Raw genomic sequence first — 57,700 nt, forward strand, 5'->3', positions numbered from 1 at the left:
CAACTCCAATATACTGTGACTATTTATACAACCCCAATTCCAAAAAAGTTGGGACAAAGTCTCATCTCATCTCATTATCTCTAGCCGCTTTATCCTTCTACAGGGTCACAGGCGAGCTGGAGCCTATCCCAGCTGACTACGGGCGAAAGGCGGGGTACACCCTGGACAAGTCGCCAGGTCATCACAGGGCTGACACATAGACACAGACAACCATTCACACTCACATTCACACCTACGCTCAATTTAGAGTCACCAGTTAACCTAACCTGCATGTCTTTGGACTGTGGGGGAAACCGGAGCACCCGGAGGAAACCCACGCGGACACGGGGAGAACATGCAAACTCCGCACAGAAAGGCCCTCGCCGGCCACGGGGCTCGAACCCAGGACCTTCTTGCTGTGAGGCAACAGCGCTAACCACTACACCACCGTGCCGCCCTTGGGACAAAGTACAAATTGTAAATAAAAATGGAATGCAATGATGTGGAAGTTTCAAAATTGCATATTGTATTCAGAATAGAACATAGATGACATATCAAATGTTTAAACTGAGAAAATGTATCATTTAAAGAGAAAAATTAGGTGATTTTAAATTTCATGACAACGACACATCTCAAAAAAGTTGGGACAAGGCCATGTTTACCACTGTGAGACATCCCCTTTTCTCTTTACAACAGTCTGTAAACGTCTGGGGACTGAGGAGACAAGTTGCTCAAGTTTAGGGATAGGAATGTTAACCCATTCTTGTCTAATGTAGGATTCTAGTTGCTCAACTGTCTTAGGTCTTTTTTGTCGTATCTTCCGTTTTATGATGCGCCAAATGTTTTCTATGGGTGAAAGATCTGGACTGCAGGCTGGCCAGTTCAGTACCCGGAGTTTTAGCTGGCAATGGTGGATGGCACGGTGAATTGTGTTCACAGATAATGTTCTCTGGAAATATTCCTGAGCCCATTTTGTGATTTCCAATACAGAAGCATGCCTGTATGTGATGCAGTGCCGTCTAAGGGCCCGAAGATCACGGGCACCCAGTATGGTTTTCCGGCCTTGACCCTTACGCACAGAGATTCTTCCAGATTCTCTGAATCTTTTGATGATATTATGCACTGTAGATGATGATATGTTCAAACTCTTTGCAATTTTACACTGTCGAACTCCTTTCTGATATTGCTCCACTATTTGTCGGCGCAGAATTAGGGGGATTGGTGATCCTCTTCCCATCTTTACTTCTGAGAGCCGCTGCCACTCCAAGATGCTCTTTTTATACCCAGTCATGTTAATGACCTATTGCCAATTGACCTAATGAGTTGCAATTTGGTCCTCCAGCTGTTCCTTTTTTGTACCTTTAACTTTTCCAGCCTCTTATTGCCCCTGTCCCAACTTTTTTGAGATGTGTTGCTGTCATGAAATTTCAAATGAGCCAATATTTGGCATGAAATTTCAAAATGTCTCACTTTCGACATTTGATATGTTGTCTATGTTCTATTGTGAATACAATATCAGTTTTTGAGATTTGTAAATTATTGCATTTCGTTTTTATTTACAATTTGTACTTTGTCACAACTTTTTTGGAATCGGGGTTGTAAATATATTTATGTCCCTGACTGTATACACACTGCCAAGAGATTTGGGACCAAGTCATTGGAGTTCATCTGTTCATCATCTTAATATCATGCATACAGGAGGTAAAGTAAGAGTGGAGATGACTTGTGGGACTGGAACTGATATAATAAAGCCCTTAAATGTGTGATTATTTATTAGAGCCATGGAGCTTTTTCTACCTGAACACATGAGATTCAAGATGATATTATTTATAGACTTGCCTTTTCCCCCTTTTTTTTCTTTGTTGTTATTAAGATTTGGATTAAAGCTATTCAATGAAAGTGAGCATTTTAAAAAACTCTATGAATGGTTAGTTGTGATTTCAACATCTGTAAAAAAATATCTTTGCAAACCACCGGATTCAAGAATAAAACAGAAGGGCAATACATAAAATTTATGTCTGTACACAAAATTGCAGTTGATTGAAAACTGCCACATCAGCCATGTCAGTTTTATTGTTCCTGCACCAAAATTTCTTCTTACCTTCCAGTGTGCATTTGCTGAGAAAAACCCATGCAATTCAGACAAGGAAGCAAGGATTTCATCGTTTGTAAAACCACATAGGAAATATTCCTCAGTGTGTCCACAATCAATTTGAGAGCCTACCTGTGGATTTATGTTTATTTATTAAAAATTGAAAATGAAAAGAGGGCGGCACGGTGGTGTAGTGGTTAGCGCTGTCGCCTCACAGCAAGAAGGTCCTGGGTTCGAGCCCCGGGGCCGGCGAGGGCCTTTCTGTGCGGAGTTTGCATGTTCTCCCCGTGTCCGCGTGGGTTTCCTCCGGGTGCTCCGGTTTCCCCCACAGTCCAAAGACATGCAGGTTAGGTTAACTGGTGACTCTAAATTGACCGTAGGTGTGAATGTGAGTGTGAATGGTTGTCTGTGTCTATGTGTCAGCCCTGTGATGACCTGGCGACTTGTCCAGGGTGTACCCCGCCTTTCGCCCGTAGTCAGCTGGGATAGGCTCCAGCTTGCCTGCGACCCTGTAGAAGGATAAAGCGGCTAGAGATAATGTGATGTGATGTGATGTGAAAATGAAAAGTTGATTAATTAAAATGTGAAAAAGGTTAATTGTCCATGTCCTGAATAGATCCATTCAAACACCGTCTCTTCCTCAAATGTGATAGCACTTCTACGAGAGCACTGTCAAAGTATGAGAAACTAGCTCATAATTATGACTTAGTATCTCAATTATGATTAGTATCTCATAATTATGACTTACTATTTCATAAATATGTGAAAGTATCTCATAATTACAACTTACTATTTTCAAACATGCAAAAGTATCTCAGAAATATGCAGAAGTTTCTCATAATTATGACTTAGTATCTCAATTATGATTAGTGTCTCAAAATTACAACTTACTATCCCATAATTATGCAAAAGTATCTCATAATTATGACTTACTATCTCATAAATATGAGAAAGTGTCTCATAATTATGACTTAGTATCTCATTTATGATTAGTATCTCATAATTACTACTTACTATCTCATATGTGAAAGTATCTCATAATTATGACTTACTATTTCATAAATATGCAAAATTATCTCATAAATATGTGAAATTTTCTCATAATTATGACTTAGCATCTCCATTATGATTAATATCTTATAATTATGACTTGCCATTTCATAAATATGTGAAAGTACCTCATAATTATGAGGAAGTTTCTCATAATTATGACTTGGTATCTCAATTATGATTAGTATCTCATAATTATGACTTACTATCTCATAAATATGAGAAAGTGTCTCATAATTATGACTATCTCAATTGCGATTAGTATCTCAATTACTACTAACTATCATAAATATGTGAAAGTATCTCATAATTATGACTTACTATCTCATAAATATGCAAAATTATCTCATAATTATGACTTTATCTCCATTATAATTAATATCTCATAATTATGACTTGCTATCTCATAAATATGTGAAAGTATCTCATAATTACAACTTACTATTTTGAAATATGCTCATAAATATGTGGAAATTTTTCATAATTATGACTTAATGTCTCAAATATGATTATTTTCTCATAATTACAACTTACTATCTCGTAAATATGCGGATATTTCTCATAATTATGATTATCATTCAAATTGTTTTTACGCCGTTTTGATTGGCTGAGCGAACTGCAAATAACTGCCGGTCTGCGCATGCGCACTTACTTTGCACTTTTGTCGATATGGCTCAACTTCTTTGTTATAGTTTGATTCGTTGGTTGAACTTTATAATCAGTTTTTTTTTAAATAATAATAATTTAAATTGTAAAAAAAATTTATTGAACTCGGTTTTCACAAAATATCGTGATTTGTTACCGTCTCTGTCTTCGGCATCGGGAAATAATTAATTGCTCGTCACGAACAAATCACGATATTTTGTTCAACCTCGCTGCTTATTAGTATCTCAGAAGTGTGACTTAAATTCTCATAAAAACGACTTACTGTCTCATGGCCATCATTTTGAGAAAATGTTCTCATTATTATGAAACAGTAAGTCATTATTATGAGCTATATTCTCACTGTTATGACAAGCAGTGTAACTTCTTTTTTTTTTCTTTCCCGAGTGGCGGAAACGGGTTTTCAGATGTATGTGTGAAGGACAAAGTTTATTTATTCCAGCATGATGTTTATTTTTATTTCAAAAATTAGTTTAAATCCACGCCATCTGGCGGAGGAAAAAAAAACAACAACAACAAGAAGGAGCGACTCCGTTACCCAGCAACACTTCCGGGTCTGGTCACGTGATGCCTCGTCATGTGATCTACCGGTAGTCATTCTGAATGTGTACCTTTCACCTTCGTGTCCGGACTTTATTCTGCTCGTGTGTTAGTCCGGCTGACGCGACTTCAAAGCTCTCCGAGCGATCCTGAGCTCGCAGCAGCCCTCGTGTTGCGTCACGCTTAGGATGGGCGGGTCCAGGCTAGGATTTACTGAGAGCAGGAACAGACTGACTCCGGGGTGTGGTCACCAGGGTGGCTTTGATCAAAACGGCCATTCATGAAGAAGTTTCTTTATGGATTTGGTCAGTATTAATTATCTGACATCATCATCATCTGGCACATGGTGTGAGTCAGAAGGACACTGTGAACTTCTCCCTGTGCAGGTAAAACCAGTGGTCAGGAATGGAAACTCCAGCATTGCCACATGAGGTGAGTGTCATCTGACAGTGACAAGATTAAAGCAGCCCTAAGTGATTTTTTTTTTTTTTAAAGAACACTCCAGCTAAAGTAAATGATGATAAAATACATGATCTGAAGAAACGTAACTGACAAAATCTGCCCTGAGAGACACAGCCATGAGCCACGAGCATAACCACAGGACAGACTTTGGACTTCCTTAGCTGTAATATTTCTACATTTGAATTTGTGTATGTAGATAAACTGGGGCGGTGTGTGTGTGTGTGTGTAATTCGGATTTGTTCCTCTTTTACAGGTAATTTCTCACATTCTGAGCTTTCTTCATTCGTCAGACCGAAAAGAAGCCTCGCTGGTCTGCAGGAGCTGGTACAAAGCAAGCCAAGATCATCAGTTTCAGGTTATTTGCTGAATCCAAGCTGATAATATTAAAAATTTTTCATGTATTTGGAGGGAAAAAAAAGGACAGGATCAAACTACAGCCAAGATTTAACAAATAATTAAAACTAGTGTCTGATAATGGAATACTATAATAATAATAATAATAATAATAATAGGGGAGGGTGGGGAGACTTGGGACATGTTTTCATCTTTTGTAGATTGTGTGAAATTCTTTACAGGTTGCGTCACATTCATACACTATATTGCCAAAAGTATTTGCTCATCCATTCAAATTATCAGAATCAGGTGTTCCAATCACTTCCATGGCCACAGGTGTATAAAATCAAGCAGCTAGGCATGCAGACTGTTTTTACAGTTTGGAGCTGGCCCCTTCCTCTTCCAACATGGCTGTGCACCAGTGCACAAAGCAAGGTCCATAAAGACATGGATGACGGAGTCTGGTGTGGATGAACTTGACTGGCCTGCACAGAGTCCTGACCTCAACCCGATAGAACACCTTTGGGATGAATTAGAGCGGAGACTGAGAGCCAGGCCTTCTCGTCCAACATCAGTGTGTGACCTCACAAATGCGCTTCTGGAAGAATGGTCAAAAATTCCCATAAACACACTCCTAAACCTTGTAGACAGCCTTCGCAGAAGAGTTGAAGCTGTTCTAGCTGCAAAGGGTGGACCGACGTCATATTGAACCCTGTGGATTAGGAATGGGATGTCACTTAAGCTCATATGTGAGTCAAGGCAGGTGAGCGAATACTTTTGGCAATATAGTGTGTTTCATTAGAATTTACTACACCCTCTTGCCACAACATTAGTTTCTCAGCTTGGCACAGATCCTGAAACAGTTTTGGTCTTTCAGATCATGTAGTTTCCTGGTTCACAAATTATTTAAGTCAGGGCTTTTCAAAGTGTGGGGCGCGCCCCCCCTGGGGGGCACCAGAGTTCTTCGGGGGGGCGCAACGTGAGAGACAAAATGGATCGATTTTTAGTACCTAAAGCTACAGTGAGTGAGGAGACAAAGTCTGGGCCAAGCAAAAAAAAAACAGAGCCTCCAGGATGTTGCGATTTGCAACTTGAGCGCAAATTCAACCAATCCCCGTGAATTCAGGGTGGTGTTGCAATTATTTCCAATCACCGCAACTTTCTCGCAAATTTGACCAATTGTTGGCGTCGTCTTGAGGTGACGTCGACAAACTACCTTCCGCCTTACTTCCGTGTGTTCAAGAGAAGCAGCATGCGCGTCGTGTTGCCAGATTGGACGATTTCAAGTGCAGGTTTTGAACATATTTTGGACTGGAAAACGTCAGCAGTATCTGGCAACACTGAAAGTGTGTTATGTTTACAGTGAAGGACTGTGTGCACTTTATTTTTTACTTAATACAAGAAGTTAATGGATGCCAACATTTTTGCCAAAATGGTATTTTATTTTCCATTGTTTAGGCAGCTTCAGCATCATACTGTGAGATTCTGTTCAAATTGTTTTTTTCTTCTATGAAGCCTGAGCTGTTTATTTTATTAGTTTATAATTATTGTTTAATTTAGTCTTCAGGAGAGACTGCCTGCACACGGTACTAGTATTAAGTTTTTTTTTTTTTTTTCCTTACATGAAAGCTGAGGCATTTATATTATATTTTAAGGTAACTTCATGTTGTGCTGTGAGGTTCTACGCACTTTAACTTTTGAACCAACAGGTGCATTTGGATAAGTAAAGCCTATTTTTCTGCATTTTTGTAGTCCTGGTAATCTTTTATATTGGTAAAGTTGTTTATAGGACCATTTCTCTTTGTTTTTTTTTAATCAATAGTTTTTCAGTAATAACTTAATATTTAACATATCACTCAATTTTAATCACAAAAAGAGAAAATCGCAACAATTTCTCGCAACTTTCACTTCCTCCCGCAATGTAATCGCAACAAAAACCTAAAAAACACCGCAACTTTCATCGCAATTTTTTTGGAAAACCCCCCGCAACATCAGACATTTTAGCCCGCAACAATCACAAAAAAGGCCTGCGGAATCCTGGGGGGACTGAAAAAAGAAGGAAGTATGACCACGATTATTTAAAGTTTGGATTTTCATGGACTGGATCTGAAGATGCTCCACTGCCACAGTGTGTTGTCTGCCAAGAGATGCTAGCTAACGATGCTATGGGATGTTTAAAATGTGTAAAACAAGATGTTTTAAAAAGCACAGATGTTTAAAATGTGAAAAAGAAAAAATGTGTACAACAACCATTTTTTAAAAGTACGAATGGAACATTAAGTATAGCAACAACAAAAATTGTAAGGGGGGCGCTGTTGTTTATTTGCTCTCCGAGGGGGGGCTGACTCTCCCACACTTTGAAAACCCCTGATTTAAGTAATAGGACCCAATGTATCAAATATGATGACTTGTGTTCAGAATTTGTGAGTGTCCACAAGGGGGTGCCACAGGGTTCTATATTGGGTCCCCTCCTATTCATTATGTATATAAATGACGTGGGTCAAAATGTGTCTGATGCAAATATGCATTTCTATGCTGATGACACAATCATTTACTGCTGGTCATCCCCTACTAATGCTGTTGAATCCCTGCAGAAGGCCTTTGATGTGATCCAGCATGCATTTCTGCAGCTAAAATTAGTACTTAACGCGGACAAGACTAAACAAATGTTTTCAAAGCCAAGGAAGGGACTGTTAAACATCCGCACAGTATTCACTCTTGAGGGAAATGAAGTAGAGGTGGTCCACTCGTATAAATATCTTGGTATCCTGCTTGATGACACCCTGACATTCAAAGCCCACATTGAAAATCTTGTTAAGAAACTTAAACTGAAGCTGGGTTTTTTATTTAGAAATAAATTTTGTTTTTCTTTTGATGTTAAGAAGCGCCTTGTCGCTGCAACCTGTTTATCTATTTTAGACTATGGAGACTTGTTGTACATGAACGCTTCAGCTCAGTGCCTGAGTAAGATTGACTCTGTGTATCATGCTGCCCTGAGGTTCATCACTAATTGTAGGGCTTTGACCCATCACTGCGAACTATATTCCTGAGTCGGATGGCCGTCACTGTCTACCAGGAGGTTGACTCACTGCTATACCTTTATATACAAGGCAATACTTGGACTACTGCCACCCTACATCAGTAACCTAATCACATTGAGGAACCTTGACTCTTATGGCCTGCGCTCCAATGATCATTTGCTGCCAGAGCAGGGAAAAAGAGCTTTTGTTTTCTCTGCCCCCACCACCTGGAACAAGCTGCAAAAGGGCCTAAAAATAAAAGAACTTATTCCATTGAGCGATTTTAACTCTAGACTGAGAGCACTTGAGACGGTGAGACGGTGTCCCTGATTTGTAACTGTTTTAAATGATTTTTTTTTCTTTTAATCAGACTCCTGTAATTTTAATTTTGTAACCTGTGCTGCCTCTTGGCCAGGACGCCCTTGTAAAAGAGATATTATTAATCTCAATGGGTCTTCTCTCCTGGTTAAATAAAAATAAAAATCCTGGCTTTCAGACGTCACTTTATCTGTCATTGTTTTACAGGGAGACATGGGACAAAAATAACAGACCGAGCTTAATCCTACAACCCTGATTCCAAAAAAGTTGGGACAAAGTACAAATTGTAAATAAAAACGGAATGCAATGATGTGGAAGTTTCAAAATTCCATATTTTATTCAGAATAGAACATAGATGACATAGCAAATGCTTAAACTGAGAAAATGTATCATTTAAAGAGAAAAATTAGGTGATTTTTAAATTTCATGACAACAACACATCTCAAAGTTGGGACAAGGCCATGTGTACCACTGTGAGACATCCCCTTTTCTCTTTACAACAGTCTGTAAACGTCTGGGGACTGAGGAGACAAGTTGCTCAAGTTTAGGGATAGGAATGTTAACCCATTCTTGTCTAATGTAGGATTCTAGTTGTTCAACTGTCTTAGGTCTTTTTTGTCGTATCTTCCGTTTTATGATGCGCCAAATGTTTTCTATGGGTGAAAGATCTGGACTGCAGGCTGGCCAGTTCAGTACCCGGACCCTTCTTCTACGCAGCCATGATGCTGTAATTGATGCAGTATGTGGTTTGGCATTGTCATGTTGGAAAATGCAAGGTCTTCCCTGAAAGAGACGTCGTCTGGATGGGAGCATATGTTGCTCTAGAACCTGGATATACCTTTCAGCATTGATGGTGTCTTTCCAGATGTGTAAGCTGCCCATGCCACACGCACTAATGCAACCCCATACCATCAGAGATGCAGGCTTCTGAACTGAGCGCTGATAACAACTCTGGTCATCCTTCTCTTTAGTCCGAATGACACGGCATCCCTGATTTCCATAAAGAACTTCACATGTTGATTCGTCTGACCACAGAAGAGTTTTCCACTTTGCCACAGTCCATTTTAAATGAGCCTTGGCCCAGAGAAGACGTCTGCGCTTCTGGATCATGTTTAGATACGGCTTCTTCTCTGAACTATAGAGTTTTAGCTGGCAACGGCGGATGGCACAGTGAATTGTGTTCACAGATAATGTTCTCTGGAAATATTCCTGAGCCCATTTTGTGATTTCCAATACAGAAGCATGCCTGTATGTGATGCAGTGCCGTCTAAGGGCCCGAAGATCACGGGCACCCAGTATGGTTTTCCAGCCTTGACCCTTACGCACAGAGATTCTTCCAGATTCTCTGAATCTTTTGATGATATTATGCACTGTAGATGATGATATGTTCAAACTCTTTGCAATTTTACACTGTCGAACTCCTTTCTGATATTGCTCCACTATTTGTCGGCGCAGAATTAGGGGGATTGGTGATCCTCTTCCCATCTTTACTTCCGAGAGCCGCTGCCACTCCAAGATGCTCTTTTTATACCCAGTCATGTTAATGACCTATTGCCAATTGACCTAATGAGTTGCAATTTGGTCCTCCAGCTGTTCCTTTTTTGTACCTTTAACTTTTCCAGCCTCTTATTGCCCCTGTCCCAACTTTTTTGAGATGTGTTGCTGTCATGAAATTTCAAATGAGCCAATATTTGGCATGAAATTTCAAAATGTCTCACTTTCGACATTTGATATGTTGTCTATGTTCTATTGTGAATACAATATCAGTTTTTGATATCGGGGTTGTAAACTGTATGAACGCAATGCTGGTACAGCGATAGAAAAATGCCAGTTTACCCAAAACCTGACTCAACAAAACTGATCCATTCTCAAGAAGGAATGAAATAAGATTGATCCTCATGCAGGGACACGCCCACATTTTTAACAAACATTTGTAAACCACAAGAAAAACACCTGTAGCATGATGACCTGTCCCAACTCTCCATCTGGACATTGTGGAAAAAAATTTTTTAATGTTTTTTTTTTTTTTCCCCCAGAATTAAAGTTTAATAAATAAAACTATATCTGGTAACTCGAGGCTACGGACTTTTAATTCCTAACAAATCCCCAATTCACCAGCATACATTACACCATAGAATGGAGGTGGAGCCAAAGGAGAAAATACTTTGAAGTTTCGGTTGATAAAATATTGAACGACACACACCTCACTGCAGCGTCCAGCTCCAGAGGAAGTCGGCGACGCTCAGGGCCATGTCGAACTTCTGATAGAATCTAAAACCTGATTGGTTGAAATTAGTTTATGGGAATACAAACTGTCCCAAATCTTACTGCTCTCCCCTGCTATATATATTTTAGCTTTTATTATTTTAATCTTTTAATAACTGAAACAAAAAGCTATTACAAGGGTGTATTAACTAATTGATTCTAGCAAGTGTTTGTATGTAAAGACGAGTTAGCTACACAGATGCACTTTGTGACTCAATAGATCGTTAACTGTAAGGTTTTAAAGCTAGACTGTCTTTCAGATTTTTCAAGTGTAGGTCATAAAAAGAATTTTCACAACACCCAATTATTTTTGTTTAGTGGACTGATAGCTACTGAATTTGAATCACAGACTTCCAATTTTGTTAGTTTTTTTTTTTTTAAATAGAACAATTAATGAATTTATCTTCACATGGCCCTAAATTCTCCGCTATTTTTTCCTGCTTCACCATGACCCAATACAAGATACTATGTCATGCATCATGTGGTGGGCTTTCCCCATTCGTGCAAGGCATTGTGGGATACAAATATGAAACAGGAGAGAAAAAAGGAGGACGTGAGTGTACGAATGAAACGTGAAAGACTGATTACAGTAACAGAAAGAAAGCAAGAAGAAAAGACGTTATGTTATATATGAAGGAAAGGAAACACAGGACCAAACTAATAAATATCGGCGCTCAGCGAGCACCTCGGTGTGATCAGCTGTTCGTTTAGCGACAGAATGATGGAACTATCAGTGCACGCTCAAAGGGAAACCTGTAGATGGCAGTAATGTGACACTCAGTGCGTTTACATGCACATCCAAATCGACCTACTGTCGGTAATCGAGCTAAGGGTCCCAGCAGGGGTGCCAGAGAAATCCAATCCTACATGCACACAAGGAAATCGAGCTATTGTGTGAGGTACATTGTGCACCCGAGCCACAGGTGGCGCTACACGCCCCATTGTGTTGGTACACTTCCGGTTGTCGTCATGAAGAGCTATTCAAGAGTATAAACAAAGTTATCAGTTCCGTGTTCACAAGAAGAACGACGACAAGGACAGCAACATAGATAGATAGATAGATTTTTATAAAACGGCTGTTGTGTTTCCCGCTTGTGGTCTCGTCACTCGTCACTTCCGGAAGGGGCAGTGCTGAAGTAAGTAGCTCGACTACGTAGCTCGATAGGGTTTACATGCACTAAGTAGCTCGGCTACAATTGCATAATCTAGGTCGCGTAGCTCGATTACGAGAAATCCAGTTTGGTTTGATTTCAGCTGAGCTAAGGTGTTTCCATGGCATTTAGAACTTCGATTTCAGTCGAGCTACGGCAGAAATTCGATTTTCTCTATGTGCATGTAAACGCACTGACTGTGGATGCCAGCTGCTGTAAAACCCAAAAGAAAAAGGTAAACCTGCGCATGCGCACACAGACTTCCTCTGTCTGCTTGACTGCGTGAAGTCAGTGATTTTCATGTCCATTATTTGCTTTCTCATCTCATTATCTTTAGCCGCTTTATCCTGTTCTACAGGGTCGCAGGCGACCTGGAGCCTATCCCAGCTGACTACGGGCGAAAGGCGGGGTACACCCTGGACAAGTCGCCAGGTCATCACAGGGCCATTATTTGCTTTAATCCCCTAAAGTTAAATCACTTCCCAGCCACAGAACAGAACGGCCTGATATTTTGTGAGATATTACAGAAATAAGCATATATCACAATGACCACATTTCAGACGGAACTAAATTTCACCGATTTTGAGATTTGAAAGGATGTCTAGCTTTAACACTTTGTCTGCAAACCTCATGTTATAATAGTAAATATCTGTAATGCTAATCCATGTCCCAATTTTACATTTTATAAACTTGTGTCTATCACTATCGGCAGCTGTATGCTTAAGTTATTCCATGAAATCGAGTCGTACATGAGCTGATAGCCGACGAGGCGCGTAGCACCGAGTTGTGTATAAACCATGTACGATGAGATTGAGTGGAATAACTGTTTTATTCTATCCATATTCACTGGATTTTGAGAAACGGAGCATTTTTGTCTTTTGCAAATTCGATAAATAAAAACTTTTATACAAAACGTCCGACAAAATAATTTCTGCTTAGAATGTAAACAAACCAACGAAATGACAGGAGTAATTTATGAAAAATGTGGTGCTAATTCCTGAAAAAAAAAAAAAAAAAAGATGCGGTTTTCCTATCAAATACTTTTACTCCTTTTTTTTTTTTTTTTTTTTTTTGGGGGGGGGGGTTGTTTTCGAGTAGTTTTTATTTCGTCCTTGGTTGGTTCAGCATCACGCTCTGCCATTTTGTTTTTCTCTACTCACAGTATATGAGCTGATATCCTAGTAGTAGAGTAGCCAATGAATCAGAGTGTGATTGCTCATATCCAGTGAATGTGGATAGAATAAATGACAGATATCCCATATTCCTCATTTTCCCACACCCGTTTTTTTTTCCTCTCTACTTTCAGAAAAATGTCACATTCAGGTTCCCGGTGTGTCCATCTTCGTTACGGTTTATCCGTGGTCTCGCTTGCCGGCCTCGGTGCAGTCTGATCATCAGCCACGTGGATGACTCCAGCCTGTCACGTCAAGTGCTGGAGGAGGTCCGAGTTCACCTCGGGGCTCAGCTCGAGGGTCTGGTGCTGCTCCGGAGCAGTATGATGGAGTTGTCCCTCCTGAAACTGCTGCCGTGCCTGACTGGCCTGCGCAAGCTCAACCTCAACGGCCTTGACAGTCTCTTCATGTCAGGAGCCTTCCTGAGTCGTGAGGAGCATCGACAGCAGGTCAGAGCTTCAATCCTCCATCATTAATCATCAGCAGTGAATGGAAACCATTTAACACGGCTAAAAGTGTCCAGTGGTGATGTGAGAGCTGCTTTTATTGAAGCATTGTTTATCATCGTGAGCGCCATTAGACCTGATTAACCCTTTAAACTCTGCGGGTTATTGAGTTATTCAGATGTGCGTTGTGATGTTTGATATGAAGGTACAAGACTGTGGAAGAATGTATCTGTTGTAGTTCATTAAATATATATGTATTGCTTTCAATTATATCAAAGCAAATTCTTTAAGACGATACTTAAAGTAATGTAATAAGGTTGCTTAAGTACCTTCCATTTTGGTGTAATTATTATGTATTTATTTTTAAAATCAAATATTTGAATATTGTGACAGCTTTGTTTGCTACCATGTGCCATATAGGTTCGTTTTGCACTGAAGAACCTGGAAGAGTTGGACCTATCTGACCTGCGCTACCTCTCTGACCTCACCTTTAACCGGCTCACAGGCTGCACTCTGAGACTCCGGCGTCTCGCGCTGGCTGGCTGTCACATCGCTTTCGAGTTTGACCCGTACCTGGGCTGCGCGGTGGGCTCGGGTTCGTCAGCCATACTGTCGCTGAGGAACCTGCTCCAGCTCCTCCAGGATCAGAGCTCCACACTGTGCAGCCTGGACCTCAGCCGCACCTCTATCACCCCTGAGTCTCTGCGCTTGCTGGCCCGCGTCCCCGGCCTCCGCCTGGAGGAGTTGAGCCTGTCCGGCTGTAAGGGGCTCACCGATTCCTCCATCAAGCAGCTCTGCAAGCACCAAAGAGGCCTCCAGAAGCTGGACTTGAGCGGCTGCACGGAATTGACAAGCCGCAGCGTGCTGGCCGTGGCTGCCGAGCTCAAATGGCTCCAGAGTCTCTCGCTGTCCCGCGTCTGGAGGATGACGGAGAAAGGGCTGGCGGATTTAATGGCGCTGCCCGCTCTGAGTTCACTGGACCTGGCTGAATGTGTTAACGTGAGTGGAGCAGAGCTGGAGAAGGGCCTGTCGTCCCCACAGCCCAGAGCTCAGCTGGAGAAACTCAGCCTCAGGAACTGCACCTACCTCCAGGTGAGCACTGGGGACAGGATTTAATCAGATCCCAAACAAAGTCTACAGTCTGGTGACGTGGACGTGTGTTGGGCGGTCTATGAATAACAATTATGGCAATGACATCGCAAAGAAACCCAAAAAGAGAACCTGATAGCTGAGGACATGAAAAGCAGAATGAAAGTGAACATGTAGTAAAAATTTCTTCTATTAGCATTTAGTGAAAAGGAAATAATCCTAATAAAACTGAAGAAGCATGTTCAGAACAATCATTTCTCCTTTTATGCCTCATAAAAATGAGTCGGAATTAAGAGTTTTTCAAAAGTCATGATTCGTGTTCTCTTCATGAAGTTGGTCTAAGTTCTGTAAACCCCACATGTAGCTGTTACAGGTGACTTTGGAAAACGGGTGATTCTAGATTTACCGAGGTGAATTAGGTCGACATTCTTAAAGGGATTTATTTATTTTTTTATTATTATATTTTAAATTATTATTTTTAGGGGGTTCATAAAAGAATGAGAACACTTCAACCGTTCCTCACCCCACCACTTCAGGATCTTCTATCCTTTTATTCCTCTCTACCCAGAATTACACTGATATACCTGTCTTTCTGTCTGATTTAATTTACTATTAGAGCTGGGACTTGAGCTCAGCCAAAACTTGGCCAGACACCAACAGGATAAAGGATTTTGCGAGGGATTAGCGTCAGGCTGCCAGGTCGCTCCGTTGTGTGTAGCTGTCAATGTTGATTTTAAAAGTAACTCGGTAAATTACACAGGGAAATGAATACTTAAGTCTGAGTGAAAAATACTGTAGCGAGCGTGCAGCGTGGAAGAAGAGTCTGGAGACAGAAATCTTAGTTTCTCGGTCGTTAGCCTGTGCTACTTGCTCTCGATAGATAGCACTGGCTTGACTGCTTTATAACACTACTGATGAACGCTACACCGGCTGGAAGGTGACTTCACTGCTGCGCTGACGGTTCCGACTCGCGGTTCAGCTCGCGCTGGGGTTCGAGAAGACCGAGGGTGAGAATTTTTGGTCCCTCCCACTATAAATCAAAGTCTGATTGGTTAATTAATCTGTCACTTCCTACATAAACATGCACCGCCATGGCCTTCTGTCCCGGCAATGAAGTCCTAACTAATGAGTGAGCAGTTCTAAACTCTTCTCAGCCAAGAGACAACAAACAAACAAATAAATCTCATTGGATAACTCGATTTTAATATTTTCAGGACAGTAACCCTTTCATTTCTGAAGCACATTTGATAGAAAATGAAGCCAAATTAGAAGAGAATAATTATAATGAAATTATAAAAGAATGGCAGATTAAATATAACATTTGAAATGCTGATGCGTTTGGGCTTCTCTGAACGGCTAGAAGGCCCTGCCGGTTCCCTCTGCCTAACACAGCTTAAAGGTGTGAGACTCGTTAAACACTTAAAAATACTATCAGGGTGTGTTTCATCACAAGGTTAATGGACTAGTTAAAAACATTTTAATTCAGAGATGGCACAATACCACTTTCTTTTACTGAAATAGTGAGTATCAGCCAATACTAGCGCTGTCACCTCACAGCAAGAAGGTTCTGGGTTTGAGCCCCGTGGCCGGCGAGGGCCTTTCTGTGCGGAGTTTGCATGTTCTCCCCGTGTCCGCGTGGGTTTCCTCCGGGTGCTCCGGTTTCCCCCACAGTCCAAAGACATGCAGGTTAGGTTAACTGGTGACTCTAAATTGACTGTAGGTGTGAATGTGAGTGTGAATGGTTGTCTGTGTCTATTACCCCTTTTCCACCAAATCAGTTCCAGGGCTGGTTCGGGGCCAGTGCTGGTGCTGGTTCACAACTCGTTCAACTTGCGAGCCAGCTGAGAACCAGTTTGCTTTTCCATAGCTCGCGGTGCTAAGGGAAGCCACGTCATTACGTCGCTGTATACGTCAGTTACGTCGCTACGTTTGCATAAACCTTGGCGCGAATATCGAAGCAAAAACAACACGGAAGAAGCAGCAGCAACATCAACAATAATAATAATGGATGACTTCGCGTTTGTACAGCTGCTGCTTCTCGTCGCTTAAAAATGGCGATCTTTCGCAGTCTTGTTGTCGGTCTTAACAACTCTTCCCCCCCCCCGCTGACATAAGCGGTTCTTTCCTCTGGCCCAGCAGAGAGTTGGTGCTAGCCTGGAACCGGTTTTTCTGGCCCCAGAGCCAGTTCTTTGTCAGTGGAAACAGAAAACCCGGTTCCAAACTAAGCACTGGCCCCGAACCAGCCCTGGAACTGCTTTAGTGGAAAAGGGGCATTTGTCAGCCCTGTGATGACCTGTTGACTTGCCCAGGGTGTACCCCACCTCTCATCCATAGTTAGGTGGGATAGGCTCCAACTTGCCTGCGACCCTGAACAGGATAAAGCGGCTACAGATGGATGGATATTTCTTTTTAAACATTTCCAGTTTCAGAAATCGCAGTCTTTGCCATTAGGTTCAGGAGCTGATATCTGATATGTTTTATCCAACGTCCGTGTCTTTTCACTGGTTTCGGCCAAATGCTGCGCCGTCTCTCATATTGGTCATGATGTTGAAGAACTTTCTCCTTATTTTGGGACACGATTGGACATAATTTGAAGTTGTTGTCTTGTTCTTGCTTATTTAATCATTTTATTTTGTCTGTGAAAAGCAGAAACGGGTTTCTGGAAAAGTAATACCTGCTCTTCAGTTGTATTTGTTTACGCATTTGATTATCATTACTGGCTTCAGGAAATTACACCAGAGATGCAAAATGAAACCAGTTGCATTGACTCTGCCCTGTATTGTTTGTTTGTTTTTCCCCCCTCCAAATTACATATTCATTAAAAACACAAAATGAATAAGACATGTTATCAGACCCCCTGAAGACACTACATCTGATTTAGGCCAAGTTTACATTAGACCGTATCTGTCTCGTTTTCTTCGCGGATGCACTGTCCGTTTACATTAAAACGCCGGGAATCCGCCAGGGTCCACGTATTCAATCCAGATCGTGTCTGGTCCGGTGCTGTGTAAACATTCAGAATACGCAGATACGCTGTGCTGAGCTCTAGCTGGCGTCGTCATTGGACAACGTCACTGTGACATCCACCTTCCTGATTCGCTGGCGTTGGTCATGTGACGCGACTGCTGAAAAACGGCGCGGACTTCCGCCTTGTATCACCTTTCATTAAAGAGTATAAAAGTATGAAAATACTGCAAATACTGCCCATTGTGTAGTTATGATTGTCTTTAGGCTTGCCATCCTTCCACTTGCAAGTGGTAAGTGACGTGCATGCCCGACATGCACTGGGATCACACACACAGCGGCTCAGTCCCGAATCACTGCTCGTGCGCTTCACTCGCGCGCTCTGTGAGCTGCGCAGGGCCGGAGTGCGCACCCTCCAGAGGGCACTCGCTGTTCAGGGCGGAGTGATTTGGAGCGCAGGATGCCTGCGGAGCCGAGCGTATCCGTGTATTGGCGTTGCTATGTGCACGCGAATCGTGTATTGGCGTTGCTGTGTGCACGCTAATCGTTTTAAAAACGTTAATCTGATGATCCGCTGATACGGTCTAATGTAAACCCCACCTCAATGAAATCCATCGACAAACTGTGTTTTCCCAAATTGTTTACTGACAGAATTTAGTGACTTTTTATCACTACAACAGGGAAATGTGTTGAAATCGAAAGGTTGAAAAGCGCTGTAGGATGCTGATCCTTGTCCTGGAGGTCTGTATCTCAAAAGTAGCCAAAAAGTATACTTGCACAAAAGAAGCTGCCTTAAACACTTTTATTGCACATAAACAATCAGGTATGAGAATTTTCCACGGATCTGCGGAATTCCGAGTTTTTCCCGCTGAAAATGTCATTTTTGTGAAACGTGTAAATCCGTTGAGAAAATTTCGGGGGGGGGGGTCGGCGCGAGGCGAGGCTTGTGGTGGCACAGGCAGGACCGACCGACCACCCGCCCGCCAGGATCTTTCGGCAACGCTCATCGCAAAATTAGTTGCGGCTGTGATAACGGAAATCGTCATTGCTTTCTTCAATATTTATGCTAACGACAACTCACGACGATTTCCGGCAACGTTTTGGCGCTAGTTTCATCTCACTTCTACAATTCACAGAGAAACAAGCTACACGTACATGGTTTTGATCACGTCTTAAGTTCTAGTTATTTTGGTTAGTTTTCAAAGTTACTTCGCCAATATGGCGAAAGTTTTGGACTGCAAAAATGAGGATCGTGCCAGGGAAATCGATAAATCGAACGGGATAAAGAACTGTTTCCAATGGGCATGGCTCGATAGTAGCGTTACCGTGCAGATAGGGGGACAAACTGTGACGATGTGCCTGGCGGAACATATCCGAAAAGTGGATGTGCCGGGAAAGGTTCTGTGCTCAGATATGATCAATTATGGAAACAGAGGAGCTAGAAACATCCAGGAGCACATCAAAAGGTACGTTTTACTTAAATTGTGAAAGATGGAGTCAGGAGGAATCTAATATATCGTTACGGTTACCTCCATTATCACTCTCTCTCTCTCTCTCTCTCTCTATATATATATATATATATATATATATATATATATATATATATATATATATATATATATATATATATATATATATAAAAAACAAAAAATGTGTGTGTCACGGAGTGAGCCGTGACGCTCGCGCACACACACCTCACGCAAGCGCACAGGCAGCAATCTGCCCGCAACATTCAAACATCTTGGCTGACCTGTCGCTGTGAGTTGCACTTCATTCCCATTACTGTTTTCTGTATGGGTATTACTGGTTTTCAAGCATTTCATACTCCACCGTTTGCCGTAGTTTCTAACGAGAACAGCATTTGTTGCGAGTGCAGGGAAAGGCCTACCGGCATTCTAGTAACATTTGTTTGGCTCCACTCGTATGTAAAACGCATCACACATTTCTAAGCATTTTCATCTCCCATCTGTTAAGCATTGTCTCTGGTCTAGGAAACACGCGTACAAACAAACCGGTTATTTCTAACGTCAAGTTTATTTAGTTCTAGCATTTTTATAACACAAAATAGTTTTTAGTAACTCATCACGCGAACTCCACATACTTCCTGTTTGTTGCGGGAAACCGAGGGACTGTACCATTGGCTTGTTATGGAGGGGTTTCGCGGGTGTTTGGTGGAACGGACTATTTTAACGGGGGTGTTTTACTGATGTTGGGGAAACATGTATTTTACTATGCACTGAAGGGTTTTTGGTTAATGAAAATTATTTTGGATGTTTGTATATTTTGTGTTTGTTTCTTTAAATTGTTGTTTTGTATTTAGGAAGTCATTATTTAGTTGATTGATTAATTTTGTAATTTGGGCTCAGCTGTGGGCGGGGCTGCGGGTATGTAAGCTCTGCAGTAGCTCCAGAGCCTCAGTTGTGGTTGGAACGTCTTGTTTGAAGGTGCTGTGGTTTGGCTGACTAATAGTTTTGTTCAGGGTCTTTTTGATTTAGTCTGGCAAACTTGAAGCCTCTTTATTTTTGTGGTTTCTTTTTGGCAATTTGAACCTTTGGTTGGTGCACTGTAAATATTTGCACTATTTTATGAAAAGTTTTGAAAATAGAAAAAATAAAAAAATATATATTTTTGGGGGAAGAAGTTTTTCGGCTCTCTGTCTGCTCCACCGCCGTCCATCCTTGCAAATATTTATTTATTTATTTATTTATTTATTTATGTGGGAAAGGGGGATTGTGAATTGGGCAAATGCCCCGTAGACCGGCCAGGCATTTCAGAGGTTTTTTTTAAATGTCCCATTCTCATCCCTGAACAATGCAAGCGTGAGGGATTTCCTGGAAAAACACTGAAGTCTGAACTCAACAGTTTTTAATTTGGGTCCCTTTTTGGGAGACCCTCCCGTGGACCGCCCGGAAACAAAATGGTGGCTCCTATTAAAATTATTGTAAATGGACTTTCTTTGTTTGAAACTCAGACTTCTGATTGGCTAAAATTATTTCCTGGTATTTTTCAAAAGAATGCAGACATACTAGCGTTTACCATATGGCATTCTAAGGGTTTAATACTTAATGACGAGTCTGTTTGTCACGTGAAATACCCTTACAATGATAATCAGTGGTAGAGAACGCAAGATGATCACACGTGAGGTCCTCCAAACATTTAAACTCAAGGTGTGTTTGAGCTCAGATTTAAAGGAGCTTATTGTTAGAATACCTCCTAAATATATCAATCATAAATTCATGCTAAATAATATAACAATTTCACTCTGCTCTCAAAAAAAAAAAAAAAATTGTAGCAAGCTAAAACTCTGTGAGCGAGAGAAATGGGAGAGCAGTCTTTGTAACCTCGTCAACAATGGATCAAAAGGATAACTGTGGCTACAGAAGCAGAGATCTTCACACCTTTTGGTGCCTCCAGAGAGAAACACAATGGGAATCTTAACACATTCTGAAGCTTAAAGCCATAAGCGAGAGACAAAATTATCTCACATCAGCTGCTCATTCTTCACCAGCTACTAGTTCTAGAACGATCACCATGTTTTCCACAAGGCTTTGCCACCAGCATTATGTCGTATTCCCCCCGTATTAATGGATTCTGTTTGTTTTTTCACTCCAGGACGTTTGCTTGCTTGCTCGGTTGTTGACGTTCAGTCTGAAAGAGCTGGATCTGACCTCCTGCATTGTCCTCACAGACTCCAGTGTCCACGCCATCGCGTCCTACCTGCCCGGGCTGCGGGTGCTGCGTCTTGGCTGGTGTAAGCTGATTACAGACTGGGGGCTGCTCGGGATGGAGGAGCCCAGTGATGGCAAAGAGCCCAGCAAGCATACGGTAAGAAGCCTGGACGTTCACGATGTCAAGGGAACAGAAATGTATTACACACTGCACTGAGCAGTGATTCTGACTGACTATCATATCACACACACGAAAAAAAAAAAATTGGGGGGGGAAATTAGTCTCTAATCTCTCTATTTTAAAACAGACAACTCAGTATTGTATTATATTTTGGCTTAATAGGATTTTACAGGCTTTGAATATTTGTTGATGTTACCACACTGTTTTAAAAATACCATTCCTGTGACAGAAAAATGAAATTTAGCACTTTAACTCTGATTAGTACAATTTCCAACAGGCTGAACATGCAGTCCTGTGTAAAAGTCTTAGGTGCATGTAAAGAAATGCTGTAGACCAAACATGGCGTAAAAATAATGAAATGTTTCAACATTACTGTTTATAGTATTTTTATTAATCAGTAAGCCATAATAAATGAAACAGTCAATATTTGGTGTGAGACGACCCTTTGCTTTAAAAAAAAAAAAAAGGTAGTCTGAGGTCCAGTGAGTGCAGTTTTATGCGGAAATGAGCTGCAGGTTTTACTGAACGTCTTACAGAACCAGCCCCGGTTCTTCTGGACACTCTGACTGTCACACTTGCGTCTTCGTTTTGCACCAAAACCCAGCAGCCTTCATCATGCACTGCAAAAAATGGCCTTTCAAAAATAAGAAATAAAAGATTAAAACAAAGCATATTTGCTTGAATCAGGTGGAAAAAAATCTGCCAATGGAACTAGTCAAATTTGACTTGGTAAGATTTCTTAAAGGGGTACCAAATATAATATATACAGTTGCTGATGTGACAAAGTAACGTATTCTTAAGTATTCTATCCAATTTATATACTAGAAAACAACAAAATATCTTGGTAATTGTAAATATAATACTTTATACGCTAAACCGCACAAGAGTCGCCATTTTTAAAAGACCGTGACGTCAGCGCTACCCACTGCACTAGCGGAACTCTCCGAAATAGAGGAGATAAGCGTGTAATCATGGCGTCGGGCGCATCAAGTGAAAGCGACAGCTCTGTCGAATCATACGAAGAGATCCCGCAAGACACACTGCAAGCAGGCTATGGCTTAGAAGGGTACCAGTTTGAACCTAGGAGAGGTACTCTCGACTCCGGTGATGAAAGAAGAGAAGAAAGCTCAGATGACGGCGAGGATGAGACTGATGCTGACCATGGGCATGGCGAGCGTGGGGCAGAGCGTCTGCGTGCAGGTGACACGGCGCGGTGCTCGTGCGGAAAATGTAACGTGGAGTTGCTCACGAGTCCAGCAGAATTTATTTGCTGCAATGAGATAGGCGCCACCCGTGGACTTGCGAAATCGTCGCAAGTGGCAGAAACAGGTATTTCACACGTGCTATTCCCAACCACAATGAGCCAACACAACTGGGCACATACATACGTCATGAGTGTTACGCAGAGAAAATGAACGTGCATTCTGATTGGATAAAATTAATATCATGGCGGGCGGAAATAGTTTGCTCGCGCTACTTTCAAAACACTATAACTTTCCAACCTTAGAACAAAAAACTTTTGTAAGTCTTGAATAAGGTTCATTAATGTGTGTTTTATTGTTATATTTACTCTATATATTGCCCTCTGTTCCCCTTTAAAGTAAGATGAAAACTCTAACCTGTTTTTAGATGAAATAATTCCAAAATAAGATTGGGGAACTTATTATGCGAGATCTGATTAACTCAAAATAATCAAAATAGTTCTTATAACAAGATCGTACTTCTTACATTTAGCCATTCAAGTCATTTTTATTTATTTCATTTTAAGGGTATTTCACTTAAATTCATGACAAAGTCTTAGCAGTAAAACCTGAATTTAAGATAAATATACTAATATTAGGATTGTTAAATTCTACAACTAAGCATTGCTAGCTTAAAAGATTCTCCTTTTGTGGCCTGTAATTAGTAAAATACTCTAGATATGAGACCAGAGACTATCTTGAATCAAGTTGACGACACGTGTAGCATTGCAACAAGTTTATTTATTTTTTTCCCATTTCAACATTCAAACATTAAAACATCTCTTAAAGTGCCATTCCACCATTGGATGTATTTTTTTGGCATAAAATACAATATGTTTTATGACAACATGACTAGACAGAGAAATCTTTTAGCTTCAAAATGATATATCAAACATAATTTTTTGACAACGACAAGTATATTAATTTTGCGACCAAAGTCACCTACCCTTTTAATTTCCGCGCGGTAGTGAAACGTGATGTCATCGGCAGGTTCCCCTTCTTGTGTACCACGTCACGTGTGACATGGCACAGATTACCGTATTTTCCGGACTATACGTCGCTCCGGAGTTTAAGTCGCATCAGCCAAAAAATGCATTATGAAGACGAAAAAACCATATATACGTCGCACCGGACTATAAGTCGCACTTTTTTGAAGGGTTATTCTATCCATGGAATCTGTGATTGTATCTGATAAGCGGCGCGTGGTTACTGCGCGACTGCATTGTTTATTTAATAAACGAACAGCTGAGCAGTGATAACGCGCCCTTTGCCCTGTAAGTAGCCTAGTCTGATTATTTTAAATATCTACTACTATCTTTAATACTATCACTATCGTTATTACTAATAGCCTATATTATTATTATTATTATTATTATTATAACTAATATTAGTAGCCTATTACTGATGCATTAATCAGTTTGCTTTTAGAATATTTTTACCGGTAGGGCTTATTATCGCCCCATGGCTCTTTCATCTGTGTTATTAAAGCTGTAGTCATCATCGAGGAGTGTCATTCTTCATTTTTGTCGAATTTTATTTCATCAAATCAGAGGTCAAGTAGGCTATAGGTATATCATCTCCAAAGACAGGTACGGTAGTAAAAACAACCGCCTAGTGAAAAAAAAAAAACAACCACCGCTTTTAAATCCCCTACTTAAATCCTTAAAATGAGTCATTTAACTCATGTGTTGTGTGATCTGATCTCCAATGGTGAAATAAACCGGCTGTGATGAGTACAGTCTGTTATTTTAGAAGATAAATGTAATATATAATTTAATATATAGACTAATAAAAATTAATATTTTATAATATAATATCACGACATATTACTGTCTGTAACTGTTCGTCACTAAAGCGTTTAAGATCATAATGTCTATTATTATTATTATTATTATTATTATTATTTTACACACACAATAAGCGCATGTGCGTAAAGTTATAGTAAACCATCCCCCGCCTTTTTTTTTTTTTGAGTCGCCGGACCCACCCACCTCCTGCGTTCCGGGACCTCCCACTTCACAAATTAAGCACTGCCTAAAATCACTACATAACTTATTTAAATAACTATAGGCCTATCATTAATAATAAAACACAGGTCAATCAAGTTTATCAAGCTGATGATTTCACTCCAAATCAGCAAATCCATTGAATTCCTCATCCTCGGTGTCGCTTCTGAACAACTCTGCCAACTCCAGCGGCAGATGAAGCGCCGTTTCCTCTTCTGCGTGGCTGTCGTCAGACTCAGCATCAGCTCCAGTTATTCCGCGGTGAAAAAAAAAAAAACATATATACGTCGCACCGGAGTACAAGTCGCATGGCCAGCCGAACCATGAAAAAAAGTGCGACTTATAGTCCGAAAAATACGGTATCAGCAATGGCGGATAGAACGCGATTTCCACTTGTCGATTGCTGTGCCGATATTCACCATCGACCGTCTCCTTTGGGCATCACTTGCTATTTTCCTTCGCTTCTTTTCTGAAGCTGACAATCGCGTTCTGTCCGCCATTGCTGATAATCTGTGCCACATCACACGTGACGTGGTACACAAGAAGGGGAACCTGCCGATGACATCACGTTTCACTACCGCGCGGAAATTAAAAGGGTAGGTGACTTTGGTCGCAAAATTAATATACTTGTCGTTGTCAAAAAATGATGTTTGATATTTCATTTTGAAGCTAAAAGATTTCTCTGTCTAGTCATGTTGTCATAAAATATATTGTATTCTATGCCAAAAAAATACATTCAATGGTGGAATGGCACTTTAAGATTCCACTTCCCCAGGACCTCAGGCACCAAAAAAAAAAAAAAGTCTACGCATTTTGACTTACAGTGCTTACACAACGCCAAAGCAGCAGTGCATTTTGGGGGCACTGACTATTCATGTGTACGAGGGGTTTACAAGATCAGGCACCAAAAACAACCAACCAAACAAACAAAAAAAAAAACACTGAACTTAACTCACAGCATTCCAAAAAGACCTCACTAAAACGCCCTCCACTCACTCATAGCCTTTTTGAAGGCACTTGTCTGGTCTAGAGTCTGTGTTTTGAAATGTATGAATTGTAATGAAAGATTCAAAGATTTCAGTAAAGTTCATTTATTCCCAAAACAAGCATACTTTTTTTTTCTTGAAACAAGATGAACCGCATTTGACAAATGTCCAAAATGTACTTACTTGTTTAAAAAAAAAAAACTTGTTTTATTTTCAAAGGTGCTCCAAATAAGACTTTTTCAAGACATATAGGCTACGTTCACACTGCAGGCTGAAGTGACTCAAATCCGATCTTTTCGTCCATATGTGACCTGTATCCGATCTTTAATTGACAATATGAACGACACAGATCCGATTTTTTCAAATCCGACCCAGGCCGTTTGGATATGTGGTCCTAATTCCGATTCCTATCCGCTCTTTTCATATGCGACTTCAGTCTGAACCGCCAGGTCGCATTCATCCGACTTACACGTCATCAACAAGCCACAAACGTCACTATTCTGCGCTGAAGTAGGCGGCGGGTCTCTCAAAAAAAGTTACAACAACATGGCGCATAATCACGGGCGCAGATAGAGGGTGGGACGGGGGGGATTCGTCCCACCCAGATTTAAATTCACCTCGTTCGGTCCCCCCCACTTATAGGGAGGAAAAAACGTCTATGCTGTCTTTCTTTGTATAAGGCAAACCTCACGGAAAAATCAAAAGACTAATTACCATTCGGTTTATTGAGGTGCACAGCAGTGTATACATAGTTGCAACAACTCACATAAAACAAAACAAAGACTGATATTCGGTTGGTTGAGCTGCGCAGACTGCACAGGTTGCGAGCTCGAGCTTGGTTGCTATGGTAACCCATAAGAAGTTTGACAGGCATATCGGGGTTGGGGTTGGTTTGCTGGCAGCTTTGTCCCCCCCAGTTTTTTGTCCCCCCCAGTTCAAAAAACGTATCTGCGCCCCTGCGCATGACATCAATGCGAGGGACGCTTCGGGCTGTGAAGGTTCTGAATCTTCTCAATGGAAGGACGCAGAGGTTAGGGAGCTGATTTCCATTTGGGGGGATGCAGCTATTCAAGCTAGATTGGATGGGTCATACCGCAACCGGGCGGTTTTACTTCCGTAAACACTGGCCATGCTCACTGCGTGTGACGTCGTCGTATCCTGCAATGCGCATGCGGAACACTTTTAGCTCGCTTTTCGTTCATACTGAGGATCACATACAAGTCGCATATATTTGTTAATGTGAACGACCTCACAAAAAAATCGGAATTGAGCATTAAGCCTTGCAGTGTGAACGTAGCGTTTGTCTATACAAGATTTTCAAGATGGGCTGTCTAAAAACTAACCTTTCTAGCTAAATGAGGTTTTGCTTGTTGGGCAATTATGTCTTATAATAAGGGTGGCTAGATGTTTTGACTTGAAAATAGACAAATAAACTTCCTAAGATTATTTTTTGCAGTGCATTTTCTTTTTTTTAATCTGAAAAGTGTGCTTTTATGGATGGCATACGTTGCTCAGATACAAACTTTTCTGTAAAATTTAGTTTTATGCTGGAAAAAAAATGAACGTCTAGAACTCTAAAATGTTTTTGTAATGTTTTGACTCGATAATGTAGAAGTCATGAAATAGAAATCTATAACAAAGTTTGTATGAAAAATAGGGTGCTAAGACTTTTGCACAGTACTGTATATCAACAGTCACCCCTTTACTTTCAGGGAACTTATAAAATAGCATGCAGTGTGAGCGTCTTATCCGTTTCAATAGCGGCAGTCGTGACAGAAGTGAAATAAGATGGGAACTTAAAAGTATGAAAGAATTAAAGAACTCTTCAATAACTCTTCACCGCACCGCAGGAGGATGAAGGGCCGCGCTTTACCCGCACTTTTGGGAACATGGGCTTCTTTCGGCCTCCTAAAATGCCGTTCGATGAGAAACCACGTCTGGTCACCTTCAGGGAACGAGAAGGAACCTCACTGCGGGCGATCAAAGATCTACAGGAACTCGACCTGACCGGCTGCTCCAAACTGACCGACGCCAGCATAACACAGGTGAGTTACTGCGATCAGCAGCCAGTTAATCAGAAACAGCTGTCTGTATTTGATCAGTATGTTAAAGACTGGTTTGTTTACTTGGGACACATTTTTATCATTGGTGGCACGGTGGTGTAGTGGTTAGCGCTGTCGCCTCACAGCAAGAAGGTCCGGGTTCGAGCCCCGGGGCCGGCGAGGGCCTTTCTGTGCAGAGTTTGCATGTTCTCCCCGTGTCTGCGTGGGTTTCCTCCGGGTGCTCCGGTTTCCCCCACAGTCCAAAGACATGCAGTTTAGGTTAACTGGTGACTCTAAGGCCAAGTTTACATTAGACCGTATCTGTCTCGTTTTCTTCGCGGATGCACTGTCCGTTTACATTAAAACGCCTGGAAACGCTGGGAAATGGGAATCCGCCAGGGTCCACGTATTCAATCCAGATCGTGTCTGGTCCGGTGCTGTGTAAACATTGAGAATACGCGGATATGCTGTGCTGAGCTCTAGCTGGCGTCGTCATTGGACAACGTCACTGTGACATCCACCTTCCTGATTCGCTGGCGTTGGTCATGTGACGCGACTGCTGAAAAACGGCGCGGACTTCCGCCTTGTATCACCTTTCATTAAAGAGTATAAAAGTATGAAAATACTGCAAATACTGATGCAAATACTGCCCATTGTGTAGTTATGATTGTCTTTAGGCTTGCCATCCTTCCACTTGCAAGTGGTAAGTGACGCGCATGCCCGACATGCACTGAGATCACACACACAGCGGCTCAGTCCCGAATCACTGCTTGTGCACTTCACTCGCGCGCTCTGTGAGCTGCGCAGGGCCGGAGTGCGCACCCTCCAGAGGGCACTCGCTGTTCAGGGCGGAGTGATTTGGAGCGCAGGATGCCTGCGGAGCCGAGCGTATCCGTGTATTGGCGTTGCTGTGTGCACGCGAATCGTGTATTGGCGTTGCTGTGTGCACGCTAATCGTTTTAAAAACGTTAATCTGATGATCCGCTGATACGGTCTAATGTAAACCCCACCTAAATTGAGCGTAGGTGTGAATGTGAGTGTGAATGGTTGTCTGTGTCTATGTGTCAGCCCTGTGATGACCTGGCGACTTGTCCAGGGTGTACCCCGCCTTTCGCCCGTAGTCAGCTGGGATAGGATCCAGCTTGCCTGCAACCCTGTAGGACAGGATAAAGCGGCTAGAGATGATGAGATGAGATGTTGTGAATAGTATAAGAATAGTCAAGCAGGCCTAAATATACATGATAAACCAAACCGTTTTGACCCATGTAATCAGGGGTTAAATTGGGCCGGGGCTGTCCGGGGCTGAGCCCCGGCACATAAGCTCGGAGCGGATGGCATATGATCACGCACACATCAAAAGCAACAAACCCTTTTCACGATTTTCAGTTCTGAATAATTAAATATCGTTTTATTAATCAATAAACCCATGACTTTTATGAGATAGATCATAGTTTTCCTGATAACAAGACGACCTGTCAAAGCTATTTAGAACAGAACTTGCGATCAGAGATTCTGGTTTCTGGAACACTGCGTGGGTTGCCAATTCCGCTTTTTATAAGCGACTTTGGGGTTTCTTTTTTTGTGAGCTCGCTTTAAAAAAAAATCAGAAGTCGTGGTTTGCGGGGTTTTGGGCTTGTGTTTCAGCGTTGTGACTTGTTTATAATTTTCTCCGTACACCGTCTCCCCTTTTACCTGCATACGATCCTAATCCATCAGAGGTGCTTGAACGAACTGTCTGTGCATTTGGCGAGTTCAATTTCCATAGTCCCCAGTTATCGACAGAAATTAGCCAGGGGGAAGGGGGAGATAATCATTATCATATTTTTTATTATTAAAAACAAAATATCAAATAATACTGAAGAGGGGAAAAAATAATACTGATCTAAATATGTTGTGTTTTTATTTTTAGACAGTATGTGTTTAGCAAAACACATACTGTCTAAAAATAAAAACACAACATATTTAGATCAGTATTATTTTTTCCCCTCTTCAGTATTATTTGATATTTTGTTTTTAATAATAAAAAATATGATTATGTTCACTGTATTGTTAATATTAGTGTTTTATTATTTATTGTTAATATTTAATTTAATGTTAATTTATTATTATTTATTGTTAATATTATTAGTGTATTATTAGTGTAATTATTATTGTTATTATGTATTCAGTTATTTATTTGGCATGTGGTGCTTTTTATATTGTCTAGAACATACATAAGATGAGCATATTATAGCAGCAAAATAGAAGCACAATCATTTGAATGCAGCAAAACTTTTGCTGCATTCAAATGATTGTGCTTCTATTTTGCTGCTATAATATGCTCATCTTATGTATGTTCTAGACAATACAAAAAGCACCACATGCCAAATAAATAATTGAATACATAATAATAACAATAATAATAAATGCTTCCAATGTTAGTGTTGTTTGTATTTGGTTGCATTCACTGCATGAATATATTTGATTGACAATTTGACTGACAGTGTTTTGGCATATTTAACATTTATCCTCCAAAATAAATCAACTGTTTTGGTTTAAGATTGTGCAAGCCTTCAAATTTTCTCACTGAACATTTCTCCTTCACATTTTTCACCTGTAGGCATGTGACAAGATTTAACATGATATTGCTCAACCTACCTCTGTAAAGTCAGCTAACAACTTATTAAAATGCACCAGAATTCAGCAAATAACATGTATGATAATAAAAAACTTCTGGGGGAGGACCCCCAGACCCCCCACTAATCATTTCCTTCAAACCAATGTACAACAACCTGTACAATCTGTTACATTGGCCAACCAATCTACATTCAAACTGCCATAATGTGTAGGGGGGCACTACAAGACACACATAGGCCTACAACACACAGATAAGGTGTATATCTCTGTGCAATATGATATGGTTATCAAATTAGAGGGTTATTTTCCAAAAAGTATATTGGGGCAGGGCGGCGGGGGCAGGGGCGGGTACGAGGCAGAGCCCACCCACATAACCAATCCCAGTTTAACCCCTGCATGTAATAATAATAAGTTCAATTTATATAGCACCTTTCACAAACCCAAGGACGCTTTACACAAGAGTTACCACCAAAAAAAAAAAAAAACTAGGAAGAGTAGTGTGAGGTAAAGAGAAGTTTTCAAGTTGGCTTTGAAGGAAGTGAGAGTGGAACAGTCACGAAGCAATTGTGATAATGAGTTCCAGAGTTTAGCAACACTGAATGATCTGCCACCCATAGATGCCAGTTTAAAACGTGGAACAGTCAGAAGTCCACAGACAGAAGATCTGAGGGAGCGGGAGGGACAGTACAGATGAATTAGCTCACAGAGATAGGAAGGGGCAAAACCATGAAGAGCTTTATAGGTTAAAGGCAAGATTTTGTATTTGATCTGAGAAATAACTGGCAACCAATGCAGTTACTGTAAAACAGGAGTGATGTGAGCAGTGCGCTTGACGAGTGTGAGGACTCTAGCTGCTGAGTTTTGGATGTACTGCAGGCGATTGAGCAATGTGGCAGGGAGACCATAAAAGAGAGAATTGCAATAGTCAAGACGAGAAAAAATAAATGCATTGACCAACATATTGGCATCAGTTTCCAAGAGAAAAGGGCGGAGACGTGCAATATTGCGGAGGTGAAAGAAAGCATTCTTAGTAATTAGTTTAAGATGGGGTTCAAACGTAAGGGTGGAGTCAAAGAGAACTCCAAGGTTTTTTATAACTTGGGAAGGATGAATAGACACAACATCAATAGTAAAACTGGAGAAATTCTGAACCTGTCTTTTGGTACCTACTAATAGAACCTCCGTTTTGCCAGCATTAAGTTTAAGGCAGTTCTTATGCAGCCATTGCTTAGGGTCAGTGATGCAAGTCCTTAGCAGCTGAACAGAGGCTATGGAAGGGGTGATGGTGATGTAGATTTGAATATCATCAGTATAACAATGAAAGTTAAGGCCATGGTTACGAATAATCTGGCCTATAGGAGAAACGTATAATATAAAAAGAAGGGGACCAAGGACAGAACCCTGAGGCACACCTTGAGCAACAGTAGCAGTGGATGATTTATGAACACCAATAGAAATAAACTGTTGCCTGTTTGCTAGATATGACTGAAACCAGGATAAAGCTAAGCCAGTAATACCAAAAGAAGATAGTCTGGAAATGAGTCTCTCATGATGTACGGTATGGTGTCAAAGGCAGCTGTGAGATCCAAGAGAACAAGGACATTGAGATGACCAGCATCAGTTGAGAGCAGGTCATTAACAACCTCCTTTTTGCGAAAGCCTGACTGAAAGGGTTCATAGAGATCATTACAAGCAAGGAAAGTATGAAGCTGAGGGGCTACAACTCTCTCCGTTACCTTAGCTAGGAAAGGGAGATTTGAAATGGGTCTGTAATTGGACAGTGAAAGAGAATCTAGACCAGGTACGTTACTTGGGCCTGTTGACGCAACTATTCATCTGGAAACATGCACATTTATTAGTTTAAAGGTTCTGACTGCAAAGTTGAATTCTGGGTAAAATGTTCTCTTTCTATTGCTGTTGGAGTTTCGAGATGTTTCGCTGCTACACACACACACCGTGTATCCTGTGTGTGAACGTTTTGCCGAGATAAAAAGCGTCCCGCGTTTTACGATTCTGGAGGTCACTGAAGCAAGAGAGCAACAATGTGACCACCGTGGGGCGTTTGACTTACTTTTAACCAAAACGAGTCGGCGTGGGCGAACATGGCGGACTCGGCTCTCCTGCCAGCGGAAAGGGAAAGGAAAGCCTGCCTAGTGAGTGCAACTGCTAGACAGCACAAGGTTAGATGATGTGGTGTTTTTCTGGACCGATAACTAAATAATTCTAGCTAGTACTTAGCTATCGAGTGCATGGGCTTGACTGCACGGTTGCGAGTATGGAGTGACACACCTAATGGTTTGATCTTACAGAGAAAGAAATGAGAACACAAGCAGGAACAGAGAAAAGATCTATTTATTCATCTTTTATTTCATGGATCTCTTCGTGAACGTCAACCACAAATTACATCCCTGCTACTCAAAACTCCGAGGTCGGCGCAGAGTCACAATGTTTTCTGCGCGTCGCCATCTTGGTGTGACGCAGTTCCCTCGTTACGCTAATTAGTTAAAGATCCTCGCATTCGGCTGTTTCCGTAGGGCCGTACTGTTTACCTCAAGAGGGAGGAAAACAGTCCCATAACGGAGAAAAGTGACCCTCAGGACTTCAGAATGATCACATCCCGTTCGTCCGCATGATATTGTTTTTCTGAGATGGAGGAAAATGCCATGCATGATTTTTAAAAAAATAAATAAATAAATAAATAAGGGGAAATTTCATATAACTTTGGAGTCAGCACCTTTTAAGGTAAAGCCTACTTAATTAAATACATGTTTAATCCATTTTCATCACTCAAATAAAGCATGTATCAAATGTTAATTTGATATAAAGGTGGCACAGTGGTTAGCATGGTCGCCTCACAGCAAGAAGGTTCCGGGTTCGAGCCCCGTGGCCGGCGAGGGCCTTTCTGTGTGAAGTTTGCATGTTCTCCCCGTGTCTGTGCGGGTTTCCTCCGGGTGCTCCGGTTTCCCCCACAGTCCAAAGACATGCAGGTTAAGTTGACGTGGGGCGGCCTTGGGCTGAGGTGCCCTTGAGCGAGGCACTGAACCCCTGACTGCTCCCCGGGCGCTCTGGTGTGGCTGCCCACTGCTCTGTGTGTGTGTGTTCACTGCTTCAGATGGGTTAAATGCAGAGGATAAATTTCACTGTGCTTGAAGTGTGCATGTGACAAAGGTTTCTTCTTAATATAGCTATGAAATACTCTTTAGAATACTTTTATTTATATAGGAACTGTGCAAAGAAATTTGGTTAAAACTTAAATATGATTTGAAATAGGCGGCACGGTGGTGTAGTGGTTAGCGCTGTCGCCTCACAGCAAGAAGGTCCTGGGTTCAAGCCCCGGGGCCGGCGAGGGCCTTTCTGTGTGGAGTTTGCATGTTCTCCCCGTGTCCGCGTGGGTTTCCTCCGGGTGCTCCGGTTTCCCCCACAGTCCAAAGACATGCAGGTTAGGTTAACTGGTGACTCTAAATTGAGCGTAGGTGTGAATGTGAGTGTGAATGGTTGTCTGTGTCTATGTGTCAGCCCTGTGATGACCTGGCGACTTGTCCAGGGTGAACCCCGCCTTTCACCCGTAGTCAGCTGGGATAGGCTCCAGCTTGCCTGCGACCCTGTAGAACAGGATAAAGCGGCTAGAGATAATGAGATGAGATGAGATGATTTGAAATAGACTTTTTGTTAAATAGCTGAACACCAAACGTGTGTTGCCAACAGTGGAGTTGAAGTATGCCCTCTGGTGGACAGACTACACAACACCACTTATAACATGGTTAAAGGATCCATCTTCTATATCTCTGGTTCTCTTGTAATTGTCATTAATCAATCGTTATAAACACAGATAACGATTTATCAGCAATTAGCTCATATTAGCCAATAATAATGGCATGCATGATGAAGTCAGGCCCTATAAAAAATTTTTTTTTTTTTTTACTTATTTTGGACATGGACAAATGGTGGAAAAGGAAAAAATACGAATAGTAAAGCTCAAATGGGTTAACTGAGGATGTTATTTGTTTAATTAAACTCAAATTGGGCACTTTTTAACTCCTAATTAATCATGATAACTAAAATTGTACTTCATAATAAGGAATTAAAGGTCTAAAGCTGGGCATACACTGTGATTATTATTATTTTTTTTCCAGTCGCGGTATTCAGCTGCTGCTCACACTGTACGAGTGAATCGCAGCACGCAGCTTACGATTCCTGTTCTCACACTATACGATCCGATGCTCGGATGCGATCTGACTGCTCACACTGTACTTCCATACACGACTCGTCGGATTCTTGTATCCGGAACTGCAACGTGAAGAAGAAGAAGAGGAGACTGGAAGTGCTGCTCAGTGTTTGTTTTCTCTTCCGTATCTGTGTTCGCGCATGTGTAGTGTGACAGGTTGAGGTAAATCGGCTCGTGACACTGCTTCAACAGCGCGATAGCCTCACGATGGGCGACCAGGATTTCAAACAGGTTTGATTTTCATCCGATTGATCGGGAGGAGGTCGTGAGGTGTTAATCGCTTGCCGTTACCCCATGTATACTACACGATCCGAGACGCACGATTGAGCCAAAACTCGGCCCGATCTCCAAAATAGTCGCACGAGTGAAAATCGTGTCAAAATCGGGCCAAAAATCGCACAGTGTCTGCCCAGCTTAATCTGAACAGTTACGACTAATAAGATGCTCAAAAGTTTGTGTAAGAGCAATTCCAGCGTTATGGACGTGACACTTGAACTCAAAATGGGAACAAATGACCCAGTGCATGTTTTATTGTCTCCCAGTATTTAAACAGGTGTTGCATATTTTAAGGCTGTACCATACTGGAGAAGTGATAGAACAAGAACAATTCCCATAGTACATCTAGGGCATGCCAGAAAACGCCAATAAAAGATGCGTTATGGATGTGACAGAAAAAGTATCACTTTTCTTGGGTGACTGTACATTTTTATCAAACTCTGTGAAATTGTAAACCTAATGTCGAAATGGAGATATCCGTTTGATAGAGGGGTCCAAGGTGAATATTAAAAAATCTTTGTTTAAAATATTTTGTATTTCATGCAGAGTTTCGGAAGGAAAAGTCAGCGTTATGGATGTGACGAAATTCCGTTATGGATGTGACGCGTCTGAAATAGACATGGCGTATGTTTAGAAAATCAGCAATTTAACCACCATAACCCTTTGAAAAACTCTAAATATCAGCTAAAACTATCAAAGTTCTTAAATAATATTTAGGACGGCTATTGTTTTGCTGTTTTGTGGATTTTAGCATACATTTCTGTGGCTTGTGGCAATAATATAGAATTGTACATGATCAAAGTTGATTTTAGCTTGGGTTTTACATTATAAGAAAGAAAGACGGACAGTGACATATTAGGTTGGTGACACATTGGTTCAGCTTGTTCACATCTGTAAAATACAGGCCTAGGTGAGATCTCTGGGAGTGGTTTTGATGTATTACATGTTGCTTTATTTTTGCATGGTGAGGTTGACATTTGCATGGAATTGCCCGTAACCAGGTTTTAATCAGGGATGAGAAACACATTTTTTATTTTGGTTAGTTCCATATCCTGCTCTTTAGCTGAAAAGTGTTAGAACGGAATATAGAACAGTTATTAATGTAGCAGTGAATCGCACTGCAGAGTCGGAGGAAAAATATTTTCCACGCGGGTTTTCCTGCAGTCACTCTGTCTTTTCGCAAACCCAGCGAGAGTGGCTATCTAAGCTGTAGCCGGGTGTGCAGGAAGTTGATGTGTTCTGGAAAGGAATTTAGGAGTATTAGGGAATTGTTTAAGTTTTTAGACTACTTTCTCAAGATCACACTGAAATAGAAAAATGTTATTAACTGGTTAATTTTTTTTTTTTTAAAGATCGTTTTCACTCGAACAATTTAAGCGTGGGATTTTTTTTTTTTTTTTTGGGGGGGGGGTAAATTGCTAAATATTTTCTGATCCAATCTCTTAACATATTTTAATACTTACCATCATAACTCCTTTTAATGCTTTTTTTTTTAAATAATTCAATCTTTTTGCTGATCTTTTCAGACTAATATTACACAGTCATCAGAGCTCGAATATCCTTATTGTATTTAAAAAAAATAAATAAAGTAAAAAGCAGCGGGCTATTTTGGAGAATCAGTTTATAATCATTAGAGCCCCTCCTTCCTGGTATTTTGAGCTGATCTGATCTATCTGGTGGTGGTATTAATTTCAGGACCAGAAAAATTGTAAATTAAAAGTTGAAAAGAAGAAAGTACTGAATTCAGTGTATGGCCAGACGACGAATCACAGTTCTGATAACGATTATAGGTCAAGAAACATGTTTAAACATGTATAAAATTTATTAAATCTTATGGTTATTGTGAAAAGTCAGCATCAAACACATGCACATGAATTTAGTTTGGATTACATGTACTGAGTAAACAATTCCAATTTTTCAATCAGAAAAATATGGATTGATTAACATTTAGCGTACGGCGTTCTCAGCTGGGTCTTCATTTTTCCAGGTGCTCCGTTTCCCCGTGCTCCAGCGCCTCTCTCTCGCCATGCTGCCGGAGATCAGTGATGAGGGCGTGGCATCTGTAGCCCTTCACTGCCGCTGCTTGACCAGCCTGGCGCTGAGCGGCTGTTCCCGGCTCACAGACGAGGGTCTGGCTCACGCTCTGCCTCACCTGCGCAGACTGCAGCACCTGCAGCTCGCCGACTGCGACGGCATCACAGACAGGTGAGCTGGTACAAACCGAAGCCATTTTATCAGCATCACCTTGTACATGTACAAGCGTAACCCTGTCCTGTTCACGCTCTTCTATAACAGTAGTGCACAGGCTTATATTAATGAGCTCATTCTAATATGTTACTGTTGCTATAGTAACAGCTCATGCAGAGGGACTTGTACAACGAATGCTTCAGGTAATAATGGCTGTTATTTAACACTGAAAGGCAGACAGGCATTGCTCTGAATGGTGTTTATTACCTCTCACATGTTCATCCACCAGGTCCCTGAGCCTTATAGTCCAGCACTGTAAGAGACTGAGGACGCTGGACATCTCCAAGTGCCGAGATATCACCGGAACGAAGATGGACTTCCTGCGATCACATCTGCCCTTTCTGGAACGTGTACAATATCGGTTTGCAGACGTAAACCTCGCACTTTGATTACGCACAACGTACGTTATAAACTTGGGATGGTACTCGACGAGGCATTTTCACTCACGGACGCCACGTTGTTAGTCTGCAGGCATGTGAACAACTAAAACACGGACCAACAAACCATCACTTATTTTCCCCCCTCACTTGTACGCTGAACCCTTCGCGTTTCTGATATCTAGTTCTGATACACGAGCAGTCGGACGATACGATGTTCGAAAAATAACCCGTAACACTTTCTATGAAGGTCATGGCTATAATGAACTATGAGCGAATTCACGTTATAAAGCCTCGATAAGGTATTCTACACACTGATTTATTAACTCCTTAACTGAGTGCGAGGTCTTTATGGGGAAAAGATCAGACCGGGGTCATGATGGTACGGACTGAGCCTAAGGCATGCACACGGCTTCCTTTAATGTTCATTTGTACTCTACAATGGATCTGATATTTTTAGAAACTTTTGGTTCAAATTACAGCACTGTTTATGAAAATAAATAAAAATCAAGAATTTTTAAACGGCACTAGATCATGTTATCTTGGTGAGGACTCTGGCAAAAGCTTCGTTTCTGAAAAGTATTTTGGCGGATATCGTTATTGGACTGGGTGGCACGGTGGTGTAGTGGTTAGCACTGTCGGCTCACAGCAAGAAGGTCCGGGTTCGAGCCCCGTGGCCGGCGAGGGCCTTTCTGTGCGGGGTTTGCATGTTCTCCCCGTGTCTGCGTGGGTTTCCTCCGGGTGCTCCGGTTTCCCCCACAGTCCAAAGACATGCAGGTTAGGTTAACGGGTGACTCTAAATTGAGCGTAGGTGTGAATGTGAGTGTGAATGGTTGTCTGTGTCTATGTGTCGGCCCTGTGATGACCTGGCGACTTGTCCAGGGTGTACCCCGCCTTTCGCCCGTAGTCAGCTGGGATAGGCTCCAGCTCGCCTGCGACCCTGTAGAAGGATAAAGCGGCTACAGATAATGAGATGAGATCATTATTGGACTTTTTTTAAGCGGTTTTAAAAATCCTGTATCAGTCGGCTTTTAATTCATTATAGACGTGGCCTTGGTAGAAAGTGTTAGCAAAAGGCTATTAATTTACTTTACACGTCATGTTTAAACGTTTCTCCAAAGAGTTTACCTTCTTTCTTCTTTGCACAAACTCTAAAACCGGTAAAATATGTATATAATAGTACCTTAATGCCATCAACAGATTTTTTTTTTTTTTTTCCATTTTAAAGCGAGACGGCCTTTCAAGTTCATAAAGTCTGAAATGTGGTCATTGTGATATATGTTTATTTATTTCTGTAATATCTCACAAAATATCAGGCCGTTCTGTTCTGTGGCTGGGAAGTTATTTAATTTGAGGGGATTAAAGCAAATAATGTGCATGAAATCACTCGCTTCGCGCAGTCAAGCAGACAGAGGAAGTCCGTGTTTGTGTGTGCGCGCATGCACAGGTTTCCCTTTGAGCGTGCACTGACAGTTCCATCATTCTGTCGCTAAACGAACAGCTCGTCACACCGAGGTGCTCACTGAGCGCCGATATTTATTAGTTTGGTCCTGTTTCCTTTTCTTCTTGCTTTCTTTCCGTTACTGTAGTCGCTCTTTCACGTTTCATTCGCACACTCGCGTCCTCCATTTTTCTCTCCTGTTTCAAATTTGTATCCCACAATGCCTTGCGTGAACGGGGAAAGCCCGCCACATGATGTGATGCATAATGTAGTATCTTGTATAGGGTCATGGTGAAGCAGGAAAAAATAGCGGAGAATTTAGAGCCATTTGACCCTAAATTCATTAAATTGTTCTATTTAATAATAATAATAATAATAAAAAAAAACCTAATAAAATTGCAAGTCTGTGGTTCGAATTCAGTAGCTTTCGGTCCACTAAACAAAAATAATTGGGTAAATTATTTTACGACCACCACTTAAAATCTGAAAGGCAGTCTACTTTTAAACATCACATTTCAAATAATACACCGGCTATAAGGGCTGTTTCTAAATTTTAATGATTAAGAATTTTATACAAAATCTCCAGTCTTCACATGCTATACTGTAAAGTACGTCCTCCAAAAAAACTACACAGGACTTTTGTTTTATGAGGACAGCAAATTGTTCAAACACAAGCATTTTGCTTTTTATTATTATTTTTAAATTAAATCAGATGCAGATTTCTGTTTGGTGGTGAAATGTGGATGCAGCATGGGGAAAGATCATCATCGGTACCAAGTGTTTTACTTACTTTTATTTTGAAAAACCACAGCGTGTTGTATCAGGGATTTATATTTATGTATTTTATTATTACAAACAATGTATAAATTTGAAATAAGTATAATCCATCAGTGGCAGCAATATAGAGCTTCAAACATCAAGATTCCACATGATACGATGCTAAATGACTTTGATTCAGGCAACACTGATCTGATACAGTACAATACAGTGCATTTCATTTACATATAAACCCATCTGTGCTGAGGTGAATGATTGATTGATTTTTGTCCTTTTCTCTATAATCTATTTATGATTGATTTAAAAGCTGTCACTTGAAGTCAATAAATGCTTCGGTGCAAATCATCAGATCATTACACCTGTACCATTATTCACGATTCAGCCAGACTGGAAGATTCACATCACAATAAACTTCCCAAAACTAACCAGCTTCATTATGTCTAATTACTTAACATTTGCTTACTAACAAAACTTGCATTTCCTCGTAGCCCTGTGCTCCCTGAACTTTGAATGTACTTGCGGTCAAGCTTGAACTTTTTTACTTTCAGGATTGCTTTTTCTAGTAAATCTTGCCCTGATGGTTAAAGAGGGGAAAAAAAAACACCAAATCTGAAAGCAGTTTAATATCGCACTGAAAAATGTTAATGAAAATCCCACACTGGACTGAAGCTACTATATACAGTATATACATTCACTGGATATGAGCAATCGCACGCTCTGATTGGCTACTCTACTACTAGGCTATCGGCTCATATACCATGAGGAGTAGAGAAAAACAAAATGGCGGCGTGTTGCTGAACCAACCGAGGACAAAATAAAAACTCTACAAAATATAGAAAGTATTTGATGGTAAGATCCCCCCCCCCGCTCAAGAATTTTCACATTTTTCACAAATTGCTCCCGTCATTGTGCCAGTTCGTTTACATTCTAAGCAGAAATGATTTCGTCGGACGCTTTGTATAAAAAGTTTTATTTATCAAATTAAGAGCTGTGTTTTTCTCAAAATCCAGTGAATGTGGAGAGAATAAAACAGTTATTCCACTCAATCTCGTCGTACATGGATTACACAGACAACTCGGTGCTACGCGCCTCGTCGGCTATCAGCTCATGTACGACTCGATTTTGGGGAATAACTGTTATAGCACAGAAGTCCTTAAATAACCACAGGACTGTGCAAAAAATATTCAGACACACTCATTTCTTGATATAAATTTAGTTGCAGATGATCATGTTCTCTGTATTGATTAAAACATGAACAGTGCTGGTTCAGCGGGTTGGTTGTTAATGCAGAAACTAAGATATTACGGGATGTAGCGAGGCTTAAAAATAAGCAACCGATTTCCTGAGGGATCTGATGCTCTTTCAAAGATGAAGGTTCATCACGTTAATAGTTTTTATTTGTCGAGTTGCTGCTGTTTAACACTGAGGGTGAAGTTAATATCGGTGAATAATAACTAAGTTGAGGTTATTCTTCACTGAACCTGAGGTGGATAATTGTTTAGTACAAATACAGGTTTGGTTTTTTTAAATAATCAAATCATTCAGTCTTTAAAAGCAGCATGTAATTATAATACCGGCGTGGTGCGGCGCAGACTTGTCACGTATCTACACCGAATCAGAAAATCCTTTTGTTTTGAAATCGATAAAATAAAATCACAGTTCCACGTTACCTTTTGAATAGTTTTAGACCAAACTTCAGAGCATCTTTAGTGTTTTAAGGAACAGCATTTTCTTTCATCATGTGTAATTCTTCCTCACTTAGGTGGGGTTTACATTAGACCGTATCAGCGGATCATCAGATTAACGTTTTTAAAACGATTCGCGTGCACACAGCAACGCCAATACACGGATACGCTAATCACATGACTAATTACGGCACGCAAGTTGAAATGTGTCAGTGCGGCTCAGCGCTTCCTCCTCAGCGGCTGCGCAGCTCACAGAGCGCGCGAGTGAAGCGCACGAGCAGTGATTCGGGACTGAGCCGCTGTGTGTGTGATCTCAGTGCATATCGGGCATGCGCAAGTCACTCACCACTTGCAAGTGGAAGGATGGCGAGCCTAAAGACAATCATAACTACACAATGGGCAGTGTTTGCATCTTACCATGAACAACATTAAGAATGGCAAAGCATTATATTCATACTTTTATACTCTTTAATGAAAAACAAAAAGGTGATACAAGGCGGAAACAATAGCAGGAAGTGAAGTCCGCGCCGTTTTTCAGCAGTCGCACCACATGACCAACGCCAGCGAATCAGGAAGTCACAGTGACGTTGTCCAATGACGACGTCAGCTAGAGCTCAGCACTGTGTTTCCTCGTATCTCAATGTTTACACAGCACTGGGTTGAACACGTGGGCCCTGGCGGATTCAAGTTGTTCCGCCTGTGGAGTCGTTTCCCGGCGTTTTAATGTGAACGGACAGTGCATCCGCGACGAAAATGAGACGGATACGGTCTAATGTAAACACCACCTTACAGTAACGAAGCGATCGGTTGGCGTTTTGCCGAGTCGTTCAAGGTGATTATCGAGAAATAGGCTGAATCTCTCGACCAATCAGCACACGCAATTTCCTATAAATCACCTCCGCATTTATACTAAAGCTACACATTGCTGTTAGTGTTAAGCACCGTGCATTTATTAAACACGGACTCCGTTTTCCCATCTCTTTGGGCCCAAATACTAGAAACAATTGAAATCAGTCCAGGATCGAGTTAGAGTACCAGAACTGGCCACCGAGAATGGTGTGGAGTTCTACCGTATGCGTCTCTGAAGCAGCACTACAGTACGTTCAGTGCCTGTCGTCGATTATCACGATTTCATTTCTGAACATCAGAATCACAAGTCTAACCCTAACCCAAAGTCATGCCTGAATATTTAGCTGGTTACGACACAATGAACAATTGTTCTGACAACACGGAAAGGATCCATTTTGTAAACGTCAGGAAACAGCCCCATGTGATAATCGACTACAGACGCTGGACGTGGTGCTGCGGCAAAGACCAGAAGAAGAGAAATTAAAAACGCTGACCGTTTCTACGGTTTCTTTAGTTATTGAGGTAAATACGCAGGTGCATCTCTGTTGGGATTCTTTCCATGTTTTCAGACACTTATTATATTTATAACATTTACCCTGTCCGCACTAGGGATTTTGTACCGATACGAAACTCCTTTCGTACCGCAACACCTGTCCACACTAGCAACTATACCGGTACTGTAGCGGTATAACTGTAGCGGTACGAAACCCACAAATGTATGGATTCCGTACCGGTACAGTATCGGTACTGTAGCGCTTCGCTGTAGTGTGGACAGATGAAGCGGCTCTGTATCGATACAAATATAATGCGCATGCGCAAAGTCTCACACCTCAATCGATGTCTTCGCTGAATAAAATAGTGAAGAACGGAGATTCGTTTTCTTTGTTTCTTTCTCAACTGCCTCGCGCGTTTTATACGATTCGACTGAATAAATGACCACCAGAAATACAGACTGTACACTGACAACAAAAAGCACACACACGCTGTTTCATCCGTACGGAAGCCGCAAGAGGCCCTTCATATAATCCTTTTTTTATTCACCTTATCCCGAGATAACGACAATTAATTCAGGATCTCGAGAAAACAACACAATTATTCCGTGATCTCGAGTAAACAGCTGAGAAATGGTTCATTCAGGTGCGCCAAGAGACTTGTGATACGCTGATTTTGGGGCTATTTCTCATTCTGTATAGACGCAACTTTGGTCATTAGAATGTCTGGAATAATCGATCACCTAATAAGGCAATATTTTGATCAGGGGTTGACACAGGGAGAGATTGCATTAAGTCTTTTAATAAGGGATAATTTCAAAATGAGTCCGCGGCACCTCCGCAGAAGACTGGCCCGGCTTCGTCTCTACCGACGGAGATACAGCGATCCAGCTGAGATCATGAAATAATTGTTTTGTTTTCTCGAGATCTCGAAATAACGGATGCCATATATTCTCGGAAGGAAGTTACTCAGTAACCACGGAAACATTTCGCGCACGCGCATTTCAACTACCGTGAAAGAAAACCGCAAACGTTTCTCGCTAGTGTGGACAGATGCACTAAACTGTACCGGTATACTTTGTATCGCTACAGTTATACCACTTTCGTACCGGTTTAAGTGTGAACACAGCAATTATGAATCTGTCAGCGGTGAAAACAACAGGTTTACTTTGCCATGGACGACTGGCCCATAGGATTACAGCGTACAGCCGTTTTGCAGTTGCTGGTTACAGTGGTTTAACTGAATACTGGACTGATTTCAATCGGTTTTGTCCCGAGTAAATATTTGGACCCAAAGAGATGGGAAAACTGAGCCCTGATTTAAAACAAACAAATCCACATTTAACATATTGTCCTTGTAAGATAAAATTTAAAAATGATGAACAATGATGATGCTTTTAAAGATTTTTTTGGCATGATTTGTAACCTCTATTATAGTTCAAACGTGCAGAAAATCCCCCATTACATTATTATTATTATTACGCGCCGAGTACCTCATGATGTACTATTTACATTAAACTATTTTCTGTTAGCTGTTTAATTCTTGGTCCGCTGCACTAGCTGCTCACACAATTGGCAATTGGCATTTTTGTAGAAAATAAACAATTTCAGTGCCTTTTCAAAGTATAAAATATTGCATATTTACCACCATCAGGTCATATTCACGCTTTTTGCATCTTGCAATATCACTAGGTTTAAATCAAATCAACTCTTACTTAAAGGTTCTGACTGCAAAGTTGAATTCTGGGTAAAATGTTCTATTTCTATTGCTGTTGGAGTTTTAAGATGTTTCGCTGCTGCGCGTGTGCGCAGTGTATCCTGTGTGTAAATGAGATAAAAGCGTCCAGCGTTTTATGATGCTGAAGATCACCGAAACAAATGAGCAATGATATCATGTGACCACCATGGGGCGTGTTTCAGCTACTTTTAACCGAAACAAGTCGGCGTGGGCGAACATGGTGGACCGGAAAAGAAAAGGAGAGCCTGCCTAGTGAGTGCGACTGCAAGATAGAGCGAGGTTATTGCTGTGACGTGTCATTTTTCTGGACTGATAACTAAATCGCTCTAGCTAGCGCTTAGCTATCTTAGCCTTAGAGTGCATGGGCTCGACTCCACATTTATTTTTCTTTTGTTTCATGGATCTATTCGCGAACGTCAACCACAAATTACATCCCTGCAACTCAAAACTCTCCAAGGTCAGTGAAGTGTCACGATGTTTTCCACGCATCGCCATCTTGGTGTGACACAGTTCCATAGTTATGCTAATTAGTTAAAGATCCTCGCATTCGGCTGTTTCCTGTTTCTGAAGGGCCGTACTGTTTACCTCAAGAGGGAGGAAAACAGTCCCATAACGGAGAAAAGCGACCCTCAGGACATCAAAATGATCACATCCCGTTCGTCCACATGATATTGCGAGACAGAGGAAAAGGCCATGCACAATTTAAAAAAAAAAAGTGAAAATTTCAGATGACTTTGGAGTCAGCACCTTAAAAGTGCTATTTGAGACTTGCGAAGTTTTCCCAGACACATTAAAATTAAGAGTTTGCAATTGTTAGTGCCCTCTGCTGCCTGCAAGATGAATTGCACTAAAAGCATTAACAACCGTGACCCTGCCCGTACTCTGAAACTCTAAATAAATTGCTGGTTAAGGAAAGAAAATTGAGAGTTGCCATTTAAGGAAGAAGGGCGGAGCTGAGCAACTTTGTACCAACTGGAGGGGGGGTTAATTTCAGGGCCGGAAAAAACGTAAACAGACTCAAAGTGAAAAAGCTAGCCATACCATTGCATAGCGATATTGTGAAAACACAATTTTTCTAAGGTATCTGTGAAATTACATTTTCAACACAGGTTTTGCACCACTTTTATTTATTACAAACCGCAGCTTTAAAGCAATAGTTTGGGATTTTTGACATGAATCTGTATGGCATCCCCGTCAACAGTGTCGTGCAAACACACTGACTTACCCCCGACAGCATCCTGTGAGTCCAGTTCTTGTCCAGTTTTGGTCCAGACGAAAGTAGTCCGGCAAGTTTGTTGGGGTCACGAAAGTAAAACGTTTTTCTTCTCAAAACAGTATGTGTTCAAAAGAGTGATATATTTGCATCACAAAACCGTTGCTAAATAAAAAGTCAGACCTCGCAATTATTTGGCGCTATATTTTGTCTCCCTCGGTATCACTGCGCGCTGTCATGTTGACATCTGCGCAGGAATCAACACCTTTCCCATTGTTTGGCAGTGATTAGGAGTTCAGATCAGCGGCGCTAACGAGCTGCGGCTCCAGCTTCACCTTCTTCCACTTCTCTGTCCACCCTTTCTCTCTCTGCCCGTTCTAACTCCATCTGGCGAATTTCTTCATCTGTATATTCGGGTTCATAAAGATATCCCTTTGGCTGTGAGATGAAGTCAATGTTTTCAACGTCGCTGTCGTAGTCAGACATGTTGTCGCTAACTTTGCTAGCAGTAAGCAATGAATGAAACAGCCGTGGCTGTCACCTGGCGGCAGCGCGCAGTGATAAGAAGGGAGAGAAAATAGTGCCAAGCGATTTCGAGGTCTGACTTTTTATTTGGCAACGGTTTTGTGATGCAAATATATCACTCTTTTGAACACGTACTGTTTTGAGACGAAAAACGTTTTACTTTCGTGACCCCAACAAACTTGCCGGACTACTTTCGTCTGGACCAAAACTGGACAAGAACTGGACTCACAGGATGCTGTCAGGGGTAAGTCAGTGTGTTTGCACGACACTATTGATGGGGATGCCATACAGATTCATGTCAAAAATCCCAAACTATCCCTTTAAGTGATGACTGACGAGTGGTACGATTTTAAGCCTTTAAATTTGCAGTGTTCGGCTGTGTTCATATTGTGTTGGAATTACGGTAATGACATCTTCATATCTACAGCAAAATTAGATCTTAGAAAATGTAGAATGTTTAAGGGTATTAACCAAAATCAGTGTTCCTGTTGTAGAAAAGGATTTCCAAGTAGAACATTTTTGGAAGCCAAGAACCTTTATTCGATCCTAAGCTGAGGTTACTGTCTATAGCGGTGTTCACACGGCACATATTTGCATCGATGCTGCACCGATGTATTTTGTTGCGATATATCTTACACCGGTGTAAATTTTGTGGAGCGTTCACACGTCACAAACCTGCTTACTAGAGAGAAGCGTGTTAGCGCCGGTGCAGTCCCACTTGCGTTCACACGGCAGTTTTTGCGACCGTGCTATACGATAGTAATAATGCGGAAATGAAATATGCACGTGTGAAAATGTACTTCCTTTTCCTGGTTGTCATGGCATCACCAAGCGTCGGGAAAACAACGTGGATGAAGACACCAGTGTTGCCAGATAATGCTGACATTTTCCAGCCCAAAATATGTTCAAATCTGCCAAAATGCACTTAAAACCGCCCAATCTGGCAACACTGGAAGACACGCAGTTCTGTTGTTGTTGATATTCGCCATTTTGTAAGCGCAAAATACCAGGATGCAAATTATGCAACGCCCGTATGTAATCAACTCTCCTCACGCGTAGCGAGTCTACCCCTGTAGCGTTCAGACGGCCCATTTTATATCAGTGCTGCCCCGCAAACTAGCATTTACTCCGGAGTAAATTTCTTAAACCACCTCCCGAGCAGGGTTAGATCTGCACCGGTTTAAGCAGCTTTCAGGGGCGACACCGGGATAACTTTGTACCGTGTGAACGCTCTACCGGGGCAGCCCCGGTGATACACCGGAGTAAAAGTTGCCGTGTGAACACCCCTTATGTCGAGTTTCACAGGTTCTCCCTGGCCAGTGGGTGGATTAGCTACCATCCCCAAGTGTTTCTAGGTCAGGCTCCAGAATCAGTGGGACCCTGATGATGATTAAACCCTTAATTATGTAATGGACCCTAAAAATAACCCTTGAAGAACCTCAGAGTGTCCGTACCAGTTGGGAAAATGTGTAACATCACGTTAGAAACACCACAAGTGAAAACAGCAGCATTTAAAGTCAACAAAAGGTCCATTAAATATTATCTAGTATTAACGGTATAGTTATATATTATTACTTTTTATACTATTGCCTTCCGGCATGTTGCTATTGTGCCCGTTTCCACGGTTACAACACCTTTCCGCGTAGACTCTCTTCTGAGCCGTCACCATGTGCTGTAATTACCGTAATTCCAATATAACATGAGAACACGCCACTTTCTCAGTAGAAGCAGTTTGACTCAATGACGCATCAAGGCGTGATGTTCCTGTGTCTGTGCTACATCCAGGCTGTGACGTTTACGGATAAACTGTGTTGATTTGAGTAAAATCACACGTTTTCCACGTACAAGTAATTCCTCAATCCCACGACAGAACCTTGGCAGCACAAATAGGGCACTCGAGTACCTTCCTGCAGTCCAGTTTAAGGCAGATTAAAGAAGAATTACAAATCAAACAAGTTTAGATGATGAAATTAGATGAGTGCAGTACCATTAGGAAAGGGCGTGGAAAAAAAAAAAAGGTTTCGATATTATATAAAATACACCCTCGTGATGCCTTAAGCATAGAAATCGACCGTTTCTCAAAAGAATCTCTTTCAGTCATCATCCCACACTGGGATTTTCTGTCTGGTCAAGTCTCATCCCAAAGTCCAGTCCTCACCCTCGCTGCCTCTTGGCTCCATCCTGTTTTTTCTCCTCCGTCGGCTTTCTCGGGTGGAGCAGCAGGAGGTCACGCCACGCCACGCCACGCCCCGCCCCACCGCCTGGCCTTACTGCTCCGCTTGGCTGAAGTCATAGCAGAAGTTCAAGTTGCTGGGCGGTTTGGGGATGGGTGGGGCAGAGTCTGGGATGGGGACATTCTCAAGGTCTAGGAGGCGGAGCTTGATCTCCATGGAGAGGAGGATCTCCAGCTCACTGCGCATGGAATCACTGCTCATCTCCTTCCCCAGGAGAACGTTCAGGCCATCTGTCCACAAGCAAAACTGAGAGAGAGAGAACAGAGAGGTGTGTGAGAGAGAGAACGAACAGAGAGGGGTGTGTATGTGTATATGAGAGAGATGAAAATGGAGTGGGTGAATGGAAAGATGAAATTTAACTCACGTCTGTTCTGGAGGAGGCGACGAAATTCAGGTTGTACTCCTCAACATCGTACGTAATACTGAATGCCAGATCCAACATCTCCTGCAGGATAAACACACCATTAATACGCTCTCGAGACTCAGACTGGGGACTTTATACAGAGTCAGCACTCGACACGTCTCAAATCTAATCCAAAACCATCCGGGGTTTTTTTTTCCCCTTCTTCCCCCTCCACCCAGATATGAAGTAAAGAATTTCAGGCATCCTCAAGTTGAAGCTAATGTTTTTCTGATACTTTTTAAAATATAATTTACAAATGAATTCACAGTGATATTACACCACATCTAAGACACTCATTATAAAATACTAACTCGCAATTTAATTCTATAGAGATCTTGCATGTGACGTCACAGCCGATCCAGATTGTGACAGACGCCATCGTGTCTGTCACAGCCGATCCAGATTGTGACAGACGCCATCGTGTCGGTCAAACGCCATATTCCGCCTTCTACTTCTGGTTCTACTTCTGTTTTTACTTCTACCTTTTCTTCTGGAAAACCCTACTATATACAATTCTACTACAACGGCTGCGGCTACAAGCTCTCCCTACCTGTGCACGGTTTTTATGTTTTTTGTGTGTATTTTTGCGTGTTGTTCGTCTGTACCGGACTTCAATATCCACTACAACCGTATGGACTTACTGGACATTGGTTTCCAGCAGAAAATGACGGTTTGTAGCGATTTCCATCGCATGCACAACATTCCGGACGAGACCAGATTGCGAGACCAGCGGGGTCTCCGTGGATTGTTATCGGAAGCAAAGGGAAGGAGGCGGCGCCGGGAGCCGAAGCAAAAGCGAGGCTACAGGCAGAGCCGGCCTGTTGACTAAGCTCAGAAAACAGCTACTCAAACCTCCACTGCCAAGCCTCTACCTCTCCAACGCCAGATCCATGTAAACAACACGGACGATTTGGAATTACCTTATTCTATAATCGGCTGGTCAGTGCTATACTCAATACTTAAGTGACTTACCCATCCAGTGAGGATCATTTTCTTGTTTACAAGATGCCACATCTGAGTCGCTGACAAATCCTGAATTTCTGTAAAGATAACTGTCCGGAGATTTATAAGCACGCAGTGCTTCACCACTGAACAGCGAGGGAAAGTTAATGAGGTAATCATACACGTCCGGGTATTCCGCTGGCAGTTCAAAATCCGGTCGTGAAAACTCCGTCCGGAAAGCCATAAGGGTCATTAATCTGTAGCTCGTTTATTTTAGACATATATCTAGTTATCTGTTCATTAGAAAAATGAGCCGTGTAGTCCGTCGGTTGAAATTGATCCATTCTGTACACGAGTGCAGCAGTATTCAGCGGTGTTTTTGACCGACACGATGGCGGTTGTGTACTTTCCGGTCACGTGACTTCAAGATCGCTATAGCTGGGGGGGCGGCACGTTATTTCATGTACATTTCCTCAACAGCTAACACAACGTTCCATCTTGTCCTGTGTGTCGACCTGTCACGCCAAATCATTCTAAAACACATTCCATTCCAAAAGAAAAATAAATTACACCAGATTTATTAAAACACTCCTGAAGTTTTTGACCACTTTAATCAGAATTGAAGACAAGATCATATTATAATAAGTTCAATTTATATAGCACCTTTCACAAACCCAAGGACGTTTTACACAGGAGTTACACACACACACACTAGGAAGAGTAGTGTGAGGGAAAAGTGATGGTGTTTAAACTGTTAAATAAACTGGACACCAACAGGAATGCCTTCAATTTAATCTTCATCCCAAAAAAAAAATCCCAGATTGTATAAATATTAGTGCTGTCAAAAATGTCGCGTTATTAACGCATTAACTTGACTCAATTTTAACGGCGATAATTTTTTTATCGCGAGATTAACGCTCTGTGACATGATGTAGGTTTTTCATAAGCTTTTGAAACTGCCAGGAACTTGGAACAGAGACTTTGGTTAGAAAAACGATAGCAGCTAGATTGTAATGCCACGCCCCGCACAGCCAGAGTCCTCTGCCCTCCCCCGAAGAGCCACGGTGCTCGGCTTAGGTTTCGTTTTCCCATCGGCGGCTCCAGCCGGACTTTGCAGTGGCTGTGACAAGACGTGTTATGCTCTGCAATAAAAAAAAAAAAACATTGGTACAACCAGTGTTCGAACTATACCGATATTTTCAGGGGGTCCCTTGCTTGCGCTTGTCTCAGAGCGCGGCTCTCCATCGTGCGCTCACTTCGGATATGCAAATGCTTCCCGTTACACACGATTGCTATGTCAATAAACATCATTTTGCCAATATTTTAGAGACCCCCCCAACATTTCCCAAATCACGTTTTCAAGGGATCTCATGTCTGTTTCAGGGGCTCTCGGATCCCCCGAGTACCCCCGTAGTTCGAACGGTGAGCAAGCCCATTCACTTTTTTATGCTGATAAGAGAATTACAATGGTTTTTCATGTGACAAAAATGTGCGATTAAATTGCGATTAATCGCGAGTTAACTATGACAGTCGCGACATTAATCGCGATTAAATATTTTAATCGCTTGACAGCACTAATAAATATACAAAATCACAACCGTTCCTGTTCATCCACGTCGTTAAAGCACCATTTTATGTTCTTCATTTGCACACTGAAACATGATGGTCTTTTTTTTTTTAAACAATGCAGCATCACTTCTCCCCCGGTTCCCTAGTGTGGTGATCATTTCATAAAAAATAAAAATGAATTTAATGCAACTTTAATAATTACTAAGTGCTTCTTAACAGGGACCTCAAAAGTATTTGATACAATGTTAAAAAAAAACAGAATAATTATTTCCGTTCCAAAAAACAGAACTTGTTAAATTGTATTGACAAAATTTTAAACGTAGCTTTTTTTTTTAAAAAATAAAAATAAATACATTTTAAGGGTGGGGGGGGGGGGGGGTGCACATCAGAAGAAAGAAGAGCAACGAACCTTGGTTTGCTTGCCCTTGTTATCTTTCATGTGAGGACAGTCTTTTCCAGTCAGCAGGGCTTTAATATCTGCCACAGGAACTGGGGAAAAATGAGAGGGGGGAAAAAAAAATGCAAAGTGATTCAAAATATACAGCACAAACAAGCAATAAATAAATACATTTTTTAGAAAAATGCCGCATAACAGAAAATTTCTATAGAAAAAGGATGCACCAATAAAATTTGAAAATAATCAGTTGAAAGGTTTGTATCTATCACACTTTATTAATATTTTATAGACCATTTTGTTTCAGAGTATAATCTCACACCAAATTAGGGTCAATGTAAATTTCCGAAGGGTGCACAAACTTTTGCACTCCACCGCAACACTGCTTTCTTTAGTAAATTCGCTCTTGACTGAATCAGTGTGGAGGAAAGTGCGAGCGCGTCACTCACTCTTGTCCTGTAGACTCTCGATGGACGGCGTCTCCGTCTCCTCCTCCACGTCTCCATAGTGCAGGACTTTGTGGTTCGGGGAAAGCCGACAGTACCACAGCTTATCTGAAATTAACAGTGGCCAATTTTTAAAATAAATTAATTTAAAAAACAAAACAAGCCCAGGGCGGCACGGTGGTGTAGTGGTTACTGCTGTCGCCTCACAGCAAGAAGGTCCGGGTTCAAGCCCCGGGGCCGGCGAGGGCCTTTCTGTGTGGAGTTTGCATGTTCTCCCCGTGTCCGCGTGGGTTTCCTCCGGGTGCTCCGGTTTCCCCCACAGTCCAAAGACATGCAGGTTAGGTTAACTGGTGACTCTAAATTGAGCGTAGGTGTGAATGTGAGTGTGAATGGTTGTCTGTGTCTATGTGTCAGCCCTGTGATGACCTGGCGACTTGTCCAGGGTGAACCCCGCCTTTCACCCGTAATCAGCTGGGATAGGCTCCAGCTTGCCTGCGACCCTGTAGGCGTGTCATATCACTGGAATCCAGGGCTTGGAACCAAATTGGTCATGGTGTCTGAGTGGGCGGGGCGTACTCTGTCTCACCTGTCAATCACAGGGCCGCTAGGCAAACATGGGTGGCTGTGAGTACATGTAAGTGAAAGAGCACGGATAAGATAGCGCTTATCTTTTATGAGTGTGTTACGCCACCCTGTGATGCAGCACGAGCAGCGGATGGCTGACTTCACGTGACTCAGAGGAACACTCCTCCATCCACCTGCCGTTTTCTGCAGTTCTCGAAATCAGCCAATCCTTCGACGGCAGCACGATGCATCAAATCACACAGATACAAATCAAGAGCTTCAGCTAATGTTCACAATGTTCAAACATCAGAATGGGAAAAATTGTGATCTCAAATTTTGTGTGACTGTGGTACGGGTGTTGGTTTGAGCCAGATGTGTATGAGGTTTGAGTATTTCAGAAACTGCTGATCTCCTTCCTGGGGTTTACACACACACACACACACCAGTCTTTGCAGAGAATGGTGCAAAAAACAAAAAACACATTGAGTGAGTGAGCGACAGTTCTGTGGGTGGAAACAAACGCCTTGTTGATAAGAGCGGGTCAGAGGAAAATGGACAGATTGGAAGGATATAGTAACTCATATAATCACTCTTTACAACCATGGTGAGCAGAAAAGCATCTCAGCATGCAACAGAAAACGGAACACATCGGGTTCCACTCCTGCAGCCAAGAACAGGGATCTTAGAATCAAGAACAAGATGAATCGTATGCTTAAAAAGGCAAAGTCGTGAACTTGTTCTTCTGGTAGCTATTAGCAATTCAGTATTCGTCCACTAGAGGGCGCGCACCACGATCTCACAACTCGTCTCGCTGAATGAGCCGTAATTCCACGCCACATCACATACTGATGGAAGACTGCAGAAAAGGCAGCCATTTTGTCTGCTTTCTGAAATTTAAAGTGACAGTAAGCGATATTTTAAGTCAAAATTACATTTTGCGTGTGATGTGATTCCTGCACTGTCTGATGGAAACGGAAGTAAAGGCACCTCACTGCGAGATGGAATGAGGTTTATTTCTTTTAAAAGGTGGATTCACTTCTCATGAATTCTCACAGACTTCTCGGATGTCTTAAGGACAATAAAAAAGGGGAGGGGATTTGAGGAACGTGTAGTGTTCAGTGTAGGAGTGGGTGGATGATCAAAACGGTCGAAAAGCTTGGACCTGGTCCGACTCTGATTAGGTCTGATCGTGTGCGAGGGCGGAGTTTCTCACCTTGTCTCCGGCGGCTGCTGATTTTGCGAAACAGAGTGCCGTGACACAGACGGTTCAGTCTCTGCTGCCTGATCAGCTCCAGCAACTCCGGCTTCAGACGCTCCTTCAGCTCGCTGTGCAAATTAACACACACACACACACACACACACACACACACACACACACCTGTTATACCCTCCTCTTCTTAAAGGGATGTTTTGGCAAAGAAATTCGTTCAAATTCATGTTTGGTGTCAGACGTTCGCTTTTTTAGTTTTGCGCTGGAGATAAGTAATAGCAAATCTCTTTTATATTCGCTCTTCAAATAACTTTATATACAGTGGTGCTTGAAAGTTTGTGAACCCTTTTGAATTTTCTATATTTCTGCATAAATATGACCTAAAACATCATCAGATTTTCACACAAGTCCTAACAGTAGATAAAGAGAACCCAGTTAAACAAATGAGACAAAAATATTATACTTGGTCATTTATTTATTGAGGAAAATGATCCAATATTACATATCTGTGAGTGGCAAAAGTATGTGAACCTTTGCTTTCAGTATCTGGTGTGACCCCCTTGTGCAGCAATAACTGCGACTAAATGTTTGCGGTAACTGTTGATCAGTCCTGCACACCGGCTTGGAGGAATTTTAGCCCGTTCCTCCGTACAGAACAGCTTCAACTCTGGGATGTTGGTGGGTTTCCTCACATGAACTGCTCGCTTCAGGTCCTTCCACAACATTTCCATTGGATTAAGGTCAGGACTTTGACTTGGCCATTCCAAAACATTAACTTTATTCTTCTTTAACCATTCTTTGGTAGAACGACTTGTGTGCTTAGGGTCGTTGTCTTGTTGCACGACCCACCTTCTCTTGAGATTCAGTTCATGGACAGATGTCCTGACATTTTCCTTTAGAATTCGCTGGTATAATTCAGAATTCATTGTTCCATCAATGATGGCAAGCCGTCCTGGCCCAGATGCAGCAAAACAGGCCCAAACCATGATACTACCACCACCATGTTTCACAGATGGGATAAGGTTCTTATGCTGGAATGCAGTGTTTTCCTTTCTCCAAACATAACGCTTCTCATTTAAACCAAAAAGTTCTATTTTAGTCTCATCTATCCACAAAACATTTTTCCAATAGCCTTCTGGCTTGTCCACGTGATCTTTAGCAAACTGCAGATGAGCAGCAATGTTCTTTTTGGAGAGCAGTGGCTTTCTCCTTGCAACCCTGCCATGCACACCATTGTTGTTCAGTGTTCTCCTGATGGTGGACTCATGAACATTAGCCAATGTGAGAGAGGCCTTCAGTTGCTTAGAAGTTACCCTGGGGTCCTTTGTGATCTCGCCGACTATTACACGCCTTGCTCTTGGAGTGATCTTTGTTGGTCGACCACTCCTGGGGAGGGTAACAATGGTCTTGAATTTCCTCCATTTGTATACAATCTGTCTGACTGTGGATTGGTGGAGTCCAAACTCTTTAGAGATGGTTTTGTAACCTTTTCCAGCCTGATGAGCATCAACAACGCTTTTTCTGAGGTCCTCAGAAATCTCCTTTGTTCGTGCCATGATACACTTCCGCAAACATGTGCTGTGAAAATCAGACTTTGATAGATCCCTGTTCTTTAAATAAAACAGGGTGCCCACTCACACCTGATTGTCATCCTATTGATTGAAAACACCTGACTCTAATTTCACCTTCAAATTAGCTGCTAATCCTCGAGGTTCACATACTTTTGCCACTCACAGATATGTAATATTAGATCATTTTCCTCAATAAATAAATGACCAAGTATAATATTTTTGTCTCATTTGTTTAACTGGGTTCTCTTTATCTACTTTTAGGACTTGTGTGAAAATCTGATGATGTTTTAGGTCACACTGATGCAGAAATATAGAAAATTCTAAAGGGTTCACAAACTTTCAAGCACCACTGTACAACAGTCTGTCTGTTTTTTTTCACGTTTATATTATCACATGCATCACCTCTTTCTTTTTGCTGCAATTCCTGCTTTTACGGTAACTGGCACCTAATGTCTAGTTTTGTCGAATGATCCCATTCTGCGCTGAAGAAAAACATGATTCCGGTCATTCAAGATGGCCGCCTCGATAACATTTAACAGTTATTCCACGAAATCGAGTCGTACATGAGCTGATAGCAGATGAGGCGCGTAGCACCGAGTTATCTATAATCCATGTACAATGAGATTGAGTGGAATAACTGTTTTATTCTATCCACATTCACTGGATTTTGAGAAACACAGCATTTTTATTTTTTGCGAATTCGATAAATTAAAAAAAAAACTTTATACAAAACGTCTGACAAAATAATTTTCGCTTAGAATGTAGGCAAACCGGCGAAATAACAGGAGCAATCTGTGAAAAATGCGATAATTATTGGAGAAAAAAAAAAGATAGGATCTTCCCATCAAATTCTTTCATTTCATATTTTGTTGCTTCTTTTTTCATATTTTTGGGGATTTGTTTTCGAGTAGAGTTTTTATTTCGTCCTCGGTTGGTTCAGCAACACGCGCCGCCATTTTGTTTTTCTCTACTCATGGTATATGAGCTGATATCCTAGTAGTAGAGTAGCCAATCAGAGCGTGCGATTGCTCATATCCAGTGAATGTGGATAGAATTATATACAATTATACAATTCATCTCCACGGTAGGGGTGGAACGATACGTCAAAAAGATCAGGATCCTCAAAGACATTTCTGCAGGACATATGAATAGCTTTTTCTCTAGAAACTTCCAGACAAACATTAATAAACTTGGTTGATTGTAATTTATATTTTATGCATACAACTTTTTAAAAAAAGTGTTAAATTAAATTTAAAAATTGAAAGGATGACATTTTAAAATCTGTTAAGATGATATTCTAAAGATTAAGTACAAAACTGACAAAAAAAGAGGCACTTTAAAATGAATACAAATACATCATGATATACACAGCATCTTAGAAAATCATACTGTGACCCAATTTATCACGATATCGATATTACATCATCGTATCGCCCAGCCCTAATACACAGTGACGTTTTCTTCATGTGCATAAATTACAGCGAGTTCCAACAACTTAAACCTCATCATTGAAGACCCGGAGTCATTTTAAAGTAGGGCTGTGCGATATATCGAATATACTCAATATATCGCGAAAACTCTGTGTGCGATACATAAAATTATTATATCGTAACTATCGAGTATTTTATGGTCATCTTCCGACTTGTTTGTTTAAAACCTTGTCCGGTGGTTTTCTCCCTGTCCCTCAGGCAGTAACGTGAGAGGCTGCCTAAGGGTAAAGAAAACAATAACGTCACGCACTCGCCAACCAATCCTGGTGCTGAAAGGAACTTCCGGGAAGATTTTCTAGTTTCGGTTGTGTTGCCAGATTGGGCGGTTTTAAGTGCATTTTGGCGGGTTTTGAACATATTTTGAGCTGGAAAACGTTAGCAGTATCTGGCAACACTGCCGGCGGGAAGATTTCCTGGTTCCGGTTTACAGCGCTGACTCAGTTCGTGCAATCGCTGGTGTTGCATAGGCTACCGTGTAAGCTCTGTCAATTTCAGCGACAAATTACTTCCTAAAAGAACTAGTAAGGGGTCAGTCAACTGGCATTTTTTGGATATCGCGAGGAGGACGTGGAACAGCAAATACCAGTTTGTAAAGTGTGCAAAAAAAAAACAAAACCTGTCATCGCGAAAGGCAGCAGCACTACAAATATGTTCCATCACCTGAAAACTCAGCCGGTACAGTATGAAGAGTCTCTTAAACTCTGAACTACTTGCCCACGAGCTAAAACCCCCCACGAGCTAAACAAATG

The 57,700-nt window shown here is 41.5% G+C and overlaps 2 protein-coding genes across 2 annotated transcripts in view; one reads left to right on the forward strand and one right to left on the reverse strand.

The window, feature by feature from the left end:
- Positions 1 to 4,375: 4,375 nt before the first annotated feature.
- Positions 4,376 to 40,052, forward strand: fbxl9 (F-box and leucine rich repeat protein). Its single transcript, XM_060928440.1, has 8 exons — positions 4,376 to 4,756; positions 5,040 to 5,141; positions 13,180 to 13,494; positions 13,912 to 14,583; positions 21,157 to 21,369; positions 27,477 to 27,671; positions 36,773 to 36,990; positions 37,262 to 40,052. Exons 1-8 carry the CDS (start codon positions 4,730 to 4,732, stop codon positions 37,419 to 37,421), a joined length of 1,902 nt encoding a protein of 633 aa, XP_060784423.1. The 5' UTR covers positions 4,376 to 4,729; the 3' UTR covers positions 37,422 to 40,052.
- A 7,819-nt stretch (positions 40,053 to 47,871) lies between these two features.
- elmo3 (engulfment and cell motility 3) overlaps positions 47,872 to 57,700 on the reverse strand; it is a 95,131-nt gene continuing 85,302 nt past the window's right edge. The window contains exons 17-21 of the mRNA XM_060928441.1: positions 53,894 to 54,006; positions 52,120 to 52,224; positions 51,686 to 51,765; positions 48,727 to 48,807; positions 47,872 to 48,608 (exon numbers count right to left, since the gene is read on the reverse strand). Coding sequence (XP_060784424.1) covers positions 48,396 to 48,608; positions 48,727 to 48,807; positions 51,686 to 51,765; positions 52,120 to 52,224; positions 53,894 to 54,006 — 592 coding nt within the window. The 3' untranslated portion in view covers positions 47,872 to 48,395. The remainder of the gene's footprint in view (positions 48,609 to 48,726; positions 48,808 to 51,685; positions 51,766 to 52,119; positions 52,225 to 53,893; positions 54,007 to 57,700) is intronic.

Source organism: Neoarius graeffei, chromosome 8 (assembly GCF_027579695.1).
Source record: "Neoarius graeffei isolate fNeoGra1 chromosome 8, fNeoGra1.pri, whole genome shotgun sequence".
Classification (NCBI taxonomy): Eukaryota; Metazoa; Chordata; class Actinopteri; order Siluriformes; family Ariidae; genus Neoarius; species Neoarius graeffei.

Coding starts and splice junctions, on each gene's coding strand:
- fbxl9 (XM_060928440.1), top strand. CDS start 4,730: ATGGAAACTCCAGCATTGCCACATGAG. Junction 14,584..21,156: donor GGAACTGCACCTACCTCCAG/GTGAGCACTGGG, acceptor TTTTCACTCCAG/GACGTTTGCTTGCTTGCTCG. Junction 27,672..36,772: donor CCGACGCCAGCATAACACAG/GTGAGTTACTGC, acceptor TCATTTTTCCAG/GTGCTCCGTTTCCCCGTGCT.